Source organism: Ammospiza nelsoni, chromosome 4, assembly GCF_027579445.1.
Source record: "Ammospiza nelsoni isolate bAmmNel1 chromosome 4, bAmmNel1.pri, whole genome shotgun sequence".
NCBI lineage: Eukaryota > Metazoa > Chordata > Aves > Passeriformes > Passerellidae > Ammospiza > Ammospiza nelsoni.
In genome coordinates this window covers 69,661,872-69,733,960 of record NC_080636.1, presented here as the reverse complement: position 1 = coordinate 69,733,960, position 72,089 = coordinate 69,661,872, and the positions used below count along the sequence as shown (strand labels likewise).

Below are 72,089 nucleotides of genomic sequence, written 5' to 3'. Positions count from 1 at the left end.
TTCTAGATTTCTGTAATTGAAAAAATTTAAATGTATATTTTTTATAATAGCTTGAGCATATTTTATTGGATCTTTCATATTTGTACAATACTTTTATTTATTAATAATAATCTTAATGGTTTTTTTTAATCGGAGTTATGTCTTCATCAAGGAAGTTCAATTATCTTGCTGAAAGGAAGGAAAACTGGTTCTTTTGAAAAAAAGGAAAAGAACTTAGTAGGTCAGGAAATCAATCCCATAGTCTAAAAACACAGTGAGGAAAAAAAAAAAAAAAACAACCTCTAGTGTGCACCTTGAAAAGAAAGCCTATTATTGTAATGAAAAGGAAGAAAAAATTAGCAAGTGTCTGTTCTTCCAAAGCTCATTTCCAGCCTTGCCAAGCTCGCCATCCCTGCTGTAACCCTCTGACCGCACGCAGCAGGCAGAGCTGCTAGGGAGAGCAGCAGTGTACAATGAGGATAAATGGCTTACATGCAGACATTTGTGCAATGCATTTCCTGCCAGCAGCCATTTACAAAGGACAGGGCTGGAAATGGGCAGAAGGCGTGTGCCTTTGGGAGAAGAGGAGTTCTGTAAGGCGCTGCCATGCATCTGAGGGCAAGGAGAGCACCTGGTGCTGGGCCTAACAGGGAGTTCATAGGACAGCCACCATCTTGCTCACAGCATGACATGACTGTGCAGCTGAGACCCTCACGTTTCCACGGCTGAAGATGGAGCTGTGTCTGTGGGGACCTCGGCACTGTGCCTGGCTGTAAGTCCAAGCGAGGGGAAGATGTGTCTCAGCCCTTCCCTCCAGCCCTTGGGCCTCCTCCCACAGCACACCCTCAGCTGGCTTCTGTCGGCCTTTCCTCACAGACAAAAGTGCCAGCCTTCCTTCTGAGGGCAGCAGGCACAGCTCCTGGCATGCAGCTGTCTGTCTGTCCAGGTGTGCAGCTGGGCACAGTCTGGGGATCTGACAGCAGGGAGCACAGCCCCTGTTAGAGGAGCCAAAGAGGTTCCTGAAGGAGAGCTCCATCTGTAGTGAAGCTCATGCACAGCTCCTTGCGCATGAAGCTGGAGAAGTCTTGCCTCACCATTTGTTTAGAGGTCTAAAATGGGCTCTTCAGACATGGTAAGGTGCAGCCAAGAGAAAGGAACTGCTAAGCACACTGCTTTTCCTGGTTTCCATAAGTCTTGTGACTGTCACCCTTTCAGTCCAATACAGCACAGCTCACCAGGAGAGGAAAGGACAAGATCTTATGTGCTGTTTACTGGTGTCTCATCCCAGCCCGTGCAAGTATCTTCCTGTATTACTTAAAATACAATCTCTTTTATCCTCACAAAACCTTTCTGATCTTCTCCCTGTCCAACCTCGCACTCCTCATTTGGAGCTGGGCTGCTGGCTGCTACCTCTGATGGCTGGCTGCTACCCTGGCATGATCCCATCTCCAACATCTCCTGTCACACTTCTATCAAAGCATTTTCATGCCTTTCCCCATGCTGCTTCTCACTTCAGGAAGGCCACAGACCCATCTATGCTGTTCTTCCCCTTTAACTCCCTATTTAAAATTTTTCTTTGTCTAGAAGCTAACGAAGCAATTAGCCACAGTTCTGGTCCAAGGATGCTGGTGGCTGTCAGGATGGCTGATCTGATAACATTTTTACTTATATAATTTCCCTCTTTTTTCCATTCTCTATCTCCCTCAAGCACATCATGCATTGTCAGCTGTTGTAGATTTCAAACATAAGTCACTTTTCAAAGTCCTGTTGTCTTTAGGTTTTGTTCTGTGCCTAGCACAGTCAGGCCTCTAGTGGTAGCCCGCTCTCCTTTACTACTAAAATACAAATTATTATATTTGGAGAAATGTTAAAAAACACCTAATATTGAAATAATTCAATAATACAGTAGCAATGAAATTAGCAGATCTCCTTCTCCTTTCAGATTATTTCTATTATTTCTCAGGAGCCTGATAAGAGATGTTGATGAGGTACAAGAGAAGGTAAACCCATCAATACTTTATCCACACAACAACACTGCAAGGGAGACTTGTCAGAGTACCAAATATTTCTGTGTTGTGGGAATTTAATTATGCCTTGCCTGCTTCATGGGAACAGTAACCTAGATACAGAGCACAGCTGATAAACACAACTCACTATTTGGCATGTTCTGAACAACTGTATTTCAGAGGAAATTATTTGAATTCTTTTTTATAGATCATAAGCTTGAAACTAAATTATAGCCACAGATTTTGGCTCAGCAGGGTTCTCTGAACTGTAGCAAAGTCTGAGATAGGGTCTGTGGTTTTTAGCCTTCCAGAAAATAGAATGAAACTTTCTTTTCTTATTATAACATCAACACAACCACTGTATGTTTCACCCGATAGCAACATTTTTAATGATAAATGGTATTTTTCCATAAATTTGGACTAAGTGAAAAAGTGCTCCAGGTTTAAAGGAATTGCTACAGGTTGGGAACAAATGATAAACAGTTTTATTCAGTTATTTTATTTTTCTACGAGAAAAAGAAGAGATCCAGACTGATTTAATGGGAATATGTCCACTGCATAAAGATTAAATGTGACTGCTTCCCACTTTGTTTCCAACCACTTGAGATTTTCTGATGAACTTTAAACTCCAATTTTCATGAGCAAATACAACTGGTAACTCTAATTGTAAAAGCATACCTTCCTTTTTTTTTTCATCATCCTTGCAAGGAAAGTATCTTCAAGCCTCTATGGTTGATAAATGAATAATGAATTTAGTTCACTGTGACTCAGCAAAGGAAAATACACAATGTGAAACTCTCAAAAGTAGTACTAAATTGTCAAATCAAACATAACCAAGACAGTTTCCCACCTACAGATGCTGTAGATTAGCACTTGGGCCACGTACTTATCTTGAGTATTTACAACTTCACAAGCAAAATAGTAAAAAAGCAATCTAGATTTGAAACTGTTTTATCAATCATTTCTTATGCAGAATTACAGCACCACAGGAAAACGGGACTACACCACAGAGACACAAACTAGTGCAGAAAATCTGTGCTGAATTGCTTAAAGTTTTGATAGTCTGGCGCAGTCTTATTTTTATTTCTAAAGGCTTGAGGACTTCTGTGTACCACTGCACCAATAAAACCCACTTTATTCTTAAATGATAATTAAATTATTTTAAAATTTAACACACTTCCTCTATCAAATTTCTAAATTCAGTTGTGCTGCACTCAACACTGGGCTTGCAAGGAATCCGAAGAGAAAAAATGTTTTTGTTGTCTTCACCTTCGCTGTGTCTCTGACAGTTGCAAAATTGTCTTTGAGAGCCCACTCATTTCAAGGTGATTCAGATTTCAGCTGTAACATCTTTGTTTATCCCCAGTAATTATGCACTTATCAGGCTGACTAAAAAAATTCAAAGAAAAACTTTGTTCCACTCTATTAATGAGTTTTCAGCATATCTGATACAAGTTATGTAGTGATAAAAGCCATATAATCATGCAATTAATTATTTTATTTTCTTCCATAAATGATGCATAAAGTTTTATTACCAAGAGAAAGCAGTAGTACTGTAGTCACTGAGACATTAAAACTATTAGGCATTTAGGTGAGAAAATGTGTACTTAATTAGGATTACCATTTGAACTTACAAAATACAAGATATTAAAATAGTTAGTATCCACTATAACTCACCTGCAATTTTTTTTCTTATCTGATCAAGCCCAAAATAATGCTATTAATAACTTTTCATTTCTGGCCTTTATTGCTTTTTATATGCAAAGGTAGTATGCCTTGTTTAGCTTTAGAATGAAACTTCACATAGTCTCTTGTCATCTTTCTCCACATTTTTGCTTTTTTTCAGATGACAGGTCTTAAGACTGCCAGGCTTACACTTGGGAGAGGATGGTGAGTGAAAGCTGAAATTTCTTAGGGGTGGTTACCCCGTGCCACCCAGCCTGGAAAGGCACAGTACTGCTGGCTGCAAGGTAGAAAGCTGTGCATTTATTCATTTATTGAATGAAAGACTGCAAAGTCGTAGTGTAGGCTAGAAATCAATTCTTGTGCTGATATCTACTCACAAAAATTCACTCTCTCTTAAATAATCCTCCATTTTAGTGTTTTACTACTTTGACACCACATTTGGTAAGTTTTTATGTATCCTTGTCTCAGTGTCTTGCCTAAGGAGCCTAAAACAAAACATCTGGAAAGAAAAGTAACTGCCCAGAGTTCTTCAATGAGCATAGAAGTACACTGTGCTTTCTACTTCACAAGACACTGCATTGCTTTTGCTGCAGCAGGATCTCATTATTTTGTACCTCATTATTTATATACTGGGTAAGCCACACAAAAGCCATGAGAAAGTTAAGTTCTTCCCACATCCAGTAAAACAGCTCAAAAGCAGATGCTGAAGGGATGCTTTAATTATTGCTTTTGCAGAAAGTAGATCATTACTTTTGCTGAAAGAAAAGTCAAGGCTTTCACTTGTCTGCTAATAATTAAAATTAAAACTGAATTGCCACTGTTAATTAAAGCTAAGTTACAGATTACACTTTATTTCAAGATAACTGTACAGTTACATTCCTCAAGACTGCACTTTCTTTTCAGAGAATCAAGAGCTAGAATGCTGCCAAATAAATTTCTTCACCTTCCATGGAGAAGTATGTAAACAGTGAAATGGAAAATGTTATATAAAAAGAAATTAATCAGCAGGAATTAATTTTTTTTTAATTCACCAGCATGAAATTATACTAATTTGGAATCTAATCAAGTCTGCGCTACAAGTAGAATTATGGGTCAACACAGTATCTCCTTCAAGTTGGATACATTTTGAGTGTTTTCTGTTTAAATAATTAATTCCATTCATAGGATCCAAGGTCAGCATAAAACAACTTTTCTGAGTAATAACTAAGCAGAAATAAATCATATATTGCAGAAACAACCTTTAATCAAAGATATAAACATTTATCCAGATATGTAAGTCAGGTTCTGAAGAACTGTTTTGTGTTGGCTTTTGTTAATTCATTTGAAATTCAGAGCAGCCTTAGCCTAGACTAAAAATGCCAAATTGAAAATTAAACTAACATTATAGAAAGTAACAGATGGGAAAAGGAGAGGTTTAAACACAAAGCTGAATGCCACTGCTGGAAATCAAGCTGCACCAGAAAGAACAAAAAGCAATTTATTCAAAGGATAAAGTCCAGCAACTGAATGGCAAGAAACACATAAATCCTTCAGTACAACATTAAAAATTAAAACATCTGCTTTACTACAATTATTACAAACATTCAGGTTTAGTGCCAGTCATTCTTTTTATGTAGAAGGCCATGTCTCTAATCAACACAGAAGCACCTCTGCAGGTGTGGTATCCACTCCAAAGGTTTTGTGCAGTTTGAAATCTTGCAGAATTTTCACATACTTGAGTTTAGTTGTTAATGAATATTGGGGCTGTTGCTTTTCATCCAACTTCTCTCTGTGGCCATGCTTTCATATAGGAGGTTCAGTGTCAAATTAAGGTCAAATTTTTAGTCTTGTAACAAAGCTGAAGACAGAGGCAGGAGGAAGATACAAAATAACATATTTAGGAAATTGTTTGTTTGTTTGCTTGTTTTTGTTGCTTGTTTTGTTGTTTTTTTTTTAAGCAAATGGCTGAGCTGTCATCACTCAGGACTAAAACAGGTCTTCCTGGAGGGAGAAACTCCCTGCTGCATGGTGTGCACCATCCCACCCACCCTGGGAAAGGGAACAGAAGGCTTGAGCTCAGTGACGTGTTCCAGCGGCCCTTGCCTGTCCTAGCAAAGAGCAGAAACAAACACCCAGCACAGCTGGTGACCAAGCACTGTTCTCTGCCCCAGGGTAGAGCAGACCCTCCCTCACTGCAAGAATCAAGTTTGGGAAAGTGTGGCAGTATTAAAGAGGACTCACACAGAAGCTATCAGTCCTGTGTCACTTCTGTGTGCTTTATACTTTTCTGTCCTTATTTTGATATATATTGGATGAACATTTTGACTTGCACTAATCAATTACAACATCATAAATTAAAATTAAAAATAAAGTGCAAAACATAAATTATAATCTTGCCTACAACTGGCTAAATAGGGGAACATTATCTGGAAAAGCTGCATGAAGAAAATAAAAGGAAAACTGGTGATTCAGAGTGAACCTAATTTATCACAGGCATGTGTGCATTGTCTACAGCTCTAGCATTTAATTGGGACTCTTGTCCTCAGGAAAATAAAATGAAAAATATTCTTAAGCCTTTCCTTTAGTAGACAGGAAAATAAATGTAAAAATATCTTTGAATTTTTTAACATTCAACTTTAATGTATAATTTAGTAGGGCAAATAAGGCAATTTACATTGAAATTTTGTTATACATAATAATTTAAGAAAAAATAATTATGGTATTAACATTGTTGCTATTTAACATTGTCAAATAAATTTATTATGTAGTTAGCTACTACCAGCCAGTTTTCTATCTGGTTGGGATTTCTTTGAACCTATCAAAATTAAAATATATAACACAACTGGGACAATAAACTTTCAAAGGCTTTCCTTAGTCTGGAATATATCAGGAAAAGTACCAGGAGAGTTTCTCATCACCAAAAGTCATTCAATACCTGTTAATCCAACCAAAGGACAATGAGACTATTCTGAAGAAAAATCAGCTTTTTGAGTGTTTTGTTTCAAAGAAGGATTTTAAATTGTCCTTGTTTAAACCTATTTGCCTAAACCAAACTAAATATCTTTTCATCTGTCTTAAAAATCTCAAGCCCCTCTCCAAACCTTTTCACTGTCTTTCTTTCATCCCCTGCATTGGATTTTATCTCTGTGGATGAATTCCTGTTCCATACACACACACATGCAAGTGGTCTCTTCAGGGTCAAGAATTCAGCTTTAACTCAGTCTGGGTGGTTTAATCCTTTCCACAGAACATTTACTACCAACATATAAATCCTGCTTATGTTCTTCTCTTAGCTTGCATCTGCTGACCATACCCATCCCTCTCTTTCCAGTTTATTATTTCTTTTCAAAATGCTTTCCTTCTCTCCAAAGAAATAAAGCAATAAGGTCTATAACAAAACAATGAAGGTCTATAATAATCACTTTTATTAGTACCACCATTGTTTATATGGTTACACCTACTCTTTACAGCTCTTTAGTCCACAAAACCCCTAAGAGCCACGACTCAGACAGGAGCCATTGGTTGCATTTCTCAGGCTATGGGATAGCCTTGGGTACTGCTGATCCAGTCACCCATCAAAGGCCCCAGTTCCTGTTGGCATCAGCCACAACTTCTTGACTTTGCACAGTGGATTTACATCAAAGTATCATCTCTAAATCAATGCTTCATCTATGGCAGAAACTTTCTGAACATTTTGACATGGAAAACAGATGCTAGACCTCACTGAAAACAGTAATTGCATTTAGGAACAGTGCATTCATACATTGCCACACTCCAGATAATTGGTAGGTCTGTCAGAAGTCTTCAGACTCAGTGTGACAGGCACATGCTGCTTTGTCAATGTACATGAATTTCCCTTACTACTATGCTCCAACTCACTCGTGTGGTATGCAAGGTGCATGAGCACTGGCTGCTCTGTACTTACTACAGCATTAATAGGGCTCTTTCCAGACTTGGATCCAAAGATTGGAGGCTGAGCAGCGATTCCATTGCAGTGAACCAATTTCTGTCCTTGGGTCTGCCACCACTGTTCCAGGTACAGACATTTGCATGAGGGCAAACGTGCTCATGTCTTGCCTGATGCCAAAACTGGTTCCTGGAGGCAAAGGACTGTATCAATTATCTATTTATTTTAGCAGATGGATAGTGTTCTAGTCTATCTTAGTATTAAAAGCAGTTTTACTTTGCCTGCTTCACAGTTAACTCAGAAAATGTGTGCTGGTGGGTGATTTATTCTTGCATGTGACTGAATAACCTAATCCTTCATTTGGAAGAGGTTTTAGGCCGTTAATAGGGAATATATTTTCTATATAGTCAGAAATAACACCTTTTTTCTCTTTCATACTTGAGCTTCAGCTTACAGTGCATTGTGTTAGTTGATTGCATCTTTTGTACGTCAGTCTTTGTGAGACTTCACAAATGAAACCTCTTGCTGTGAGGTGAGTCGCTGTTCAATTACCAAAGAACAGTTTTGCTAAATAATATAAGCCTTTCCTATTGTTTAGCTTTTTTAATTCAATAGTTAAATTCTACATCAAAACATCACAATCCTCTGTGATGTGTTATATTTGTTCCTCTCGAATTCAGTGCACATTCTTAACCCTTTCACTGATAAATATTTTCCACAGACTCCTTGTTCACACTGGCTGAGATTCTGCTGACTTTCCTTGTGAGAGCTCTGTAGGCAGTGCAGCAGCATGCAGTGTGTAGCCCCTGCTCAACTTTCTAGAGGACCTTTGTTCTTTCAAGAGTGTGCAGGTTTTCTTCCTAGGCTACATCTCATACCCAATATCCCTTGGGAAGCTGCTGCAGGGACTCCCAGAAGTTTTCCCTTAGGTGGAGTCCTTGCTGTCCATTTTGTTTCAGGGTGTGATTTCTAAAAGGTGTTCATTGCATTATCCATGATATTGAATGTAGGTCAGTTTAAAACAAATTTTTGTAACAACCAAATTGGATTGTAGTCAGCATTTAAAGGAAGGGCAAAAAACCCCAAACTCATTTTCCTTCATTACTTCACACCCCTGCACCCCCCAAAACCAAAAGCAAAAACTCCAAATCACCAAAACCAAACAACAACAACAACAACAAACAATAAACATGTAGGAAGATGTGGAGATACATGGCTCATCTATGCCAGGGGTGGTGGCAGGTGAAGATGGTGGGGAAATGAAAAGTGGTAGACGGCTTGGATGAGGGAGTTCCATTTTCATTTATTGAATGAAATAAACATTTCAGCTGAACAAGGTCTGTCCTTGAAAGTATTTCTGTGTCCAGTAAAATATGAGAAAAATGTATCTGTCTGTGCTATTCCAGTTCCCACATTGACCTTCTAAAATGAGATTTTCAAAATATCACACTTCTAAATGAGAATAAGATGTAGCAGCATAAAAAGGCTTTCTCTGAGACAGAGGGAGAAATGTAATGCATAAGAATTTATGAGTGTAAATTGGCAGTTTAAAATAAAATATAGCACAGATATTTGAATTTCTAGCACAGGAAAGATTAAAACCCAAAATACCACCAACTTTTTCTAATAAATAGTTTTTATTTGCTACTCAGAGTGCCTTTTAGGAATCTTCAGAACTGTCAGAGATAAGCAGTTATTTCCATTGGCAAGTACCTTGCAACCATATATTCACTACAAACTGTGAAAATAACTAATCCAAGTGACATCTACTTCCCATTTTTGTCAAGTACCCAGATTGGCAATTTTCACAAAGATCAAGGAGCCAGACAATGTTTAAGATTGTTGTTGCTGTGTGTGCACATATTTTCCTCTTTGGTCCAACAGATTTCCTACAAATCTCAACCTTAAATCAATTCTGTTAATGAACCATAGGGTGAAACTCCCCTACCAACCCTTCAGCTATGAAGCAACAAACCCAGACTGGCACAGTGAATCATAATACTTAGGGTAACTAAAAAGAGAGATGTAAAAGTCAGAATCACATTTATAGACATTTCCTTCTCCTGCTTCTCCAACTGCACCAAGTGTGAAAGGATTTAAGGTCAAATCCTCAGCAGACAAAGCAGTGTGTGTTAGTGCAGCATGAAACAACCATCCTTATTTTCACAGAACCCACTTACAGTGAAAAAATGAAAAGTTTCAGTAAGCACAGCTTTATCAGAAAAAACCAACTAATTCTAAGAACATTCACGGCTGAGTGGTGCTGCTCTAAAGATGATAACAATGCCTCCACAGAGGCAATGACTCCTTGGATCAGTTCATTGTCTCCCTTATCTATTACTTTGAATATATTGTTATTTACTGTCAAATATTACCATTTCTTTTCAGCCAACTAAAAATTAACCGATAAGTAGTTCTTGTAACCAGTAATTACACTTACAAATGAAAAGTTTGGCAATAAAACTCTCAAAAATGTGGAAGTCATCATTATTCTGAGGTTATACAAAGGAAACTTATTTTTACTGTGCTCTTAGCCATAATGGATTCACTGGCTTTTTTTTTTTTTTTCTTTTGTGAACTTTTTGCTCTCAATTCTTCTGTGCTTTGTGGGATCTGTGTGGATGTGAAGAGCATGCACAGCCCTGGCTCAGTGCTTACCTACACTAAGTAGTACACATGAAGGAAGCAATGAACTATGCCCACCAGCTTCCCCAGACTCTGTTGCAGAAGTCATATTATTTTTTATGTCAGCAGGAAATGGTGTTCTTGGCAGAATAATAAATTCTTCAACTTTGTGACTTAGGATTGAAACATGCTTTTTGAAGAACTTGGTCTATGTTTGCGATTTATACTCAATTTTTTTTCCACTCTAATTTTCTGAAACTTTAGTGTTTGAGAATAAAATTCAGGTCCCCTCCAGATCTGATAATAATTATTCACACCTGGTTGGAGTGCTCTAGAAGGAGCCTGGGCATGGTTGCACCTCTGTCTCTGCCAAGAGCTGAGGAGAGGGGTTCTGGCTCTGACATTTCCTGGCAAAAGATGACAAATATCTGCCAGCTCCACCACCAGTTTGAAATGTGCTGGAACATGTTGTCTGTATTCTTCCCCAAGCTGTTGTCTGGCCACCTCACACACATCAGCATTGGGATACCTAGCTGCTGTGTCAGCTGGGACCCCCAAGGGGGCTGACACACACCCCTAAGCTTAGGACCTTCACTCACACTCTTCAAGAACCATGCACTGTTTTCAGACCTGTGGATTAACATCTCTGACTTGAACAAGGAAATAAAGGAAGGCTGAAGCTCAGACACTGCAAACTCAAGATAGACAGTGGAGGTTCCAGGATGTTTCAAAGGATTTGCTGCTTCAAATCCTCTCCTTTCTTGCTATGATCCACACCTTACAGTAAGAATGAGCAGCAGTAACATCCTCAGTTCAATCACTGCTCATTCAGGGGAATGGCCTTGTTAAAAATTAATTTTTGCAACAATATGTAAAATCATTGTAAATTACATTCAATAAAGAAGCAGTGTAATTGAAACAAAAAGAGTGGTGTGATGCTTCCATAATTAAATAAGGCTGCATCATTTGGAGTTAATCCATTCACCCTAGAACACCTTTTCAAAGCTAATAGCCAAATTTCCACATTCAGAAGTTTATTATTCTTTATATGATCAGTGGATTCTGGTGGTTTTATTTGATTGTTAGCTTTATAAGTGAGAATTCAGGATATTTAAATAAAACATGACATTTTATCTATGGGAAGAATGATGTTACTTTAAAGATTAACTGGAAACGCTTTCCTACTCTTTCATTTTCATGGAGGGGTCAGAGAGTCAGGCTCATTTGAAAAATAATCCTGGACAAAAGAGGAATCCTAGAGGTTTAATTCAGTCTTTCCTTAACTTCACTGGTACCAAGCCCTGTCCTAGAAGAGCCATGGAAGCAGATCCTCCTTCCATTCTTGTGCCTCCAACAAAAGCCTTAATACAAGAGATCAGCATCAGAGTGTCACAGCATTGACTTGAGCACAGAGAAATCCTGGATGCAGCTGGAGATATCTATAGGCACAAAAGATATAATAAAGTTAGGGACTGTTGTGCAATGCAGCTATGGGGTCTTGTCTTGTCTTTCCTTTAATGCTGTTTCTGTGGTTCATGCAGTGATATTCATTAAATGTTCTGAAGGCTATGAAAGGGTCAAAATTTTCCCTGTTGTTTTATCTTGCTTTCACATGATTAATTACTGCCTACCTGTTAGTGTTGGAGTGGCAGCAGCTCCCGAGGGAAGCCAGCCTTGACTGGTTGAATAAGCACTTTCCAAGACTCTAGCAAAGTGGAAGCAAATTGCCTCTACAGCAAAAGTGCCTTCTGACATACCAGCCACCTTCAGACTGAAGAATTTTGCCTGCTTCCTCCTCCTGTGAAGCATCAGGACGCCCCTTCAAAAAATGTAGGTAATAATTATGGCAAAACCTAAGCAGAAATGGTCCTGAGTCACTACCACTCCACTCTGGAATCCTTGTAGCCATCCCTGCACCTCATCTCAAAGGATTCTCACAAGGCTGACACGAGAGGCTGACCAGACTCTGATTTCTCCTTATGGGCTCAGCTCCTTGATCTAACATGGGAGAGGAATGCAGCAAGGGCAGTAAAATAACTTATGCTGACACATGGTAGCATTGCTAATATTATCTCAACACGTGTGTATGATTTTCAAGAGAAAAAAAGAAGGAGAGCCTTTGGAGGCTAGAAATACTTCACAGGTACTGGTAATTTCCTTTAGAATTACACAGTAATCACAGCACCTTTTTTATTGCTTTGAAGATATTTATCTTAATACTACTAATTCTTACATAATGATTTTTTTATTGGAAAAGTGTTTGTCTAAGTTAGAATCAACACCATGTATTAGTAAACACTAATGTTACTCAACTTTTAATTACAATACTACATTGAATAAATTAACTCATTGATTTTTTTTCTCAGTGTTTATATCTAGGATCTCGGCCCTCTTTGTTGTCACATTTTTAAACAGTTACTAAACCCCATATGTGTACATGTGTGCATGTATTTTTACATGTAACAATTAATTTATTAGCATTGCTGCAATTAACAGCCTACAGTGATGGCCCACACAAAGGAGACAAACATCACTTCTACGTATCATAAAAGTAGTCACTTAAAATAACAGTAAATGAAGGACAGGTCAACTGCTGACCAAATTAAACACCTCAGAATGATCAATGCAGACAAATCAGTGACATAAGCTATCCCTAATGCAGTCTTGGAAGAAATCAGACAAGCCAGAGCAAAAGCCACTCCTTTGAAACATTTTATAAATATCAACACTCCCCTAAGAAAAAGAAACAAACAAGACAGCAACAACTGGCTGAACACTGTGTTTTCTAGAGGCAACTTAATTATATAAACTTTGGATTAATGTCAGGAATAATAACACTGACAGTATCAATCATTGCTAGAGCTTCTTTTGTGCATTTTACATCAAGAATAGGCTTTCTAACATTAACCTCAGTGAGAACTTGCTGCTGAAATCTATGTTCCCAGTTAAAAAAATGTCAGGTGTGAGGAGAATAAAATGCTTACAATACCCTCGTGCCTCTCCTGGTGGAGAAACACATTACAGACCCCAGTGGCAGACGATTTCTGCCTGAGGATCTTTGCTGACAGCCAGTGCATTTATTGATTGCCACCACATGAAGCTCAACAAAGGATCTAATAACAGACTACTCAACACGTAGCCTGGGGATCTATCTGGATGCTTAAAAATCTAGTACAGGCATTTGGAAAGGATTTGTCAGGGCTCTTGGCTGCTTCTGGTGCCATGGGACCAAGTTCTGCCGTGGTGGCAATGCCTGGCCGTGCCTGCCCTGGCTTCACCATGTTGCTGCCCTCACCTCCCAGCTTGCCTTCCCCTGGGGAGGAGCCCAGATTTTGCTGCATCCCTACAGAGTTGTGCAGGAGACGATTTTAGAACATCTCTTTTAAATGTCAAACCACTTTCCCCAGCTGAACATGTTACATGGTAATGGGTTATTTCTTGGCCCTTGGTTCAAGGCCAGACCGTACATTTTATGCTCAGTGTGGGAAAAGGAGTGAAAATTTTTCCTGCCTTTTTTCCGTTCTGTTTTGTTCTATAAGCAGAGCAATTGCGGTCATGCACCAAAAAAGGGTTTCCAGCTGTGGAAAGTCCCACAGGAGAAATTTTGAGGAAAAAATTCCCTCTAGAGTATTTTGCTAGAGGGTTGATCTTTGCTTAGTGCACTGTCAATGCAGATAAGTGACCCTCTGTGGAAAACACTACCAGGCAGAACTCCAGATGTGACAATATGTCACCATTGGTGACAGTCACATGCCATCAAACACCTGACCCTCAGGAATATCATCTGTCCCTGAATCTCCAGTGGAAACATGATACCAGGCCTGGCCACTCCCCAAGGTAGATCACAAGGAGGTCCAAACATAGGAAGAAAAAATACATGGTGCTAAAATGGTAAACATGTCTTAAAAATATTTCCAAGAAATCCATTAAATGCCCAAGATGTGTTAGGCTTCTGACAGCAGCTAGCCACATCCAGATGAAACAGAACTGCAGCTGCTACAATACAAGGACTGTGTGATTTACAAAATGATTTCTGAGATGTTCTAGCCTTGGGCTCAATATTGATTCACTTTCTATGTCCTGGACAAAGAGCAGTGCTCAGAGCAACATGTGATGCACTTTTCTGAAGGCTTCTTATCATGGGACCAGACCAACTCTTACTTAGGATGTTTCCAGTAGGATTTGCCCAAAGCCTCTGTCAAAATACCTCAGCACTGCTCCCAATAGTGATTAGAGACATTGAGATGTTTTTCATGAACATATAGATACATGAACAAACACCAATACATCATCCAAATTTCTGGCACTTTTATCTTTATATAGACTGCAACACTCTGTTATAGTATTAGATAGGAGTAATTTGATACTCAACACTTCACCCTATACCTGCACCCTTGTCCTTAATCCATGGGACCAGCCATGGACAGCACTATGATTCTCAAAGCACTGAAAAAATTCTAGCAGCTCCCATCCCCTCCAAAACCACAATTTAGCAGAATTACATTTTCTTCTTCCTCTCCAGATATTCAATTCACACATGCTCCTGGACTTCCCTTCCCTCAAAACCTCCTGATGTGAAGACTGGATTCAGTCCAGAAGCAACAGGACAAAGAAGAGTTACTGACCAAAGTGCAATTTTACTCCAAGTTTCCTACATCCCTTAAGTCCACACTGAAACTCCCTGTCCTCTTATTCAGTAAAGGGCAGTGCTGGAGGCAGTGGGATATCAGCAAGAGGAGAGGAAAGGCAGGGGTGGGCAATGGTGTAACCAGGACTGATGCAATTAAATGTCCTAGCTCCCACCTTTCCTTTCTGGCTCCAGACACAGCTTCAAAACATCTGAGGCAGCAGGAAAAATTCAATCCAGCAGTAATTTGCAAGGGAAATACAATTAGTGCATTAGGATTATTTCACTAAATTATTTCTTTTGCTCCATCACAATAGTGCCTTCCCCGACTGCTGCTAAAAAGGTCTGTAAACTCCACAGGGGACAAGCTGAAAAACACCACCAAGAGTTACTTGATGGCTGGCTTTTTGCACAGAAGCTCTGCTGGAGTCCTGTGTCTTTGACTAAAGTGTGTGCACTGTTGCCACATGCTAAACCTTTCAGAAAGGCTGTGGAGAAAGCAGGGCTGCCACTAGGATGTTGGATATGAAAGCACTTTCTGCATCCCAGGGATATGGAGGACATTTTTCATTGTTTTTTTCTCCTTTTTGGTTTTTTCCAAATCAAATTGCATATTATTTTTAAATCTTTTATTTTGAACTTGCAACATGAGCACTTTTTAGTTTATCTAACTCTGACATCTAGTGCCTAAGTCCACATCTCATATTAACAGCAACAAAAGCCTAAAGCCTAAAACAGCCCTAGAGACCAAGACCCAAAGCATTCCATGAGTCCATGACAATAGTTTTCTTTGCACTACAGGTACCAAAACCATTATTCTTTTTGTGCTAATAATTCTTTTTCACAGAAATGTTGGAAGAATCATGGAAGAAACTGTTTGAAGAAGCTCATTTGCAGATGCTGTCATTATAAACACCATTTCAGCTGTCCTTTATAGGATGCTACGCACCAGCATTTCCTGGCATCTGAATCTGAGTTTTCTTCAGCAGCACTCCAAGTTTTTGACATGGTTTTTTATGTGATCAAAGTAACATATACTAACTCAGCTATTCAGACTTATTACAGCTACCTACCACATCTTCTTCTGATGAAACACTGAAGCAGATGCACTTGAGAGGAGAAAGGAATTCCAGCAGAATGAATATGAATGCAGAAGATAAGCTGTCCCCAGATACAGCCATCTGTGATAGGCACAAAGCCTTAGTATTTAATATATTTAATACAGTTGTATTTTTACTTAGACTATATTTCTATTTCTATTTATTGTTATTGTTATTCTAATTATTGTTATATTTACTTAAACATTGGTGATTTTAAACCATATCTTTATTTAATCATTTTTTAGTCTAAGACACAAAACCTTACTATTTCTGAGCTGCAATGAAAACTGTGCCCCTTTGTTGCTTATTTCCCATTACAACTAAAGTAAAACATGAGCTAACATGCAGTCCCTTCCTGCAATCCAGTGCCAAAGAATCTGTCCATCCATCCACAGGTCCTTGCAAAAGTGAGTTAGCCTTTTCACTGATCTCATGTCACAAATCCACCGATGGGAAGGGTTCAGATAAACTAAAATACAGGATATAACCTGGAGGGCAAAGAACTCCCCACACAACAGTTTATGACCAGCAACAGTGACTGTGGGAATTCAGCCATTCTTACCCTACAAAGTCTGAAATTCAGAAGAGCAGAGGAAAAGAGTGAGGAGCAGGTTGCACGCCTTGCACACACCATTGGGTCAAGAGGATACTCAAGCAGTTACCAGGAAACCACTGCAGCCCCATGTTTTAGCTTGGATTATGATTAGTGCTCACATAAGAACTGTTGCTAAAACAAAGAATATTATTTGCAGTTCTGGGAGGCAAAAAAAGGGGCTTGGGCTCTGCCTATACCTTGGACTAAGATGCCAAAGCCCTTTGCTTACTTACAGAGTACCATATCAAAAGGGCTGATAAGACAAGACAAGAAATTTGTAAGAGTTAATTTCTGTGGAATTAAAAATGCTAGGAATAAAAATGCTAGGAATAAAAGGAATAAATTCCTTTTACTAAAGATGGAGACCATTTTTTAACACAACTCCTGATTAATGACCTGTTTTGATCAAATATTTAAGCCATTCTTGTCTAAACTGCATAAAGATAGAAAAAGACTTATTAAAAGAGCTCTCTGTGTTTCTTGGCAACAGATTGTTTGGTTTGTCAGAGTGAGATGCATTTTCATAGGACCTCTGATGGAGCTTAGTAAGAAGGTAACACACACAAAAGTAATTTGACTTGGCAGTCTGAACTAAATGGTTGCAGAGTGATGAATGATAACACTACATTTTCATATTTATATAGTATTTGTATTATATGAATAGTACCTTTTAAAAATAGCAGCGCTTCTAGATTTTCTGTAACAGAACCCAAAGAACTTAGAGTACCCCTGGAAAGGCAATTCTGTGTTCTGCCAAAATGGTCAACAGGGACTTAGACCCGAAAGGAGTCAACCTTCCCACAAGCTGCAAGATATTCTTGGCCTTTCAATTATGTGAAAATCTAGGAGACTACAGGAAACAGATGTGTGCTTCCTCTGTATTTCCTCCTCCCAGTTCTTGAATGAATAAATAGGGACCAATCTTCCAAATGCTACAAACAGAAGAGTTCACTGCCCTTCCCATGCTAATGATACAGTGAGTGAGTGCATGGTGTAGTATGGCACAGAACACAGGCTGTGATCATGGCTAATAAACACAGTGAGAGCACAGACACAACTCTACACATGGCCACAGCAGCACATCCTTGAAAATGAATCATTCCTTATATAATATATACTCCAAATAAGTAACTTCCAGATATTTGTGAATATTTGTGGTGTTACAAGGCTTTATGATCTCCCACATTTATCAGTAGCTCATTCCAAGAGCACAGGACTTTGAAAGAAATCAAACCTTTCATTACAGAGAGGAACTCAGCTTAGATGGTCCTTAGGTCCTCCCCAACAATGGACCTTAACAAACAGACATCACACCTTAAGCAGACAGACAACAGACAAAACTCTATGTTACATCAGTCTTTCAGATTTTCTGAATTGCGGTTGAAGATGTTCACCAATAGCAACCTCTGTTAAAGGCCTCATCTCATCTGACTTGCTTGTTAGCTCAGCTAAGCAGCTCGAGCAATAAAAAGCCAAAATCCACAAGCAACTTCTCAGCAGGCAAACTGAAAGCAGACAAAAATGCATTTAGGGTCAATCCCTCACCAATATTTTGATGTATTTTTTCCCCTTCTTAAACACCTTGTCTCAGAGGTGCTACCACCACCACTGATGAGCTTGGCCTTGGCCAGCAGTGGGTCTGTTTTGGAATTGGCTTCTCCACTGGACATAAGGGAGCAGAAAGCTTTTCAGAAAGCTTTTCAGAAAGCTTTTCAGAAAGCTTTTCTTGCACCCCCTCACAGAAGTCACCTCTTTAGCCCCACCTCCACTCCTCCAGCTGTTAAAACCCAGTCAAACAAAAACAACAGAGATAAAGAAACTTTACATCTGAAATCTTTTTACCAAACTTTAAAAACTAGTCTAACTAGTATATTAATGCTGATTTTCCATAAACACATTTAAAATTTAAATGTTTGAAGTTTAGGGTTTTTCCACTACATCAGAGAAGATGGTGATGCTTTTTCCCCCAGAGAATCCAAAATACAGTTTGTATATTATTTAAATTAATAACAAATTACATAACTAGTAGAAGTAATTTTATGGTACTGTCTGGGAAGGAAGCTGGAAATACTGATACCTTAGGGGAAATGCAAATAGCAAAATGTAATTAGTCATATTAATTTCTGGCCAAAATAATAGGTTTTGTATCTACACACTTATTAAAACTTTTACTAAGTGGCAACAACTGGCCAAGACTTTCTAATTGCAACCAAGAGACAGCAATAACGATGCTTGGCTGTTGCACATCTTATCAGGCAGTGCATTTTCTGAAATGTTGAGGAGGATTCGTGATGGGTCTCAAGTCAGGTCTCAGGAGACAAAACATCTTTTGAAAATCCAGGATTCATTCTTGAACCACTTGAACCACCAGCATTGATTTGACTGATTTGTGATATTTAATTTGAATGTGTGATCAACTCACAGCAAGGGAACAGAAGCTCTGTCATAAAAAAAAAAAGGGGAATATTGTACAAAACTGGCTTTTTTCAGTGAAAATTCACAGCACTCTACCACTGTCTTCTGTTTATACTCAATGCCACTCATGGGTTCTCCAAAAAATTGATTTAATCTGAATGTAAGAAGCTACTGCAGAAGTAACCTTGCTGGCCTCTCACAGATAGTTTCAGATATCTCCCACTAGTGATGGTACCAAAGAGCAGCTTGGCTCTGCCTCAGAGCTCATCTGCTGAAGCAGAGGTTTCAGCCCTCCTGCACCCTGTTTGGCATTCTCTGCAGACTGCAGAAACCAACACATGCCCATGGTCTGGCTGCATGGGGGCACATGGGGCGGTCTTCTCATGCTGGAAGACCTTTCAGACACAGTGCAGAGCTGCTGAAACCCCTGCAGCCACCAGCAGAGGTGTGACAGTCCTGGACACATCTTGGAGCTGTTTCTCACTCCAGGGGAAGAGCTGGGAGTGTTCGTGGCAGAGCTGGCAAACAGCTTAGACTAACAGAACACTTTCAGAGTTAATTTTTTCTGAATTTGGCACATTTATCAATTTTCATGCATTTTCACATAGATTAAGACACAGTCTTAAGCAACTGTTTTCCTCTGTAAGAGATGCTGTGAAGATAAACTCCTTGTATCAACACTGGTAGGCATCATCTGCACAGCAAAAAATCTTTAGTTTTTCCTTATTCAAAGACTCCAGGTCCTCTTATCTGCTGAGTCTTCATCAGACCTGGATGGTACCATGTTGATACATCTTACCAGCTTCATTTTTCTTCCGATACTTCTTCCACATTTTTTCCAAAATGAAGCAATAGCACTGAATGCAAAGGCAACCTGTGTAATTGTAAATACTATTTTTAGTTGTACTATGACAACTAAAAGAAGAAATAGACACTTTCAGTGTTGTCATCAGTATTAAAAGCATACATATGAATTTATTTTGGAAAAATCAAATATGAATATACTGATGGTGTACTTCAGGGCTAAACATCAAAATGTGTAAGACTAATTCAGGCATTCCAAAATTGATGCATTGTTTCATCTTTATTTTTCAGAAATACAACTCAAAACCCAGCCTATATAAATGCAAAATAATGAGTGCCCCTCCAGAATTTCTTGAAAAGTTCTCATCCAGAATAATCAGACCATGAATTAATCTCTTAGAATAAAGTAAAATTCCCCCACATGAGCAGAAGCTGGGGGGGATGGGTGTTTTAGTCAGTATTACAGAATTTCCAAACAACTTCCAAAACAGTTATCCTTACTAAGCAACTCTCCATTTTTTCCATGAACTTGGACCAAAATCCACAGTTAATAGTCACTCTTTCCCCAGCCCATAACTCTAGGCAGAAGTATTACAATATACTAATTTGACTTAACTCTGCTACAGGATTTCAAGAAGAAAGGTTATTTTTTCCCCTTCCTTTGGCAGGTTATTTTAAGGTGTCAATTTGAATTTTTGGCACTACATCAAATCTTTCCGCAGAAAAGCTGTTTCTATTCTCCACAGGACTCTTAAATGTAGAAGAAATACACTTCATTCTCCACAAATTGTAATTTTTTCCATTATCCCATTACTATAATTTTCCTCAATGGTCTTAACAGTCTTCTTGGCTCTGCCTTACCAGAAGAAAGAGGTTCATTAATTTGTTTTGTCTTGATAACTTTTTTACCATGAAGAAGATGCCAGTCTTTGGTACACACAGTTTGCTTTGCAGCAGAAAAGAGAAGAGCAGTAGCTGTGGTTGCACTGTGAAAACATATCTATTTCACAGCTCTGTATTTCATGGGAAAAATAAATCTAATAACTGTGGCAATTATAATCATGACAATGATGTTTGCAGTGACATTTTACAACGCAGGAAAAATTTCAGACCAACCTTGACTGCAAGCATCCCTGAGTGACAAAAAATGCCCCTGAATGGTCCCTGTCTGAAATGTCCTGTGTAGATGAATAAGGGCCCATATTTTTTCTCACAAAGGCTGCCATCTTACTGCTATAAATCCCTCTACCAGCGTGTCTCTCTGGACTACAATGCGCTGCTAAATGGCAGCCACACTTCATAAGCTCAGAAAATGGAGAGCATTAAGTAATGTAGCAATATAAAGCAATTCACTGGGAAAATGCACAATTCAACAAATGCACAAATCTGTTCTCCCAATTTTAGATGCTTCATTGCTCCATAGTGCCTTATCCCAAGGTCTGAACTGCAGTGGTACTTCAGGTAATCCCAGTTGGAGCAAGGCACTCAGGGAAAGTGAAGACTTCTGACCTGAGCTGCACAGGATTCAGGCTGTGTCCAGCAGTATTTCCTCTGCAGTATAAATTATTCTTATTGTGTCAGCTCAGGACACTGGGAAAGCAAAACATTTAGAAATGGGATATCACATCCAACTTACCATCATAACTGTTTGGGAGTAGAGAGACAACTGCTGTGCTTTTTCTGCTCAGCCAGGAATGAATCTGCCATTTTGGATTTTAAAATCAATTAATCATGGCTCCAATCAGTTTTCATCAGTAAGCAAATGTTTCATTCTATTCCTTGTATAACTTTATTGAAAGCAGGAGTCAGATGGTTGTGTGTTTGGTTTTGAGAGCTGTTGCCTTCCAGAAACAGCTGCTTAAGAAGTCAACCTGTGCTGGCAAAGGCGAGCACAGCAAAACTCCCAGGCAGTGAACTGCAACATCTGCCCTGGGGAGATGGCAGCTCTCCTCATGGAGCACAAAATCATCCTGCCATTGTTCCCTTCAGCTTTCCAGTCTCAGAGAAAGCTTCAAACTGCTGTCCTAAAAGAGGGCATCCCTTGCCAGAAGGCACTGAGAGAGACTACAGGAGAGACTGGACTCCCAGCTTGAAGGACATTTGCTGAACTTCCTACAATCAGGAGCTCACAGCTAGTCTTGTGCAAGGAGAAGGTTTTAGTGTGTTTTCTTGCCCCTGCATAGGATTCAGAGCAGCTGGTAGGATTAAACACTTACCATTCCTTTTCTGCTGCACCAACAGTTTTGCCATCTGTATGTTAACAGCCTTAGCTTTATAACATTCAGGGATATAATTGTCTGAGCTGAAAGATGACTGAAATATAAGCTTTTATAAAATGAGAATTTTCCAAATCACTGTGCCATGAAACAGTCACTTAAGCTAACTGGAGGAAAAAGATACCAGTTCAGAAGTTCAGGTGAACTTGAAAACAAAAGAGAAAAGCAGATCGTACATCATGAGATCAAACATCTCATTCTGTTCTGTTGAATCAGTACTCCAGTGGGATAAATGGCTCAAAACTGTCCTAGAAAGCCCCAGGAGAAAAAACAAACAAACAAATCTATTCCAGACTCAGTTTATACCCATACTAATGCTGACAAGAGCTTGCCTGATCAATTAGTGCAGGTCCTTACCAAGCAGGGAGCTGCCCTGCAGGTCCTGCAAGAGTGAAAGCCTGTTAGCCCACATTGAACATCAGGTGTCAGCAGAAACAGCTGCATGGGGAGGCCAACAGCTCCACAGACTTGCAGGGTGAATGGAAATACTCAATTTCACTTGCATTTGCAGCACAGCGCTGCTGAATTTAAGTCAGTCCCCAGTTCTTAAGGCCTTGAAATAACTGTGCAAAATTGTAGGGTTGTTATTAACACTGCTGGGGAAAGTAATGCTGTAAGAACCTCTCAACAGGTTCATCTGTTCTTTTCTTCATCTTCTTCCTGCTTTAAAAAGGCTGATAGAGGAAAACAGAGGATGATACTCTTTTGCCTACTGAGAGATCCTGTGTATTGAAGCTTCAGCTCAATCATCTGTGAAGCTTTTCAGAAATCTTCAGCACTGCAGCAAAATTCAGCACGGATTAGCTTCCAGCTGGGAAAATAATAGGTAGAAGTTTTGTGCCTTTATTCATGGGAGAACAAACACATGGATATCTCTACATGATTTCTTTTCTGTGTATAAATAATTGACAATAAGTTGATGGTGGGGAAGGTGGCAGTGATTTTGAAATTCAGCCCTGTACCTGCAACATAATATGCTTAAATCTTTTGGTCTCATATCTACATATAGCCTTACCCCTTCAACCCAGAGATGCAAGAAATTACTACAGTGAGCATTTTTAATCTGAAAATTTATTTCTAGGTTGCTCCAGCATTTGTAGCACCTAAAGTTAGATAGAGAAACAAAAGCATTGAATTTAAATTCCATGTCCTGTTACAATCTATTTAAATTACTGCAGATTAAAACCCTATGTAGCCACTGTGAATTACACTGGAAATAAGCAAAACCTGTGATTGCCTTGCCCAAAAATTTAAGCTGATACCTGTAACAGTTTCACAGAGTTTTTGCTCAGGCTAAGCATGCTTAAAGCAAAATTATGCACCTGGTGCTCCTACAGCTCAGGCCCAGCTGCCCCCTTGCACAGAGCCCTTTTGGGAACTTTTGATAACCTCAGGAGTGTGCTCCTTCTTATTCCAGAGAAAAAGAGCACTATGCCAGGTCCTCAGCACCCAAAAAAGGTTCCCTGGGGGTCCTAGAGGACCAGCTGCCCATTGCTGTCAGCTGGGGCTTGGGCAGGTCAGGACCCAGACAGGATCTGCCAGGACCAACAGCTTACAGCTGAGTGAGGGGGTAGGCAGGATCCTGCATTGTTGTGTTCCTCAAGGAAAAGAAGCCACAACAGCTCATTTTCTTATTGCTCTTGGGGAGTTGTGATGGATGTGCACTTTTGAAAGCTCAGTCAGGTAAGGGAATACCATTTTTATGTGATTTTTTTCTGAGATAGCGTTGACATTCCTTGTAGAATGCCAGTATGCTTTAAGCATCCTTGTTTCTTGTGATGACTGGGTTTTACTGGTGCTCTAGTTCCTACCTATATTGTGTCCCAGCAAGTCAATTCTCAAAGCCATTGCCAGTGAGGAGCATTTTAACCAATGCTCTGGTCCATGATGCACTTAAACTGAGGGTTAAATTCTGGCTGCAGAAATCCTGTTGGAGAAGGTAAAAAAAACCAACTTATTTGTAGCTGAATGGTTTGAGCACAAAGTTGTTGTACTGGTTGTTTACTTGCTATGTAAACTGAGAAATATGAATGCCTGAGCTCTGCTTTTTTTCTTCCGTGGTTGTACTTTTTTAGCTGTTTTGCCAAGCTCTTTTGCCTGCACCTGACAGGGTGTACTCTAGTGTGGGAGGAGTAAGTCGGAAATGCCGTCCCAAAATATCCCTCTCTGTCAACATTTAGCATTTTTTCAGTAGATGCAGAAAACTTCCCTGTTGGGAAGGAGAGCAAATGGTCCACCCTAATTTTTTTTCTAACTGAGGGAAACATTGAGGGGGAAAAAAAGTGCCTGTGCAAAGGGTGTGGGGGTGAGGGAAAAGTGGGAGTGAAACAATTCATATATTTACATTCTGGGATGAGGAAATGAATGATATTCCCCAACGCTCCAGTTGACAGTACCACAGTGGTAGCTGATTAGAAGAGGAAGCATTTATGTTAATGATCTTATTTTGTGATTCAATTTCTTTCAAATTCTACCATCTGTTTTAAAATTCATGTTTCTCTTAGGACGCTAATAAGTACACGTGGTTTAATGCTGCCTGCTAGTCACCAGTGGCTCTTGCTGATTTAAATGAAAATTGTATTTTGCCTGAATCTGGTCTGCTAGATTTGGTCCCTGTTGGAATTAGAGTTTCTGGAAACTGCTGGAGAGAGAAAGATTTATAGCAAGATATGTTTGCATGTCTCTTCTGCTTTATTTGGAAATGGTCTGTTGAAAGTGAGACTGAACTTGGTAATGTTTGGAACTGTGTTTTGGGCCAGGGGACTCATTTATGGTAGGCCAGTGTCTGGCTTTCTTCATTAGCTGCTGCATGGCAGTTTTCATTATTAAAAGTGGCACTGTTTGGGTATTTGTTTTATAAGTGAAAATTTATCTGGCCATTACTAAACACAAGTCATCCAAAATGGAAAGACTTGTGTTTAGTAATAGCCAGATAATTAATTTGTTGGTGAATGCGAAGTTTCTTCCCAAGCAAGGAAGTCAGTGGTTTTGAGTAGTTTTGTGAAACTTATCAAAGAAGTGGGGGTGAATGCTTTGCATTCAGGTTTTATACAAAACTTTTAATACCTAAGACCTTCGATGGCTATGACACAAAACTAGTCTGATGGTGGAAGTTTGCAGCAACATCACACCCCCTCCCTTGAATCTAAGAGTTTAAGTTTTCATTTAAGAATTTTCTGCAATAAAAGAGCTTCTGTGAATTTGTGTGTGAAGCATTTATTTATGCAACTGTTCAAACTGATGGCAGGGAACAGGAGCAAATATGGGGTCCTCAGCTCAGCCCCACAACAGAAACAGAAATAGAAACTATTTTTTATAGCCATATGAATGGCCATCACTTTATCTAGAGTCTTCAATAAGCAAAGAATACAGTGGAATGCTGAATTTGGCTGGTTCCTGCAGATTTCTATGACTCACCTCTGCTAAAATTAGCCAATCTTCATTTGTAACTTCTTCTTGTAAACACAATTAAAAACCCTAGAAGACCAATGAACATCAAGGGAAGGTGACTTTTTTTTTTTCTTGAATGCAAACTTGAAAATTAATGCCATTTACTGGTGTCTCTGATAATGCAAAAAGATGGACTGTGGATGAGCAAGCTGCAGTATTTTGTATCTCTCCCTGGTGTCACCTCAGACTCACTTCTGCTGGGTCATGTGTGAGAAGATAGAAACCCTAAACAGGAAATTTTGCAGCAGGTTTAAATCCCAGTAGACAGTACCTTTGTTCTATAGCCAGAGTAAAAATGTAAAAGTTAACATTAACCTTGCCATTTGAACTCATAGTGACAGACATAATCATTATTAGTTTAACTAAAATAAACAAACTTCAACAAGCTCTATATATATTTAAAGTTTATGCGTTTCTTTTAGTTGTTTTCCTGTAAAGCCTTTCTCTCTTTGAAGATGATTATTGAGATAACAGTTTTTTCATCTGAAATAAACACTGTACCAGCCAAGAGATTTTTGTGCTACAGAAAAATAGACACATCTTCCCAAAACTGTGGATTCTTTTTCCTAAAAGAGTGACCCTTAACTCAATTTTAGCTCTGTTCAATTCATAGTTGGACATTAATATTAAGCAGCTGAAGAAGATCCCAGGATTTGCATTTTTGTCTTTTTTTTAGTACCAAAAAAATCATCATGAATAATTTCATTTTGAATGTAGTAATAAAACTTAATCAGAAATAACTGTCCTTAATTCTGAATGCTAGAAATCGTATACAAGTCTTACATCTTAAAAAACCTCATTTGCTAAGAGGATTAGATGGGATCCTCTCATTCCATTTAATCTGCTTTACTAATAAAGTATAAATACTCATTTGAATTATGTCAGGCTCACTGTGCACCTCATCCCAAGGGATGCTGAGTGTCTGGGCCCATGTGGACCACCACAGATGCCCTGCTCCAGCATCACTCCTGCATCATTCCTGCTTTCTGAGCTGCCGGCTTTAGCCAGAGCTCTTCTGCTCTCTCTAGTCCTGGCTTTGGTCATATGCAGTCAGTGTTTCTTCCAAGCTGGCCTCCAGCACACTGCAGTTCTTTTGATGTTTGTGCTGGAAAAGGATGTTGCAGCAGATTTCACGGGGCATCAAGGCTGTGTGGGTATGTCTGTACTTGGGTTTCTACTTTGTGTATTCACTTGGGCCTTACATGTGTGCAACTAATTCTGTGTTTCAGGAGGCATTGTATAACATGAAGTGAGATAAAAACTGCAGGTGTTTGTGTCCTGCTGGCAGTCATGGGTGGGGAGAACAATCACACGCACAGAAAAATCTGGGATTTCAACACCAGTACTGAGTGAGTCATGCAATGTAACTACAGCAAAAATTTGGCCACTCGAGGTGTCACCAGCCCCCACCATTTGATAATAAAGAATGTTGGTGGAAAGGGTGAGAACTCTGCTTTGGCATCTGTCACAGTCAGGGGTTTGCAAATTATGACTAAAAATGATACTGTGAGGTGAGACTTGAAATGGGTGTGGGTGGGGAAACAGAGGAAGAGGACAATGTATTGGGGCACCCAGTGCAAATGGGACAGTGATGGCATGAAACTGCTGCTGCTGCCTCTGCAGTGAATTCAGTGAAGTGCACTTTCATCCAGTGATCAGGAGTAGAGAAACAAGCTGCAAAGCATATTTCAGGTAGCTCCATCCAAGCAGTTTTCCCTTTAGTGGTTTTTACATCACTACAGTGCAGCACTGTGCCAATGAATGAGATTGATAGCTGGGTTCCTGGAACATGGTGCCTCAGCAATTATCCAGGATAGCTTGCCAGTTTTCCTGGGTCTGCCAGAAATAGGCTCTGAGCCACATGTGGCACCTTTGGAGCAGCAGGACACCCTGGAGGCATCTGACTGTACAAACAGAGGGGCACATCCAGTCATGGAGTGGGGAAACTGAGGATGTCATGAAGGAAGGAAACAGCTGGAAGTTGTTTGCACTGAAGAAGAGCTCACCTGATATACCATTACCACCAGTCTCCCCTCAAGATTTTCATTAAGAAAGTGGGAGCCATTGCTTGAGATGAGATGGGCAGCATTGCTGGAGAAAGTCTGGCGTGTCGCATTCATATTTTCTGAAAAATCCCTTCGCCCAGGATTTTTCTCCTGGGAAGCTGAGAAGCCTCAGGGAAAAGGGAAAACAATATTATCTCATTTGATTCTTCTGTGTTTTGCTCCTTTGGAATGTGTTTGGAGATTGTTTACCAAGAGGTGGTTGTTTCATTGGTTTCTGGTGTGAGTTGTTTTCACTCATTGGCCAATCAGTGCCAAGCTGTGTCAGGACTCTGGAGAAAGTCACGAGTTTCCATTATCATCTTTTTAGCCTTCTGTAAGTATCCTTTCTGTATTCTTTAGTATAGCTTAGTATTCTTTAATATAATATAGTGTCATAAAATAATAAATTAGCCTTCTGAGAACATGGAGTCAGAGTCATCATTCCTTCCTTCATCTGGGGGCAAGGCAAATACAATTCTGGTGGTGGCAGCTGCTCCTTCTTGGGACAGGCTGAAGGGAGTCATAGGTTTGGAAAGTCAGAAGCAGTGCCCTTGCTGACTGGGGCAGGTTGAGCCTGGGAACTTCCTCTGTGTTTGTGTGTCTCTGCTGCTACATTTGACAGATGGCTCTGCTCAGACAACTTGTAAAGACAAATAGAAAAATACCCAGAGAGTCCAGTGTTCATCAAACCATGCACCTACTGCAATATTACAAACTTCTGAGACACCTCAAATTGTATTAAGATACTATTGTATTAAGATACAGCATGCTTGATAAAATTTTATTTCTCTTCTGGTTTTTGAGATGCCAGAGTTCCCCTGAGGCATATTTACAAGTTTCCTTTGTAACTAGTACAGTAGGAAAACATTCTTTAATTAGTTAGAGACGTTTGGGGTTTTTTTGCTTCAGTTGCAAAAGCTCAAAGCAAACCCCATCACAGAAAGTTTCAACATATTGATAAAAGCTAATGGTGTTGGGGTTTGCATCAATTATGTATGCATTAGGAAAAAAAAAGTTAGCCCTTTTTTTTAGTGAAGGGGGATGGGGGCAAGATTACTGCCTGTGAACCTTCAGTGAATAGACAGCTAGTAAACTGCCTCAGGAAGAGCACAGAGGAGTAAAACTGGCCATAATTAAACCTTGGTTGGAAAGTGTGAGAAAGTCCTAACTCAGAAGCACTCAGCTCTGGGACAAACCCTTGTCATGGTAACTGAGCAGGGGTGGTCAGCAAGAGGAAGGGGACTTGGCTCATGGAAGGAACAGATTTGGGTTCACTCCCTTCACTAGCATCCTTAGAGCTTTGTGGTCTTCCTAAAAAGAGAAACCTCTACCGTGGCAGCTCTCTGGTGCCGCTTGTTTAAAAAAAGCAAAGAGCTGCTAAATCAAGTCAAAAATATTTTAACTGTCGCATTTTATCTCCATAGTAAGAGACTGAAAGTTTCCTTGAGATACAAACCAATAATGATCTATACAGTACTTAACTAGGTATCTAATAAAAGATATAATTATGTTTGTTAGATTGAGTCTTTTGTCAGCATGTCCCACATCATGCTGGGATGTGATCAGGCACGATATCAGGAGATGTGAAAAACCCAGAAGAAAAATATTTTTAACCTGTTTAATTCTAGTTTGTAGCTCTGCTGTTGTTCTGTGTTTAAAGCATTAAATACTTCAAAGATTTCTTTTTTTTCTGGTCATATAAAACAAATATTCTTTGGTTTAGCCTGTGAAATAAGAAAGTGGATTTCAGCTAAATGAAGACTTGCACGATCACTTGCTACAAATTTGAGTGTAGTAAATGCAATTAATATTGTGATCTGGCTCAGAAGTGACCTTTCCCAGCCCAGCACACAGGCTTGCTCTCACAAATGTATTGCTCTGAAAAGCTAACGTGTGTGCTGGACACATTAAAATGAAAAATATAAGCTGATTTCTCCTCACCCCAAGCCGTCACCAAGCTATAACAAGTTATTACAAAAAGTGGTGCAGGTCTTTGAGCCTTCAGGGTTGAGGTGTGCTGCTTGCTGGTGTGCCAGCCTGCTGCAGGGACACTCTTGCAGCTCTTTAGATTGTGTCCTCCACCGGAAAATTCCACACAAATGGCAGCACTTCCATGTTGCCAACTCTGCAGCCCTGGAGCACTTAGTCAGGAATGCAATTTATACCTTTCAGATACATTAGGAGGAGTACACAAATGCAATTTTACATGGTGTCTTGATTTTAAACATTGTGACACTCATTTTCATTCAAACCAGATTAAGATTAAAGCAAACAAATATTTTACATATGAAGCTCAGAGTTTACAGAGGTTTTGGAAGATGCAGGACAGAAAGGAAACTGCATGCAGTCAAGATGTCACATGAGAAAAACTTTAAAGGTTTCTCTTCCCACAGCCCAGTGAAAAGCAGACTTACTCCACATGCATTGCCAGGACTCCTGTTGTACTGGACATCCTTTGTCCTTGAGAAGCAACCTTGGGAGGTGTCTCCAATGGGGGGCAAAGGGGTGCCTGATGGTTTTCCTTCCTGTGGCTTGAACTGAAGGGCAGGATGCAAGGATATCCCTCAATCTCACACCTTTCACAAATGTTTTCTTTCCAAACTTTGTTACCCTCTGGAAATGCTGGTGATGCTGGAAATGACCAGCCACTGCCGTCCTCCATCTGGATAACCAATGGATTTTGATTGGCTTTTCTTCTGTGCTTGGTTTTTCTTCTGTACGACCTCATTCAAGTTAGATGGGAGCTCTGGAGATCTGTAATTCAGCCTTTGCTCCAACATGACCAACATTTAAGTCAAATCAGGCACTTAGGATCTTGTCCAGGGGAGTTTTGAGTACCTGCAAGGATAGATTTGACATGTTCCCCAGGCATCCTTTTGCATCATTAACTGTCTTCCCTGGAGGGGAGGGGAAAGAAAGGTTAGTTGGAATTTCCTTAGTGCCTACACATCACCATTGCTTCTTGTGTTTTCCCTGTGCACCTTTGAGAAGGACCTGCCTGTCTCCTGTCCAGCCTTCCCCATCCCAGTGCTGGCGGCAGCCCCTCCCCAGCTCCTGCCTCAGGCTGAGCATTCCCAGCTCCCTCTGTGGCTCCTCGTGCCCGGAGTGCTCCAGCACTCGCCCATCACAGGAGTCCCCTCTGAGCTCCCTCTCTCCTCTGCACACACAGACATGCTGCAGCTACCCAGCAGGGCAGCTGGTCTCCAGGTTTTTGTGGAATCCTCTCCCCTACATGCTGAATCCCTTTTTGCATGAGCCACATTTTCCTCAGTCACACCCTGCATGGGTAGGCAAGATCAGTGCCTGCATCTTGCTGAGGGTGGCACTTGACAGTAGAGAAGTACTTCAGAGTGATACTGGGGTAATTTGGGGTGAATGAGCTCCTCCATCTTCTTGTTGGCATTCTATGTGTAAATAATATACATTTGACCTACCATTCTTCTAAACACTGGTTTGATGATGTTCCCTCAGCACCTCCAAAGGCTGTGATTTAATGTAGCCAACATTTGACAAGTTATTGCTGAAGATGCATACTCTTTATACTTTTACTTATTGTTTTACTATTTAGTTCTGAACTCAGGGTGACTACTGACAAAAATAGCACTACTTTTAAATGCTCTCCAGTAGGCTTCTCCTATTTTATTTTTTTCCATAGGAAGTTTAAAACAGTTGCTTGTTTCCTTTTTGGTCGGGGGCAAAAAAAAAAAAAAACACCAAAGAGCATATTTCTAACCCAATACCTCATCAAAAATATTAATAATAAAATGTCAGCATTGAAATACCAGCTCACTGAAGTCAATGGCAGCAATTTTCTTGCTGAACTTTTTTACACTCCATTTCCACTAAAGGAAGGGGGCTGAATAAGACAGAAATGTGAGTATGTTGCCTGTGGGGAATTTAGTTTAATTCAGTGAAATCCTTCCCTGTGACAGAATAATGTCTTCTCTCTTCTTTTGAACCCATTTTTTAGCCTATTTCAATTGCATATATGATCTGAGATTATGCAAGTGTGGTATCAGAGAAACACCTCCACAGTGGCAACACTTTGACTACAGGGCGCTTCCATTAATAAACTTGGCTGTCACCACTGGGGTGGTTCTATCAGGCTGGAAGTACCTTTTCCAATTCCTTTAATGAATCAGAGGGGATTGCCTGGAGGTAGAGAAATAGTTCAGGCTGGATCCTGCCACAGGAAGCAATCTTAGTCCTCTTTCCTTGTTGCTTGCACCCCATGAGTAAACTCCTCCATGGAGTAGCAGTGGCTGTCTTCTGCCACAACTGGATGGCCTTCAAGCCTGAGGAGAGCAGGCTGTGGACTGGGGAAAGGAAAAGAGGCAGGGGTGGGCTTTGCCCCTCAGAGTACAACAGCTTGGATAAGTCTTTGGTAACCTATTTAGAGCAGACTACACTTGTAGAAGGGGAGGTAAATTATTAAGGGCACAGAGCTATGACTCGCCAATACTACTTACATCTAAAGGCTGAATTTGCAGCATCTGTGCTAAAACTTATCAATCAAACCCTTTTGGCTTGGGTAAATACTCCTGATGAAATCTGGGGGGCAAGAGGCACAGGAGATGGTGCTCATGCTGCAGAGTTATCCTTTGGGAGCTGCTTCCTGCCCCTGACCAGAATAAGCTGGCACTTTGAGCACAATGGTGTCCTGCCCAGCACCCAGGGTGTGCCTCATTTTTCACATCCCAGGCTACTGCAAAATTACAGGTCATCTGTCTGGGTCAATTAAGTCTGATATTTAGAAGGTTGATAGGTTTATTTTTTTGCTTTGTTTTGTTTTCTTGGTCAGATGAATCTTTTAGCCAAAGAGATAGAATTACTACTTTTCACATTAATCTTTTAAAAGTTTATTTTCTGTGCCTATGTGTTGAGACCTCAGTTCAAAGCAACAGCAGTGTAATAAGTTGTTCCTGCTGGAGAGAAGCCAGGGCAGTTATTCAAAATGTAGTGAGAACTGATAGAATTTGGCTGCCTTAGTGCCTTGAAAGGCAGTCTTAATTTCTTTTAAAATTGAAAGCTAACCAAATCCCTACCTTTTGAGCATTCATTTTGCAGTTGTGAGGTTTTCCATATTTATTGTCCCTTGGGCTCTCACTAAGGCAGGTATTTCCATGGAGCTGCCTTTGGCTGCCTTGGAGACCTGGCAATGGCAGCATCCCCAGGCCCTTCTCTGTGCCCTGGGTTTCACTTGTGTAAGGACATTGCTGGAACTGTTCTTTCCCTTGGCCTTTTCTAGTAAACTCATCTTCAACAGAAAAAAAAAAAAATTAAAATGGTAAAAAATCTTCAAGCAAAGCCTTGTTTCTTTGCCCTTTGCCTGGATATTTCAGGGTATGGAAATGTAAGCATACGTCTGAGGTTTATTAGGTGTGCGCATTTTTCAAAACCAGATGTTATTTTAAACATTTGACATTGAGTTTTGGCTTGGGAGGTGTTCTACTGCATGCAGGCTCTGGTCCATCACAGATGAACAAAGCCATGGCAGACTTGAGACTGATTCTGTCATCCTTTAGGGTTAGTGAATGATAGGCATTGAAACCTGATTCAAAACTTGCTAAAACTGATTAATTAGTTGTAGAACAGAGTCTTTGTCCAGTGAAAACCTATTCTGAAATGTTATCCATGTCTTTGATTATTGTCAAAGTAATCAAAGTGTCTTTGATTACTTTGACAAAAAAAAAAAAAAATGAAACATGAGCTTATATTCCCATGAGTCTGTTTCTTGAAAGCCTCTAAAATTCTTCCTTTAGTATCAGGTATTGCAAAGTTGGAGAGAAAAGTAGCCAGCATTAAAAAAATAGACATCTTTCATTTCATAAAGCTGTATGTTAATTGAAAAATCAGAGCTTTCATCATCTCCCTAATTTAAATTACCATTTGTCATCCTGTCAGCATTGGCTGATATGAGCAATGGCTGTTACATATTGCTCTGGCTGCTACCTTGCAGGTACAAGGATTCATTATGGTTCCATATTTCACCTCTCACATAACTGCTGCTTTTAGTCCTGCCACTGAGCTCAGCTACCTTCAAAGCCTACCTTGAGCTACTGACTTTTTGCCATTATTTCCATCAGGATTTTTTAAAATAGGAATAGTGTGGTCATATCAGAAATTCAGTTTAATGGTAACAAGGTTTTGAAAGCTATGCTGATGGAAAAAACTAAAAGATGGGCTTTTCCCCTCTCAAGCTTGCACACACATTCTTCTCAGCTGAGGTCTGACATGCTTTTTCAGCACATGGTGTGAAACTTCTAGTTCCAAAAAAAAAAAAATCCAGTAGAAATTTCTGGAAGAACCTAACACAGAAGTCATGAGCAAGCCTGTTTTCTAGGGGTTTTTTTCCCCTATGTTATAGGCTAATTGCTCAAGACTTTAGGACATGATTCAGATGGGACTTTAGAACTGGCTTTCATGTTTGGATGGGATATGTAAGAAATCAAAATCTTCATTTTGTGCTCCAAAATTTTGATGTGTATCTACTGGAAAAGACACTTTACCTCTTACTAAATTAATGCTTAGGCAAACATTCATGCTTAGCTTTCAAAATCTTTTCTCTAGTCCCTCTAGAACTACCACTCCTTTTACACTTTTCTCCAAGCTATTTATGAATGTCTTTGTTTTGGATTATTTTTCCTCAGAGGTAACATTTTCATATTTTCAGGCCAAGGCATCATGTTACTGTCTGTCTTGCAACCTTCAATTTTTCTCATTGATGACTGGAACATTTCCAGGTTGAGGACATTTTGTAGCCCTAATAATGCCTTTATTTTATCATTTAGGACAGGAATTTAGATGTGTGTTACAAATAAATAAATGTACCAAATATTTACTTCTGCTTTGGGTTGGTGCTTGCTTTAAATCTTGATTGTTTGCAGCCCTTTTGGTTCTTCACTGCCTAGCAGAACAATTACAGAGGCTGATCTACCTCGAGGGCTGGCAAGGGCTTTGCTGGCCCTCTGTTATCTCTTTCAGCAGGGGATCTGGAATTATCCCAACTCCTAGACACCCTGTTTTTCCTGCAGTCAGATACTTGAAACCTCTCTCTGAACTCCGTGGTGCATCACAGACTGTGCTTAACCAGATCTGGGTAGTCCAATGCCTCTGGGCATCAGGAACCATCAGGCATGTCCAAGAGTACTAGAAGCTAAAAAAGAATGAAAATGCAGAGGCAAAACCAAGCATGTTTTAGTGCGTATTGAATTCTCAATTTGTACATTAGACATAAAATCTAGCTCTGACTGACTGGACATAATGCAGGAATGGGTGTGAAATAGCTCAGAGATAGAGTGTTGCTGCTCTCACCTGGGCTGAGCAAGAGACCAGCAGAGGCATTTACACTGTGCCAGGGACAGCGCAGGCAGGTGAAGCTCTGCAGGATGGAAGGGAAGCCTGCAATGAAGGAAAGGAAATCACCACCAAGCTTTCCCTCTTCCATAACCAGGAAAGATCTTGCCCTACTCTCCTAGCCCTGCATCTGCTTTTGAAAAACTTCAATTGACTATCACTTAGAGGTTGATTTTATAGGAATAAAGTTCAGAATATAAACCTAAATGGCAACTTCTTTCTGTTACAAATTCTTTAAAGCCTGACAGTCCTTCATCAAGTTGGTTCTTTGGAGAGGGATTTCTGTTGTGCAGCAAGAGCTTTTTATTGAGAGCAGCTAACCTGAACATTATGGAAAACGAGGTGTGTCCTGGGTTAGGGAATGCAGCCTGGGACTGATTGCAGTGAACTGGACTTGCATGGTCTGTGTCTTTCTGCTTGAAATCTCATTTCAGAAAGCTGTTCTTCACTTTGGGGATTTTTACCCAATATACCTCTGCCACTTGGAGACCAATTTAATCATGAACTTTCATATACTTCCTCTATACCTTGATTCTAACTTCTTGCAATCCCCTACTTCATTTTCAGTAGAGACTTTGGCTGCCTTTGACCTGAATTTGTGTTTTACATTCCTCCATCCACTCCTTGTATCTTCCAGAACTGTCCAGATAATGAGCACTGAAAGTTCATCAGGTGCTTAATCAATTGTGTTAGCACACTTAAAATAATTCTACAGACACTGTACTACCACAGTACCTGTTTATAACATACACTAATACAAAATATATGCAAAGATCACATGGGACCATTTTTCCACTTGCCAAAGACTTACAGAAGTGGGAGATGCATTAAGCTCTCCATTTGTAAAGCAACATCTGTAAGAGATTATTCACCATGAGAACTAGATTACATCCGATATTTTGCAGAAATTTGTAATGTAAGCTTCCAACAGCACTCTGTTGCAGACTCTCAAGGATATGAGAAAACATAACAAGCAGCAGGCACAGCAGAACTGGCAGGAGCCCATGTGCTAGTGATGCAGAATTCATATTCAAAGATATTCTGGTACCTTATCTCAAAAGCACTCTTAAAGATGGACATAGTCTGTTTGAATTAGTCTGAGAGAATATTTAGATATGAAACAGTGTAACTAAGAGATGTTGACACTGGTTTAAGTAAAAGAATCAGAATAAATATGCTTGAGGACTGTGCTGGGGTTTCCTTTTCTTTTTAAAGAAAAAAACAATGTCAGTAGACAAGGGAAAACTATCAAATAGTTTTCACTTAAATACAGTAGTAGACTGAAGCCTGTTGTGAAAGGGTAATCAAGGATCAAGGTCAGGCTGGATGGAGGGGCTGAGAAACCTGATCTAATTGAAGATGCTCCTGCTCATTGCAGGGCAGGGTGGACTAGATGACCTTTGAAAGGTCCCTTCTGACCCAAAGCATTCAATGAATCTATGACACAGAAAAATATCTGAGGGGGGAAGAAATGCCAGGAAAGGCCCACAGAATTATGAATAGCAATGAGGAAAGGAGAATTTAGAGAAAGCTGATCAGAAAGGCAGTTTGGGGTTCAGCCTGCTGAACTGTCTTGGTAATTAGGCCAAAAAGAGAAAACGTGCAATATAGTGAAAAAGCTGATCATAGTTCAATTTCAGAAGCTGTAATATATCCAAGTCTTATCTACACTTAGATTGTTTAGGTAGGCTATTCTCATTTATAGTCAAACATCTGCTTTATCCCAGCATTATGAATCCTAATAATCCAACAGGTTTTCAAATGTTATGAAATAGTTATCCATGTAATGCAATGAAAAAGGCCTAGTGGTACTCTAGATTTTTATCCCTACTTTTCTCATATTCTCTGCAATTCCCCCTCATTCAACAGTAATTAATTTTTTAAATTAACTGTTAAACTACCCAAGAATATGAGTAAACTTTAATTAAAGTGGAATTTTAAAAATGTTTCCCAAAAATAATTCATAACATTTTTAATACCATTCTGACATGAAGTGTCCTTGAGTTACATTGGTTGTCCTCCTCAGGCTACTAGTATGTGTATTTTTCCTTGATTTGATGCCTCCCCTATCTCTTCAGATCCCTGTTTGACAAACAGTACACTAGGATGTTAATACACAAAAAAGAAATCTTTTGAGCCTGGCAAGCAAAAAGGTTTTTAAATTACTGATGGTTAGCTTTTAATAATGAAATAATGAGGCTGTTAAAACCTTGTGGGATGTCTGATTAGGTTGTCCTCTGTACTGAAGGCTTTCACTATCCAGAATTGTCTGACATCTCCCTGTCTCAGTGGGTTCCTGAAAACTTAAAGAATAGCTTAAAGAAAATGAAATCATACCTCATACAGGAGAGTGACTTCTTTTCATTACAAAACGGTGGTATATCAAGCAGTTGAAATGGATTTAACAAGCTCAAATTCAGCATGAAATGGAACAACATACTTTTCTGGCAAAGAATTCTAGGGTAGGACAGCAAAATTCAGCAGACTATTGCAGCAAAAATCTGCTGCTAGCCTTACACCAGCCCTAAAAGCAGCCATGCCTGCTTGATTTTATCAGGTTTTATAATATGGGTGAAGAAAACTGGAAGCTGAGCTTTGAGAAGGCTGCAGCACTAACCCATCAGCCAGCTGTGTACAGAGGCATTTGAGGGTTCCCTAAATGCCTGCCCTAACTGGCACAGCATGCACGGTACCTCCCTCACCCCCTGGCATTAGAAGAGCCTAAATAAGAATTGTTTGCACAAATGACAATATCTGAACTCTTAAAGAATTCCTCTTCTGCATTAGGATGAAAATATTTAATATTCTTAGATTTTTTTTTAATACACTAATTTGTCCAGATGACTTCCTCAGGCAGCCAGGCATTTTGTCCTGTGAATGCCTGTATCCACACTCATCCTGAACCCTCCAGTGAGAGCACCTGGCTGCATTCCTCTCAGAAACCTGAGACCAGCGTTCCCACCAGCAGCTCAGCCCCTGAGGTCTGGTAAATTGGAGGCCACATCCCTCCTTCAGGTGAGAGAAATCAAGATAAGGGGAGCAAGCTCTGCTAACACCCAGCTCTCACCAGGACCAGTTTATGAACTCTGCTGCACAGGTTCACCAGGGCTAAATAGATTTGAACTCTGCTCCACGGCTTGCTGGAGTCCCCCTATAGCGCTATTAAGTTATTCACTAGTTACTTATCTAATATTTAAGAGCCACATGTAGTGGTGAAAAGGAAAGCAGGAAAATACAGCTGATAGCTATTACCAATATGTAGAGCCAGGTGTACTTACAGGTGGTTTAGAAAATTTCTTAAGCTCAAAGCCAGAGTGCACATTAAGAGCTTAGGAAATACCCTCTGAATGCTGGAGAAATCAAGTATTTTTGCAGTAAAATAGTGTGCCTGTTTAAGTTAGAACACCCTGATCCAATTTATATTGCAAGATTCAACTCCTTGTGGACTTTGACGCCTTTCTGGAAGCTGTGCTTTCATCGGCCGTTACTGAGCTTGCTCCCCGGCTGGATGTGAAATGGGATGGTGTGTTTGGAGTGCTGGACAAACTGGGCGGTGTGACTGCTTCCTCTGGCCTCATTCTACTGCTTCCATAGCTTAAATTCTTGACTACAATGAATGGATAAAATAAGTATGATTTCATGGTAGCTGAAAACTGTACAGATTTTTTAAGGAAAAATATGTAGTGAAAGTTTCATCAAAATAGATGATGCCTTAAAGAATGTTCAGGTAGTTTTCTCTCATGAACACTGCTTTAGATAGCCAAGGTGAGCTTTTTCAGGATGTGGGGGTTGCCTTTTTTACATTTTTGTCTACTTTAAAGAAAAAAACAAACCCTTTCATCAGTGCTCCTATGATCATTGTTTTCACCCTAAGACTTTGAAAGATGCTCACCACCCCTCCTTACAAGGCTAATGCTACAAAACAGCTGTTAAACATTTTCTGACCTACCTCTATCTCTGGCTTAAAAACCTCACATTAAAAACCAAACATTTTGGATTCCATGAAGAATATGACCATCCATTTTCTTCAAGAGTTACCTGGAATTTGGCCCTTAGACCTTTTTGTATGGTCCTCCAAACCTGCTGTCATCCTGTAGAGATCCTGAGATGGTTTGCTGTTTTTTACTTGTGCCCAAGGTCTTCTTTGCTATCAAAGTTTCTGAAGCATCTCCTCCTCAGTCAGAATTAATTCCTGGAAGATTGATTGTGATAACTTCCTGCCCTCAGCCCAGATACACTTTCCCAAGAGATGCTATTCTTCCTTAATTATACTGAAATTGCCAATGTTAAATTAGGTACATACAAACAACAGAATGTCTGAATCCACCCTCCTACTCTTGTGTTTCCTAGGAATGTGCTGCAAATACTAATACCTGCTAAAAGTTATTGGGAAATGTCTTCACCTCCCTTGCTGTCAAAGCTGTAGAGCAGAGACAGAGAGGCCTGGCCACTGCAGGGACCAGTATTTGCATGAATTTTGTTTCATACACTAGTGAATACTTCCCTCTGCAGGAAGCTTTAAGCTGATAGCAGCCACAGTCTCTGGCAGTGTAGAAAAATATGCTCGAAGCCTGAAACAGGATCTTATAGAAGATATTTGTGTTCTTATATTCTTGAAATTTCACCCACCTTCATGCAATACCTAAGATTTTCTCTTCATTCCCATGAGCAGCTACTCGTATTCTAGAATCCTAAAAATTCGACCTTGTTTGACAGTTGTTGCATTGTTAAATGCTTCTCCATGGTAGTTGTGCAGCATCTGTATTTTTGGAAAAGGCTTGTCCCATCTGGGTCATTCCTGATAGCAGGTGCCATCCCACTGGCCTGAGCACTTCTTTCATGGCAGCGTGGGCATGGCTCCTGAGGTTAAGGGTTACTGATGCTCTCTTTGATTAAGCCATTCACTCTTTCTGTCTCTTAAATCTGCCACAAACAACTTGGAATGACTTCTAGCCATGGGGCTCCTTGTCAGTATGGTGAACAAGTGGCTGGCAGAGAAAGGAGCTCTCAATGGCTGCTTTAAGCCTTCCCTTTGCCTGGCTGTTTGGGGCCTGCCCAGGCTCTAAATGCAGGAAAGCTGTGTTTGAGACTGCTGGATCATTACCTGTTTTCTTTCCTTTCATCTAGGTTGGACACTAAACAGTGTGAAGAGATGATAAACTGATCATTCTTTGTTATACATGGCAACTGCTGTCAAGAAGTTTGCTGAAAGAGAGGACTTAGAACAACTGACTTCTTGGGGATTGCTTTTACCTCAAGAGTGTGCATTAACCCAGTATCTTCCAGGTGACTTGCTCTTTAATGCCGTTTCATATTTAACATTTTTTAATTTCCATTAATTTACTAACTCTTGTTGATTGTTATATAGGACGCTAACTTTGGTTCCCCCATCCCAAACAAGGTAGTAATAATATTAGAGGGAGGAGGAAAAAAAAAGGCAAATAGATGAAAACGGTAACTGTAAGAATAATGACCTCCTTTTCTTATTTAGGGCAAGTTTTTGATGCAATGGGTGTAGCTCAAAGTAACAGAAATTTGCTTCACCAAAGTCAGTGACCTCTACTTTCAAAGAGGGGCTTTTAGTTTCTACACCAGTTATGGAACAGGGTCATACATCAATTTACTTTTTACATTATACAAAAGTATGTTAAAAAAAAAAAAAAAGGCAACACTGTGTTCTGTCACAACCTTTTTAGAAGAAATACATGGTGGTTTATTTTCCAAAGGTTAATAAGCTCCAGTGAGATTTTTATAAGCATGAAAAATATGTTTTTTGCACACTGATTAGAGATTTCTAATGATGTGTTCTATATAAACTTCAAAAAGCCTGAATTACAGCAACTGTGTGCTACTGCTGCTTCAGCTGCTCATTCCTTTCACCACTGTTCTTAGCTGTACAACAAAGACAAATTCTGCCTGAGGGTTGTATTTGGCTGGCATCAACCTAGCACTCACTACACTCAAATACTTGATAATGGTTTAGTACTCACATATGTTGGCAATATTGAAAAGAGTTGCCACAATAAATGCTCGTGTTAATAATAATGGATGGGATTTGCTAGTTTGTAGCAAAACTGGGAGGGGGGGGGGTTTGCCTCAGTTGGAAATCTGATCAAGAAGGGTGTTACACACCTGAAAAATGCAATCCCCTGGCTTTCTACAGTACTGGGCACACCTCCTTTTGTTCACTGAGGAGACACTTTTGTTTGCATCTCTCCTTCTGGTATTCACTGGTATTATGCAATTTTTGTGCACCTTGGGCCACAGCTCCCTTCATTAGCTAACAATAACAATTTTACCTTGGTTTGCTGGGTCCAGATTTCCATTAGAAAAGCAAAAACCTAAGTCTTCATCAAGACACTTGAAAAATAAAAGGAAGCTTATTTCAGCAGTCTGTAGACTAGAATTCTCAGGCTACCAGGAAAATACTTTTAAATTACCCACCCTGTATCTTACCAGCCTTATACTGTGTAATTCTATCTCAAACTGATTTTTCTCTTAGGCCTTAGGAACCACTTCGTTTTAAACACGGATTAAACAAGTTCCCTGTTGCCTTTCCTCATGAGTCTTTAGGAAATCCTAACCTGTTAACAACATAAAAGCTAATCAACTAACTTGCCTTCCAACAATTACTTTTCTTTTATAAGTCCTCACTCAGCCCCTTTATCACCCTTTCTTTTGTTCAGGAAAGCACTGGAGCTCTGGCCAAAGGTTGTTATTACAGAAAGCAAAGTGAATCCTGCAAAGTAAGTTTGTGAAAGTACCATGTGTAAAATAATAATTTATTTTTCTTTTACACACACCAAGTATGAACAGCATAAATTTAATATAAATGTTAATTCGCATACAGAAGTCAAACACATTATTTCAACATTAGAAATTGCAACATGTAAAAGAATTATTAGGTAGCTAATATCAAATGCAAATGAAATGAAACTGCTGTAACTGCATCTAAATTAACAGCAAAAAGGACAATTTAATATGGTGATGAAATACACTGAACCAAAATACATAGTGGACCACAACAGTTGATTGCTTTTAAGAAAAATTATTCAACTTGAAATCTTTCCATTGCATTGTTTTCTGTCTACATAATATTCCTTTCTGACAAACAATTTTCAGATACAACAGCTCACAAACAATACTTGCAGAGGTGAGGCCCTTAGACATTTTAACCACCTGGTCCATTCCTTGTCAATGAACTGAAACTAGGTATAAAATTCCAAAAATAAGAATGGTCTATAGTATTAGTTTCAGATTGTTAAGAAGGTTAAAAAAAAGGTTGGTTTATTTTGTCATTCAATAAATAAAGCATTTGACTGAGAAATGCCAAATAGTCACAATAAAAATAAAGATGGCTCACTCAAAATGAATTACATATATCTGATTTTAAAAATCAAAAACTATTTTCAGTTTAATGCTGAACAATGTTTTTTAAGAAGAACACGGCCTGATTAGAAAGTGAGCAAGCTGCTGTTCCACATGGCTACCACAGGCAAGCACAGGTGCTGGTTTCAAGGGACAGCCTGGATCAAAGTAAGGCCTTTGTGAATATGAAAGCACACGTTTGTCCCAACAGGGAGGTGCTAACAACAGGAAACACAACCTAGTGAGCTGTACATAAAAGCACATGTAATCTCTATCTGTCAAGATTTTTTTTTTGCCCGTTTTTGTCTCCAAGAATTAACTAAGGTATTGAACCTTAGTGCTACAACTACAGCAATGTAGCCTGATGGTACAGTCATGTAAAGTCCTTCAAAATACCAGTTTTCCATCAATGTACTGCTAGAGCAGATGCAAAAATTTTATTAGACATGTTCTTCCTATCAAATTTTGCATCAATGGAAGCAAACTTGCAGATGGTGTTTAAGTCTCATATTATGCAGGTTTATGATTGCTAGAATGGTGTTGTTTTGTTGGTGGGATTTTTTAAGATTTGCTTAAGATTTATTACATACAATAGAAGCTGAAAAAATTCTGTGTGAAAATACAAGAATAGGAATTGTGGCAAATTGTTTCAACACTAAATATAAATTACTGCTGTATAGGCTATTACAGGTAATAAAAATCTTTAAAACAAATTATATTTCAAAACCCAAATTTAATCAAACTAACCAAAACAATTTAACATTCAATTTCACTAATCTTTAAATTGAAATGCTTAATACACATGCTTTGAAGAATTATTCATCAATAAACATGGAATGTGAATTTCCAGTAATTATGTATCAGTGGGGTGTTCTTTTTCTTTTCATTACAAGATCCAAAGCAATAAATTCCAAACTCCTCTTCTTCAGGGATATTCAAACCAAGTAGGGTGTACAGTTGGCTGTGGAAAGAGAGGGGAGGGGGGGAAAGTGACTTTGATTTCAGCAAACATATTGCATTATCAGTTTCAAGATAGACTTAATAGTGAAGATAAAGGTACAACGAAAGCATTCAGAGTCTTATACCAATGCTGTGCTCTTCCCTTTCCTCTGCAGCACTAACACTAACTCAAAATAATTAAGAAACTGTTTAGTCAAACGCTCAAAGGGTTTTTTTTCCTGAGAGCTTTATAGTTTTAAGAGACCCCATTCTTCAGGACTGAATGCATTTTCTCACCATATACACACACACAGACACTTTTAAGTGAACTAAAATAATAACCCTTTGTTTCACCTTCAGCGAGTGCAAAATATTAACGCAGACAAGTGCAGATTCGGTCATTGTTCTGAGCTATATTAGCTACATACATGATACATGCCATAGCAGCTGTCATTCATATTGCATATTTACCATATTTAGGTGAGAGTCTACACTCAGCTAAGCACCAAGTTCTGCCTGATGTACTCTGCACAGACAAAACCCAAATTCACTGTAATCATCAGTGGAGTAGAAGAAAACATGTTAATTATATCCTGTTTTGAAGTGACTGACTCTACGGAAGGCAGGTAAGTTATCTTACAGATAAAGTCAGTCCAACATTGTTGTGTCTGTCCAACTTATTCTTTTCCAAGTTCTCTTACACAGACCAAGATTTCCAAAATCTGTGTTCCCTGCCTGTTAGCAGCAGCCGAAAAATAACTGAACCTTTGGGAAATGTTTTGTGTGCCTGGGATTAGAAACTTCCAGCAGTAAAGTTAACACACATCCATTAATCCACATTAAATGGATTGAATGCCATTTTCAAACTGCCTTGTAAGCTTTCAAAAACCATTCTCACAGCACTCCAAAAAAAAAAAAAAATAGGGAGGTCTCAGAAGTGACAGATATACATACTTAAATTCATCCACAATAGCATATTCAAAAAAAAGTCAGAGGAGACAATAGTCTCTTTTACATGAAACTGTGTACTACTTTTGTACATAAACTTATGTACCACTTTTGTTCATAAATTTAAACTCAAGCTGGAAAGGCAAATAATTAAGAAATGACTGAAAAAATAACTCAAGAGTCATTTTAGGAATAAAAGCCATAAACTTCTTTGTGCTGCACAACCAACAAGACCACCAGACTGTGTGATCCATCAGCAGGTATAGGAGAGGTATGGTCTCCTTTGGAAAAAGCAACAGAGAATCTCTGCAAGCCACTTTAGAGCTGTGTCTGTGAGGAAAGTACAACTTCTCTAACAAATCGTGCAGCTAAGACAATGTCTCTCAGAGGGTAAAAAGCCACAATGAACAATCCTGAGAGGTTTACTCACCTTTACTATCCCACCATGCTGCATTCAGGGACAGCAATGTTATATATGCTTGCTCAGGGGCTGTAAGAAAAACCATTATGTGTAAGTCATCTGATAAACATTTCAGACTTCTAAATTCACACTGTTAAAAAATTTCTTATACTACATTCTGAGCTTTTCTAAAGATCACAAAAAACTTCCAAACCGTGAATTACCACTTATCATCTGTATTTGTTAAACAAAGCCAGCAACTTCTGTATTCTTTCCAAACATCCTACCATTTGTGGCTGTTGATTGTTCCCTGACAGCACAGTTTTCTGCTGTCAGGGAACAATCATGTTTTCTAAAAACTATCTTTTTCAAAATATTCGGGTGACACCAAGTGGTTAAGTAGTTGTAGTGCTGTCTGCTCAGGTCTGCTGTGTACCAGTACTATATAATACTTGGTAAAAATCAAGTATTCTGTAATGTGTGAAAGGAAATACAGAAATACATACCACAAAAAGAAAAATTTAAAAAAGCCAGAATGCCTTGAGATTATTAATCAAAGCAGCCCTTTCTCATTTACTTACCTTAGAACATCTATATTCTTTAAAAAGAAAAGTAAGAGCAAAACCCAACCTCCTGTACACATCATCAAAAGTTAAGTGGCCAAAAATTTAGGCTCCTGTAAGAGAAGTTACTTACCAAAAAGAATTAGCCCCCTATATCATCTTTGTACACTCATGTTTATAGTAAGTTGCTTCCAAGAAACACACCTAGACTTTTCTCAAATCACTGCTAGTTATCAAAAAAACTCACCCCAGACAAAACCCCCAAACCCCAAAGAAAAGCCACAATCCATACATCCATCAGCAGCGTCATTCAACACCTCCATGAGAAGGACTCTGTCACATCTAGCAAACCATCTTTACCTGCAGATATTCTTTCAAAACAGAATATATATTGAACTGGAACAGAGACAACTTCTTTAGATTAGATTGGGAAAGGAAATTGCACTTTTAGACTCCCTAAGGCTATGTTACAGCATCACAACAATGCCAAATTAAAAAGGGTTTTTTTTACATCAACATGAAAGATGTGTATCTTTCAAAAGTCAGCTTTGTACACATTTGCAACAAATCAGGGCTCTGCATACTCTTTGCAGGCCCCAAATCCTCACAAACCAGAATGCACAGAGGCCATCAAAAGAAAAAAAAAGTGTTATTCAAAGATAACATGACAGCACTACTAGCACTAGGCCATTAGGCAGACAGCTGTAAAAAGCAAACCTGGTATTTGGGAATTCTGCTCAATACAAACTCACATTAACTGTGATTGTATGGCACAATCAAGTGCTAAAAAGCTTTAGAATTCTATTAATTTAAATCCACCTTAAAACATTTTCCCTACAGTTATAATTTGTAATTATAACTGAGCAGATAAAAATCTCAACACATACTTTCTTCATTTTTTTTAAATGGTCTCCATCAGGATTTGCCCACAGCTGTGAATAATCACTCCTAATCTAACTTTAATTGTTCCCTTGATTCTTTCCCACAGAAGTACAGGAGAGAAAATAAGGTAATGAAAGAAGCAAACTGGGCAGGTACATATGGTCAAGAACAAAACCTGCAACTGTCCTTATTCTTCTTTTAAGAAGAGCCTCACATCACTATTTTGTGTTTAGTACCCTTTTTATCTTTGTGTTTAGGATTACATGGGTTATAAAGGTGTGGCCCTAAATTTCCTAGCTAGAAAAATATGGAAACAGACACTCAACTAATCAAATGCTGTATGTACAAAACCTGACACAGATACTTAGTCATTTATTATTCAAAGTCACTTTGGCCATCTGAAAGCATCACCTTCTAGAGGTGTCCCAATAATGTAAACCAACTGCTGCTGAAGTGGACACAATGTATAAGGCTTTGTGCTTCAGAGCTTCTTCTTCCTCTAAGACCTTTTGGCCACACCAAATCCAAAACCAAGGAGAAGAAAGAATGTAAGCAAGAAGAAAAACCTTGTTTACATTTTAGTCATGCATTGCCAAAAAAAAAGGCATCACAGCCAAGCCTGAAATAAGTCTGCTATGAACTCATCCAAAGGAGCAAAGGAGAAACCTCACCACAGCCTACATACATCTCAAGAGACTTGAAGAACAAGTGTTAAGTAGCAGTATGAGGAAGAGAAGAATGGTAACACTATTTTAACAGCGTACTGCAATCACTTTTCCAATTCACCAAAATTAGAGCAGGTGAGGGAAAAAACCCAACCAAAGGAAAAAAAATCCCACCTCCCTGCCCAATTTTATAATAGAAAACCTTTCCTTTTCTAGTAGTTGCATTCTGATTTTTTAAAAATGCAACACATATAAATGAAGATGCTAGAACACAGACTTTCAAAAAAATTTTCAGCACTGTAATCATCTCACAGATGACCTTAAACCTAAGTTACTTACATGTCATCTAATTCTTCCTTATACATCATTCCAGTAGATGAATGTAAGCAAAAATTAGCCTGGCATTGGACTGTTTAGATACTTTGAGTGTTTTCTCAGTGCTCTCATCTAATGGTCCAGACTCAACTGACACAAGAACCAAGCCTTCTGCAGACTACTTTATACAAAACACACATGTGCACCAAGATATGTATGCCAAGAACCATTTAAAAGTAACTTTTCTAGCTCCGGTTCTTCATATATAATCAAAAATATTTATGCTTACCTAGATGTAAAAGTGTGAACTGTGCTGCCAATTCCTTTGCATCTTCTACTGTTGTACAGAGTTTTTCTGGCATGAAATAACTCTGGGAATCGTCTGCAATACTAGAAATGAGCACCTTGTACACCAAGAGTATTTTCCCATCCTGACTTGTGGTTGAATACAAGCAATATTCTGGTGGTGCCCAGCTATTTTTATGGCAAAAATAATCCAGATGCATTACTGCAGAACTGAAGTGACTCAGCTTTAAAGAATACATGCTAATTGGAGTAAGCTTTATTCCCGGAAAAATGGGATATGTACTTCTTTCAACTTCAGGAGGGCTTGGACTGTGCTGACCATTCAGACGAACTGAAAGACTTGCTGGTTTCCCCAAGGATTTTTGAGTACCATCTTCTTTGTTAGGAAACCCTAAGAGGTTTTCAGAGCTGGGACTTATCTGACCATTAAAATGCTGCTTCCAAGAACTTTCTTTGTTAACTGGCTTTGCCAGGGTTACCTCAATGCTAGCTCCATCAATGCACTTTCCATTCATTATAGACATAGCAGCAACTGCATCTTCACGGTGGAAAAAATGAACAAAAGCATAGTCCCTCAACTTCTTCACACGTTCAACTACTCCTGGCTTGAACTTGTTGAATTCAGCTTTGATCTTGTCCTCTGTAGTAGATATCATTAGATTTCTCACATACAAGACTTTGACTCTCTGCATAGTTTCTTCATCAACTACTTTCTCAGGATCTGCCCAGTCTACTTGAATAGTATGACCCCAGGGCTGGAATGTTCCTACAGCAAAGAAGCATTATATAAATGAGAAACATGCAAAGGAAAGCAGAATCATTCTTATCACCTATCTCTACAAAAAGAAAACATGATGCATACCACTGGAAACTGGGTTTTGTTGCCTATATCTACTAAATTTATCTGAAATTGTTAAAGTAAATGAGACTCTGCAAAAATGACAAGTGCTCTGTTACTTTGGGTTCATTAAACACCATAAGGTGTCAAAACAAAGACTTTGTGACATGCACATAGAGACACACAAAAGGAGACCAAAAGTAACGGATTTAAAAAGCTACTAAACACAGCCTCTTCAATAAAACTACCAGTTTAAAAAGCATGGGCAACACTTGGAAATAGTAATGTAAATGTACAGCTTCAGCACAACCCTTACTCTATGTTGCAGCAGATGCCAGAAAACTAAAAGAAAATAAACCAAATATGCTTTGTTACTCATGTCAGCCCATCATTTCGTGTATCATAGTGGTTTATTTCTCCATTCAGTGATCTGGAGGTATTTCACCCACCACTTTGCAGATAGATAGATACATTAAACATACCAATTACATGTTGAATATATTCCATATTATTACAAGTATTATATAGTATTAGGATACTTGTAATATATTTGATATTTTGTATATTGTATATACTTTTGCATATTTATTTTCTCTCTTTTTCTGTCAAAATTATTTTCTAGTAAAATACTAAAGACCTACCTTTTTTAAAATATGAAACATTCATGTATTTCATAGTGATGAAAAAAACATTACTCATGACAACCCACAGAAAATATGAGGCACATTCAAGGCATTATCCTTTCTGAGCTCACTTTTAAGAGAATTTGAATGCAGAGCCTTGTGCATGTAAATGAAAACTGAATGTGTGCCCATGCAAACACATACTGGCATAAACACCTAAATTACATTAAACTGATGTCTATTTTTTAATTGTCAGAACTACCTAAATTATAGCTTCTTTAAAAAAAAAAGCTTAAAAAACCCCACAACTACAAAACATAAAAAATAAACTCATCCTTAGCCGAAAAGCAATACTGCAGTTTTGTAACTCTCAAAACACCTTACAGAATGGAAAACAGATATGATCCACCATGTCATCCCCCCCAATGTGGAAATAGATACTCTCCATAAAAACTCAGTTTAATTGCAAACAGATTTACCTGGGATTAGTCGTCTTCTAGCCATTGCAGCTGCTCTGTGAGATTCATATTCTACAAAGGCAAAGCCACGATTTTTAGTTTTGTCAGTGGCATTTGGATAAACAATGACATCCACCACTCCTTCTGTAACTTTTTTCATTTCATTCAGTATTTCTTCTTTCTTCTTATCTTTAGGGATTGCTCCAATAAACAGTCTGCAGTTGTCCAAGCTTACGCAGACACCGATAAACTTCCCTGGACGAATTTCATAATTGTTAAGAATCTTGATGGCCAGCTGGGCTTCCTCCTTAGTGGTGTACATGACAAAAGCATAGCCTCGGTTCTCCCCACTGAATTCCATCATCAGTCTGAGCTCATAGATCTTCCCAGCTCTCTCAAAAACAGGAACCAGCTCATCTTCATACATATCACGCGGAATCTTACCCACAAAAACTTCACAGCCACGAGGTGGTGGAGGACCTTCCCAACCTTAAAATAAATTGTCCAACAGCAACCTTAGTACAAATGTACATTTCCCCCATATCCACTTTGAATGTGGGAGTTATTTATTTTTGGTCTCAGCAGAAAACCAGCACATTCTATTATGTCTTATTTATTTTATGTTTCAATTTTTAAAAATGAGAGAAACCCAAAGTTTGCATTTCTTTAAATTCCATCTTCTAGGCTTTTTTCCAATGTAATCTGTATGACAACACACTGAACGTGTTTATCAAAAACACTGACAGGTTTACCGAGAATCTCTACTTCAATAATTTTATGCCCCTTACACTTTTATTTCAGTTATTAATAAAACTGATATAACTAAGAAAGATACCTAGGTAAGAACTTCAGTTTTATTTTCTACTACAATGCCTTAAAGTTACAAAATGTTTCTCTGCACTTCTTGCTCCATATTTTTATAAATTTTACTAAGGTCCCCATAGCAGCACTTTTTTTTCCTCCTTGACATCATTCAAAAACTCCAAACATTTTTCTCCCACTTTCATTCATCCAATAAAATGAGACTCCCTAAGAAAAGCAGGATACAGAGCCAAACTTTCTGCAACAGCCAAAAATATGGAACACTTTTACTCTAGAAACAGACCACAGTTTTCACAGGCAGTAGTGGATGATAGGAAAAAAAGAAGCAAAAAAAAATTTCCACAGAACAAGTCAGTCTCTGGTTGACACCCAAAAGCTGCAGAACATCTGTGCTTCTCTCCTTAAGCCAAGGACATTAAAATATTCTTTCATATCTCTGCCATACATACTGAAAGATATGCTCAAGAGATAATGTAAAGGTGTATTTATGCATTTAATATTATGGAGTTATGGTCTTCAAACGCAGCACTCCATTTTTCCAAAATAATAATAAAAAATTTAAAACGTTTGTTTGGCTTTGTTTCTTTTTTTAAATTAGACATACAACTCTGGTAGAAGGTTCAAAGGCAGACACTCAAATCATGACTAAAAGCTTTTTCTAAAAGTTTGGTGAGGAAGGTTTTCTACAGGAGAAAAAGCAAGGAGTACAAAGAGGGTGGAAAAAACTATACTAGTGTGAAATGACAAAGCATAATGAGGCAAGGTGAAAAAATAATTACTCTCGACAAGTTAAGACAAGAAGATAATTAAATAATGTACTTTGGTTTGAAGTTCAGAATAAATTCATATTTAGATTATTTTGTAATTAACACTTTTTCCTTAATGTATTGTCAGAGAGTCTGTAATTTACTTTTGAAAAAAATTAACAGAATTGAAAGATTTTTGCCTTCTCACAAAATCATTTTGCATCTATAAACCGTACAGAAAGAACTACATGGCACACAGGGAAGCTCCCAAGGCATCAGAACTGACATGCATTTTGGAGTCACACTCCATGACCTACCTAGGAAAAAGCCTGGCTCTGTTCCTCACAGCATTCCAGATTTTTATCATTTTCACCTTTATAAATATCTCTGACCACCTGAGCTGAGGTCTGACTGGACATGGCAGCTAACACCATTTGCAGGCCAGTACTGCCATCACTCACATCGTGCCAGTCCCTTCCCACATAAAAACAACAACTGTACAACATTTAGGAGCTCCATGACAATGGCAACTGCACACCCCAGTAGAGCAAAAACTGTGCAGGAGTAATGAAATTAAATAATAATCTATTTATTTATTAACTAGATAAACTTTTACCATCCTTCTCAGCCCAGTAACTGATTGAACAGTGATTCTCAATAAGCAAAAGCCACTTACCACACAAAAATCCCCCTTTCATTTTAAAGCTGCATACTAACCCAGCAGTACAGCACATTACTGCCAACTGGAATTAGCCTCTGACTCCTGACTTAAAAAAACTGGTCTGTGCCACAGCTGCCGTGAGGGACATGTACTTAGCAGAGCACACATGGAAAGTCGGTCAAAAGCATTCCCACAAGTAGCTGACAGAGCTTCCTTGACCAGGTACTTGATTCACTGCTGGACAAGAGAAAATGGGACTCCTATTTTTGCAGCAGCTCAATCAACATTAGACCTAATCCTCCTACTGTTAGTGTCCATGTCATCTTAAACTTCCATGTAATTCTAATGACTCACATGCCTAATGACATCACTGGGTCCACTGCTTAGATGGCAGCAGACATAAAACTATGAAAATTCACTTTCAGCTTTTTTTTTTAAACACTGTACAGAGACATTTTTCATAAGTGGCATACACTAAAAAAGAACTGTATCAGGTAAAAACCTGTAAATTTTTAGGGCAATTTTCAGCCACATCTGCTGAGAATAGAGCTGACAGGGAGACTATCCTTTGACAGCAACACAACCTTATAGAAATCACATCCTAAACAAGGAAAATTCATACTGAAACCCTTCATTTATAAAGGTACTGCCATTTTCTACAAGCCATCTCAAACATCTAAGCCTCACCTGGCCCACAGCTATTTATAGTAACTCAGAGTAATTGCCCACTTAAAAAAAAATGCATTTTCGATGTCTTATGAAAATACATGAAGATTTGAAGAAAAGATATATGCCTATATATGCCTAACATCAATGACTGATGGAAGAGCTACCTTGTCAAACCCATCTAGTTTCAGAATATATTAATAAAATTAACTTTGCTAAACAAACACACTGAATACTGTCTAATGCTCTAATTAAAAGACATTATTAAGTAAAAGATGTATAATAATTTAAGAACAGGCTGAAGTTAGTGATGTCCTGCAGTTCTTTTTCCAGTGCCATTTTCAAGAGTTTCACAGGGCTTCCTTTTGCTATTTTATATAGGCTTAGTAAAAGTACAGACAAAATGTAAAACAGAAAAACCCAGAGAAATAATTTTGAATTAATTTCCAATTTTAATGCAGCTCTAACTTAAACTCCATACAGCAATGAGTAAATAAAGTCCATGCTTATGAGCATAACTTATAAAGACCACAAGTGAGAATGAACTGAAAGAGCAGCACAAAAATTTTCCTTCTTTCTGCTTATCTAAGTGCATAATCTGATTCAGAAAGAAGAGTTATTGTATTCCATATCATACAACCAGGCTTAGTAGCAAAATTCTTGTACACTGCTGATGTCAGCAACACTGGAAAAATTATTCAAAATAAAAGAAATATTTTATCATCATCTCTGAAACAAAATGAGTTAATCTTCACTGGTGCTCTCTCAGAGAACAAAAGTTAAAAAAAAATGCTTTGGCCAATGCAAGTGGTGAGGTGTAAGAGAAGACAATAAGTAGGTTAGGCCTCTGTCACCAACTTGTTTTTCCCTTCTATGTCCCTAAATGTTTCGAAGCATGTTCTCAGTCATATGGAACACACTTGGCTTTGTGAACTCTACATCTGTTGTGCTACCTGCCAATTTAAGGTAGTTTTAAAGGTGTGATTTTTAAGTCCACCAAAAGCAAATGTTCCACACAGTCTAGCTCAAGAGATCTTAAATTGTTGAAAATTGTAAAACACACCAGGACCCTTCCGATACGTTTTGAGTTTCTTAGACTGCTTCCTTAAGCTTCTACCACTGGTCACTGTCAAGACACACAACATGAGGCTCCACCAATCTTCAGTCTCAAAAGAAGTGCTTACCTGGTGGAGGACCACCGAATTTTCTTTGCCCATTTTGCTGAACCATGCTGTATCCAGTCTTCTCCATGAGGGCAAGTAAAGCTGCCCCATTTTGAGCACCGCTTCGGATCTTGCCACATCCATTTGCTGCAGCTTTACTCTCCTCATGCATATCTGCAACAGCTTCAACAGAATAGCACAAATATTCCAATTCAGCAAATGCTAAGTGGTTATGTGCATACAGAAGCTACCAAAATACAGAAAACCACTCATGCTATACTTGCCTATTCACTGTAACTTTGTTTAGCATGAAGCTTCAATCCTACACCCAGCCACTATCTCCTGGGTACTTGCTTTCAGCTCATTGTTCTGTAGCTGGGATAATCTGGAACTTTACCCAGCGACAGAAATATGTCATGTAATCGATTATTACACGATCTGTGCTCAAACTCTCTTAAGTGCTATCACAGCTAGCACAACATAAGTAGCACAACTATTTTTAAGAACGCTGCCCTTCAAGTAGAAGAATGAATTCTTTCATAAAATACGTCATCACAGTTGTATAAGGGACCAAAAAGCTACTCAAGGTGACAAGTTCCAGTTTCTTATTATAAGAATTCTTATTACAAGAATGCCAACTATTTCAAAATTGTATTTTAGTATTGATACACTGGAGGAACGCCTCAAATCCATGCCAAGTCACTATAAAGAAGTAAAAGAATTCATGAACATAAATAATTCTGTTAATACCAATATATAATAAAATTAGGCAGAACAGTTTGGCAAAACTAAAGATTTGAAATAATCCTGCCTCTGGAATCACTGTTCTCATGACTTTATCCATTTTCACAATTTCAAAAACTAAACCTTATCAATATGGCTGCTGCTGCCCTATGTCCTATTTCTCTGGCATGCCAAGATCTCACCCAACACCTTTAGGTTTCTGTCACCCAAGTGATGAAAACAATCACACCACTTGGCAATTACCAATTTTACTAGTCAAGCCAATAAAAAAATCTCAAGTCAGATGTTTCTTTCATTGCCTCTTTTAACTTCTTATTTACTCTTTTCCCAAAATTGTCTGCCCTAAGGTCTGCTTAGGCAAGCAATCTTTTTCATCACTTCAATCCTTTGTCCAAATGCAATTTCCAAGTGCTATGCCACTTCTCGAAAAATGCTGCCCAAAACATCATCACCAGAAAAATAAAGGTTCCACTGTCTGTTCTTCAGTGCCCCTTACACTTTCAGCTTTCTTCATCTGCAGGCTCAGACTCCAAAAGACAATGTCCTGAGACATCAGCAGTTTAGATTTTATAAGAAAAAAATTTAAAAACAGCTTAAAGCTCACACAAACATTTTTTAACAACCCAGTACTATTTGCTCAACAAAACTGAAGTTTTTAAATATATTGTAGACCAAATTTATGGAGTGATGAAGTGCCTGTTCCCCTACTACATTTATGGATGTTATGCAATGATATGACTATTGAGAGGTGGGGCTGCAGCTTATTCTCCCCCTCATGCCCCAGCTTTAACATTTCAAATGTGCTTTAAATCAATGTCATTACTTTTAAGTGGATTTTTTCATAACAGCCTTCACATGACAGACCTCACAAATCCTTCAATTAGAACAGTGTTAACAGTTATTTTTCCCACCCTAGGAAAATAATACTTTTGGTGGGGATATAATTTTTTGTCTTTTCATCAAGCTAGTATTCACTTCAGGGAAGGAATCCAAGCAAGTAACCACTCTCAAGAAGTTTAAATTGTATCTGTCACAGGGCACTAAAAAAGCCAAATTTTTAACAAAACTCCTGGCTTCATCAAAAGTAGATTCCAGAAAACAGCAGGGCAGAGCACAAAAAAAAAAAAAAAAAAAAAAAAAAAAAAAAAAAAAAATTAAAAAATCCCCCACAAGCACAAGCATCTCCTTTCAGCAAGTGAATTACACTTACTGTGTTTCACAGCCTACAAGCTGCACAGTGATTCCGTAATTAGGAAACCTTTCGGCAGCTTCAGCCCTAACAAGGTATGGAGATGACAACGAAGCTGGAGCGAGGGGGAGGCAAACTGATTTACTGATTTTCCCTTGCCGTCGTTATCTGCAAGGGCAGCACCGCGGGAGCTCAAAGGAGCCAAGCGGCCCCGAGGAGCTGCCAGAGGCCCAGGCAGAAGCAAACCAACCTCGGGCACGCCCGGGGCACAAACGCCAAGGACGCGAGGAGGCACGGCTGCATGTGGGACACTAACGGAAGACAATAAACTCAAAACACACACGCACACCCCACAATGCCCCCCGAAATCTCTCTGCGCTACTCCCGCCGACTCGCACTTTCTCTATACCGCTTCACCCTCATGGCGCGGCCTCCGCCTTTCCCCACGGCACGGCAAGGACCCGAACCCACCACTGTCGCCAGGCAGACGAGGCCAGGGCATGACTCCCCGCTGTCCCGTCGGGAGCCGAACGCCACAGAGCGCTGCCCGGCTGCCGGCGCTGTCACCGCCTCATGCGCCCGGCCCCGCGGGCACGCATGGGGTTTCCCTCGCTCTCAACCCGCCCGGCCAATCAGCGGGCGCGGAGGGCGGGCACGGACACAATTGACAGGCGGCGCCAGCCAATAGCAGCGGGGAAAACGTGCCCGGCACGCGAGAGCTCTTTAAAGCGGGCGACGGTTGGGCGAAGAGGGGGGCATGTGTCCGGCGCGCGCGCGCCGCAGCCGCCGCTGGAGCCGTTGGGACGGCGCGCGCCGCTCCCGCCCTCAGGGCGGGCACGCGGCGCCGCCTCACGGCCCGGCGTGCCATTCCCGCTCTATGGCGAATGGGGCCGGGTCGTGAGCGCGCCCTTAACGTTTTCAGAACCTGGCTGGTATATCTTTTTTTGTGTCCTGAGGATTTTATCTACTCCGAAGTGGCATATTTGGGCCTTTAGGATGTGATCTGGCATGCACTCGTTCTTTAGGGAGTGTTTAGTCTTGTTCACGTCCATGTTGATAAGTAATACCAAAGTGAAGTATCACTGAATTAAAAAAGGAAGAGACCTCTGGAAAAGCCAAATCTAGCCTTGGAAAAGACCTCTGGAAAAGCCAAATCTAGCCTTGGAAAAGCCACATCTAGCCTATGAACCAGCATTATCATGTCCACTTGACCGTGGCACTAAGTGCTGCATCCCGTCTTGCACAGGGATGGTGTTGATGACCTCCCTGGACATTCTATTCCATTCCAATATTTGATCCCTTCTATGAGGAAATCCTTCCTAATGTCCAACCTAAATCTCCCCTGGGTGCAGCTCGAGGCTACGTTCTCTTGTCCTGTCTGGTTGCAATCCCTGTTGGCTCAGTTAATGTTTCAGTCTCTTGGAGATGAGCCCCATGAGCCTCACAACAACTGCAGCCGCTCCAAGCCAGTTGGGTTGGAGGCCCTGCAGTTCTGGCCCTGCTCTTGAACTCCCATCACAACTCCTTAGGGCTCACGTAGCAGGGCACACATCAAATGTACCAGGGTTAATATGGTTTGTGGGATGAGCTTGCAAGTTCTTCAAGTTGTTATCATAATGTTGTGGCCTCTTTCCCCCATTTAGCAAATTAAAGTCTTTAAAAACCAATATGCTTTCACCAAAAACTTCTCCCCCTCCCTTTTCCTAAGGTTTACATGCTCAACTGCACTTAGTAATAAGGCAGAGAATCCCTGAAATTTTACCTTCAGGACATGCAAATTCATCTTTATTATGAATATGTTCTGGAGCTTTTAGCAATCTCACTTTAAATCTGAACTGACACAGAATTGCCACATTGTCATGTTTGACATTTAGTCATTTGAGTTTGCTTAATTTTCAAAGAGAATGCATGTTGTGCTTTTATTAATAATGGCATGTTACACTAATTGTGTAATTTACAGATGGTATGTCTCCATTTAAAAGTTCTGAATGGCCAACATACCAAAGCTATTACCTTCAAGATTAAATTTCACCACCTTTTCATTTGAGGTGCCTGTTTGGTTATTTTCTCCCCCTACATCTAAATCAGCCACAAAGCCTCTCTTAGGAATCAGTTTGGGGTATATTAAGTCAAATGTCAAATTTGTGACATTTTGACTGCATCTGTGTGTCCCTGTTACCTTAGAGACTGCTCAATCCCTGGCTGAAAACTCCATGTGTCTCAGCTGTTATTGGTGGTGGGAAATACTGAAGGAATGCAGGCAATCTCTTTTAGATGAAAAAAAAGAAAAACACCAAACCCACGATTCCTCAGCATTTTCTTTGTATTTCATAGAAGTGACACCTTACTGAATAAGTTGCCATGTACAGCCATTTCTGGAGTACAGCAGAAGGTCTCAAGGAAAACACACAAATTTGCAATCAGGTTTTTCACTTCAAGGCATGAATAAAAGAGAATGTAAAAATCACCGAAAAGTATTCCATGTTTATAATCTCTTATTAAACATCAAAGGTGAACATAGGAGCTAAAGACCACTCCCTTTCTGAAAGAAATTAATGATCCTTTTCTTCCTCTGTTCCCCATGTGCTAGTTGGGTATCAAAGTTCTCACTGCACCCTTGCCCACAGGTGTGAGCTGCTTTTCTTTGATGATCTGACTGTTCACTATAATTAGGCTTTACTAAGGACAACTGTTTATAACCTGTATTTTTCTTGGATTTTGCTGTGACTCATAATAAAATCTGAGCTGAATATTTGAACTCTTTTTCCTAGTAAGACATAATTTACAGGGGAATGTAATATTTTTTACTAATTAAAAACTATATCAGATAACATCAGGTCTTCAGAAGAGATTTTACACAACTGAAAGTTTTATTCACTTGTTTTTCCTTTTATGAAAGGATGGGAAAAAAGAACCAGGCCCAAAACATGTTTTAGTATTTATCACAGCATTTTTTTTTATTGCTCTATTGAATCAGTAACTTAGGACATAGCTGTTTAACTTTCAAACCTGATAAACAGAAACTTATTGTGGGATTATTGTACAAGAATTACAGCATAATTTACCATTATATTATTATTGCAAATAATATACTGTTTGCCCCAAAGCTTTATACAGTTCCTTTTAACACTGAGTTTGTTTCCTCACTAATGTCTAGTTGAAACTCTCACGAATCTGATGGATGAGGAATAAGGGCAGAGTCTTGCCAAGATTATGACATAGATTCCTTTGGCTAGATTTGAAAATGTGAAAGAGGTCTTTTTCTTACACATTTTATTTTATAGCACTGCACCAGACAGTGCTTTTCCTTCTAAGTTATTTTAGGTAGCTGTAACACAGAAATCCTTGATATTTAACTTCTGTTTTATTGGAATGCTAGCAAGTCCCACCATATATATTCCTGGGGTGGGTTATTACTGCAGTTGTATTATACTTTAATAGAAGCATTAGATTTTTTTTTGTCAGAGTAAATTTTACTATGGCCTGGAGCAGAAAAAGAGGGTATGTAGTATTTCTCTGCACTCTGACAGGTTTGATATGTAGGTAGGAGAAAAGGAACCAGACATCCTTTGAAGTTTAGACAAAGGTCTCTGTAGAAAACCTAGACATAATATGATTGTAAATCTAATTCTAGTAAACTGTCTGGAAAGACTTCATTTCAGTCAATCAGTCCATTTTATTTTGGGTTTCACTTTATCAAGCACTGCAGTGCTTGTTTATTAGGATCCTCCTAACAAGGCATCCTAGTGCCTAAAGGGTCTTTTTTCTTGAAAAACACGTTTTGTTCTCATTCAGCTTTCTGCCTTAAAAAGTTGGAATATTTTTTAATAATAAAATTACAAGATCTAATATTGCTGAAATGAGCATCTGGAGGGGGGAACAGAATATCAATTGTAGAAAAAAGTAATACAGATTTCCTTTTTTGGTAAACCACTTCAAGACACATGCCACATGATTTTAACATGCAATGTTAAAGGATATACAATGAAGATGAAAAAATGGATCCTGGAGCAAGTTCTTTCTTCACTTTGATAAGTACAAATGTCAACAATTGCACTGATGTAAACTGAATTAAATCAACTTTAACCAATATTGCTGAGTGTGGAGTGATGTAAAATGTGCATTAACAAAGTGTATCAAATCTCTTGTCTTGTTTTTCCCCTCATTACGTCCAGAACCATTGCTTTCTGTTTTCTCTAAACACTTGGGCCCTTCACAACAAAAGCCATGCCTTTATCACTGAGCAAAATGGCATTTTTCTGGCAATACAGCTAAGCCTGAGAGGGAAGGAGCAGAAGGGAACTGCTGAAAAAGTAACCACAAAGAGTTGGTAGAAAAAGTGGTGAATGTCAGAAAAGTGAAGTGAGGAAAGGACAGGAAGCAGGGAAGGGCCAAGGGAGACACAGAAAATCCTGTCCTATAGTGCTGTGGTCTTTTGATGTTCCACCATCACAGAATGCTTTCCAGTCTGCTTTTTAAGCAGATGTTTCAAAAGCATTCTGAAACAAAGATATATCCTCTTCACCTCTGTGGAGGAGGAATTGAAGAGGATTGTCAAGGAAATGGCTACTGCCTCAACAAGCTTAAAACCAGAGTTTTCTTCAGAGAAGGATGTGAAACACAAAGAACTACAAAGCAGGCTTCCTTCTTCACACCACTGGTGTCTCAGTCCTCACCGAAGGGATTGGAAAGTTTAGACACAGTTCCCTGCTCAATGTTTTATTTCTCTGAAAATATTGCTAAAAATACTTGAATTCATGGCAGTTTCTGTGAAAATCTTAGAGCACATCTCATCACTGAAATTAAAATAGGTGTTAAACTGTAAAGTCTTTGGTCATACTGGATCTAACCTAGACATTAGGTGGAAGTTTATCAGGGAGTCTGAAGACTTTTATATCACATTAGCTTTTGAATACTAAATAATTATGGAAATAAATTACATTGAGTGCAACAGTGGACAACAAGATTTCATTGTACTTTTCCTAAATTTAAATATTTAAAATATCTCTTGACTAATTTGAAAAGTGGAAAGAGTTCAGTGTTTCTTTAGGTTGCTCATACTTGGCTTTGAATTCCTGCTTATACTGAGAATCCTAAAAGGCATTGATATATCCAATTCACATTCTCTAAATTTGCAGTCCAGCTGCTGTGAGCTGCTAGGCAGTTTTGAAGTCAGGAAACCCTGGACTGTTAATACCAATTGTAGTTGAACAACTTACAGTGCTTCTGTGTAATTTTCTTTTTTAGAGATATAGTGGTCTGCTTGGAGACACAATTAAGAAAGCTTGAAGCAATGTTAGCTGTCATTTTGGGTGTTTCTTTCATTTATATATATACACATTTTTATATATTTGTCTCCTACACACACACAGAATACCACAATTTCTCTTTAAGGTTTCTTATGGTATTAAGTAGAGCTAACAGAATGATTTTTAAATGCTTTTCTGTATCTAGCTATTGCCTGTCCTACAAAACCTAGTGACTCAACCAAAACTGCGGTGAAAAACCCTAAGAATCACTAACTACATCGTGGGCTATTATATACTATAGTAATAACTATAGTACTAACTATAAAATCAGTGTTATGCAGCTTAACTGTTCCTTCCCGATTTCTGGTTAGATGGTACAGCAGTGAAAGAGGAATTCAAAACCAACGTTTCTAGACCTACTGAGAAGTTATATCGACTTAGTAAATATCTCTCTTACTCGTTCTTTAAACGCGGGTTCCACAGTTAACGTCTCAATTTGCTGGAGACGGTGCATTTTCCTGATTCTTAAGAGAGCCACTAGGTGGGAGTGTGTTATCTTAAAAGGCGCTTGGTCAGCCGCGGCAGTTATCCTTTTGGAGGAGCTCCACTCCTCTTTCCCTGGCAGCCGGGAGATGCTGCGACTCTCTTCACACCTCTTCAAGTTGGTGGTGATCAATTTGCCATTTTTCGACGCTCGTCTCCACACTGGACGCTGGGGAGACGCGGCCTGCCTCGCTGCACCTCTGGCCCGGCAAAGGCAGGCAAGGCAATGAGCTGGGGCAAGCAAAGGCAAAGATTTCATAGAATCACAGAGAATCCTGAGTTGGAAGGGGCCCACAAGGATCATTGATTCCAACTCCTGGCCCTGCACAGGACACCCCAAGAGTCACACCCTGTGCCCGAGAGCATCATCCAAATGCCTCTTGAACTCTGCCAGGTTTGGTGCTGTGACCGCTGCCCTGGGGAGCTGTTCCAGTGCCCAACCACCCTCTGGTGAAAAACCTTTTCCTAATGCCCAACCCAAACCTCCCCTGACACAGCTTCAGGCCATTCCCTCAGGTCCTGTCACTGGTCAGCACAGAGGAGAGATCTCTGTGTCTGCCCCACCTGGACCACTCACAATGAAGCTGTAGATCACAGTGAGATCTCCCCTCAATCTCTTCTTTAGGCCAGCCTAAATGACCTCAGCCGCTCCTTATATGACTTCCCCTCCAGATCCTTGACCATCTTCCTGGCCCTTCTTTGGACACTCTCTAATAATACTACAAGTGCCATGCTTCAAAAAGTCTTTCTCATATCCAGACAAAAAACACAAGCTAATTATGTAGAAAACCCCAAGGACCCTGGGGAAAATAGATTCAGAGGATCACCTCGCTAACATAAAAGCTAATAATAACAATTTTTTTAAAAACCTTTGTTAAAATATATTAAAAGCTAGGCATTTGACAGAGATGGAACTGAAAGGTAAAGAAAAGGTCTTTTGAGGAATTAGGCTATAGGAAAAAAAAAGGTTGTAGCAATATTCAACACAAAAGTGATAGAGCAGTTTTCAAAGTAGGGTAGCTCTTTTTTTAAAAGAACAGAGCCTCCCATTAGTTCTAAACTGAGAATACAATAAAAGGTACTTTAGCACAGATGAGTAAATTCCAAGTAATGACTGAAGGATGTGTGTGTTCAACTCTAAAGACCCAGGATGATACTGTTGGACTAAGAAGTGTAATGGGGAGTAAATTTTGGAGGGCAGCCATGGTACTAGAAAGATGGTGCCAAATGAGCTGTTTCCCAAAGTACAACTTTGTGGAAACAGCAAAAACTCTGATTTTCACATCAGGAATATCTGAACTGTAAGACTGTAAGTGGAAAAATGTACTGCAAATGATTATTTATTGTTCCCTGTAGTACAAGAAGGGGAGGGACAAAAAAATTTTTAAAAAGTGCTTTTTCATATATCATAATTTGCCTTGCCATAGAGCCTTTCATTTTAGTTTATCAGGCTGATAAACTAAAAATGAAGTAAGGTACATTCACACAGGGTAAGAGTATTAAACGTGGTGAAATGAATGAAAGCTCTAAAGCTGGAAGTTTGCAAATTGTAAACTTCTGAGAAAATATCAAGAATCCATGTGTACCTGTACCCTGTCCTTAAGTGTTCACTGTTACTCATCCATGGAGAATGATACCTTGCTGAACTGACTTCCACATGTTGCCAAGATCATTCCCAGTTTCCTCTGAGGGTAAAAATCTGGTCCTCATCTATAAGCTCGAGGTGCTCAAAGGTAGCAAAGTTATTAACAGTGTCTGCTTGTCTTGCTGCAGCTCTGGATTGAAAGTCCAGTTTTCCTAAATAATAATAATGGAAGTAGGTTTGCTCACAGAAAAAAAATCTCAGAAGCCACATGAAGGGAGCATTGCCTAGACCAACAGAACATTAGGTAGAAATAATGGTGGCAGTGCAAAACCATCTGTAGACAGCTAATTGTAAAGATGTGAAAAACTACAAAGAAAAAAAACAAAGCTGCAAAGTTTTTGATGTGTATGATTCTTCAAATCATAATTCTATGTAAAGTTCATTATTACTAGGGGTTCATTTCTGACCACTAGTATTAAATTTTCACAGATTTTGAAGAAGTCAGGGAATTGGTGGCAATATTTCATATTTAATTTTGCTCTCCATGAAGACAGTAACAAAGCTCCTATTGGTTTTAGCTGGAGGAAACATAACCCAGTGATGCCGTTGTAGCAAGCCTGTAGTGCTACTTAATTATAAATGTAATGCTATAACTTTTAACTGTGCAGTCCTAATTATGCAACTTTTTTAAAGGAATTTCTCTCATGATTTTTTTAATTAGGGTCAAATATTTTTTGTATAAATAGATATCTTGTTCACATCCCATGTTCCCCTCCTGCTCAGTTATATACTGAGCTCACAATTAATGTCACAACTCCACTGTCTTTCCCATAAGAACAGACTGTTGCAAGCACAGATTTGTATTTAATTGCAGCATTAAGTACTGTCTGTTAGAGAACTTTCAATGCAAACATTCCACAAAATGAAAAATGCAAACTAGAAAATTACTGAGGGAAAGTAACTTCTATAACTGGTTTGGGTGGATATTTTCAGCTTGCTAGTAAAAATCTCTTTGCAAGTCATAAAAACCTCATTATAATTTTGAAATACATTTCATGACTATGCACCAGCTCTACTGCCTGTGCAGTTCTCAATGCTTTAACAGTCTTAGTTACTGGAATTGCTCAAAGACATCAGAAATAGAAATGCTCTGTTCCTTGCTGGAATTTCAGTTTATCAGCCAAGCACAATTACTGCTTTCTCCAGGCAAGTTTTTGAAAAGACATTATACCGTGTCTACACCCTGTCTGTCAATACATGATTAAGTTGTCATTCTAAAATAGTTTCTTGTACACTGGAGTGGCTTTTTCTTGCATACAGTGCAACCAAACGTCCTTGCTGCCAGAAACTGGGAGTAGTAACTAAAAGAATACAAACAGCTGTCTTTACCACGGAGTCATCCCTGATAAATGACTGAGGTACTGGATGAAGAAATGTTATTTTTACCTATTTGTCAAGGTCATGTCCTAGTTTATTACACATTTGGATTTCCAGAGGAGCTGAGGTTTGTTTACATCCCAAGGTTGATGAAAAGATGAGTAATGGGTTGTAGTAACATGACTGTGGATATCACAGGCTACATCTTCATGTATACTTCAGGCCATTGCAACCTTCCACACTTGACAGTCTGAAATGATCTGCAGCCCTATGTGAGACCTTCAGGCTCCTCTTCCAAAATGTGAAATACTTTGAAAAGGACTCCCGAGATACCGTCAGAGCTGCAATCTGTGTAACTCACCCAGGAATAAAATGAGGCTTGGGATGGAATTGAAACAGTCTGAAGTGTATCTGCACGATTCAGATCTCCTGCTTCAGGTGAGCAGGTATGACTGCAATGCAGGACAGGGTCATGAAATGGTATCTGCTCAGGCTCCAAAAGAGACAGAGCTAGGATAGATGGTGCTGTACTGAACAGTTCCCTCCCCCTAGGGCGAAATGCACTGTTCCTTTTTTCACAGCCATGCTGTATCTGGTTCTGGAGGCAACCAAGTCATCCTTGGCTCCAGGCTACGTACACAGTGCATTATCATGTCATTTAGACACTAAATGAAGCGGTTGAAACCAGGTGCCTCCCTTCTCCTTAATATTTACTTGGAGCTACCTACAATCCAGTCTGCAAATATAAATAGCAAGTTACTCTGTTTAATATCTAACCCTAATATTTCCAGCAGGAGTCTGGGAAACTCCTCATTATCTTCACACCCACATTTCTTCATTTTTGATTAGAACTAATTATTAATTTTTTTCCTTTCATGTAGTAGTAGCAGACCCACCCCTCCATCTGTTCATGCGCAGTACTAAATGGCATTGTGCAGGTACTTTCTGCAAAACTACAAGGAACATGGGTTCAAATCTCAACCTATGCACAAGCAGAAGGTGGCTTGGCAAGTTAAGCAGAGCATTACCTTTCATTTGAATGTATTCTTAATTCCATACTATAGTATGCCTTCTTAGCCTCACAGAGCTCTGGTTTCACAAGCACAGAAAATGCCTTGTGGGGAGGAACCATGCATTTTATTTATTAGGTATGTCCAATGCAAAAAACCCTACAACTTTATGCAAATATCAACCAAGTCCTGGAAGCAGCCAGAAATCAGAGATGATTATTTTCATGGTTATAGAAATAGGAAAGAGTTAAAAAAGAGGCACTGTAGCCAATAGTTTGGGAGGTACAGCAGGTTATCTGCTTTAATTAAGAGGATTTGTTACAATGAAAGCAACAGTGCAGTAAAGAAGCAGACCTCTGATCTAACATAATAGTCTCTCCCTTATTTTTACCTGAAAATGTTATGAATGACTTCCAGAAATGTCCCAGGCTTAGCAGTTTCTGACTGCATCTAGAGATCTGTTTCCCATTCTGAACATCATGGGGGCCAATAGAGAAGTGACACCCTCCTTTGGAGATCCCAGAGGAGCCTGTTCCAACACAGAATGGACAAAGAACCATTTTGCCCTTCTAACTCAGTCACAGGTGTTGCCTGAGTTGTTAAAAAAAGAAAAAAAAATCAGTAATCACTGTTGTAACGATGAGACCAAAATTTTAAAAAAGTGAAGGGTAGCCACCCCATTTTAAGGGAAGGTAAGTTAATCCTTTTAATCTCTGTTCTATCATGCAACCCCCGTGCAAACCTTCTAAACTCCAGCTGGGCACAGGAAGGCAGACACAACACTGTGCCCTGCATCTGAGTCTTCAGGCACGCGCTTCTGCATTCACCACACTTAATATGCCCTGCCCTTACAAGTAAAATAAACCTGCATTATCTACCTGCCACATTCCCACTGCTTTGATCAGACCAGGCACCAAGTTGTAGGTGTTGTGATATAGTTGTAGGGGACTGTGCAGCTGATTTGCTCCCTAGCACAGAGCAGTCACCAACAGTTTTGCAGTTTACAGACACACAATACAGAAGAGGCAACTTCTGAAACAAAAGCTACACAGCTAAACAAAGTTCTCTTATTTAAAGGGAAAACTTAAAAACACTACAGAAAGTCTAACAGAAAGTTTTCTACCCTGTGAGACACAGAAGCAGTAATTCCAAATCCCCAGTTTAGTGACAGACAGAACTGTGGCACTGGAATCAATGTAATTCTGACTTAAGTCTCCTAAAGGGTTCCCAACTTGCCCCCCTTCTCCCACAGTCTCTCAGCTCAGGACCATATCCTAAATGTTTTCTTGACTTCCGAACTGAAGCTACATCACACAACACACCAGAAATTATGCTTTTAAAAGCTTTCAAATACTTGTAGTGTTCCATTCCTGCAGGAGAGGAGATTTTTTATTCTACCAGCACAATGCTCTGAAAGATTTTTGTAAGGCTGACAAGAAACTGGAATGCACTGCAGCAAAGAGCTTCAAAACTACTAAGCGTTTCTATCTTCACTTCTCATTGGAAAGCTCATTCATGACAGTTAAGTACTCAGGTGAATCAAGTCCAAAGCTATTACAAGGCATAATGAGGAAACGCTCCAAGTCACCCGAGAACTTCAATTTCAGTGGATAAAGGAGATGCTAACTAATGACTGTCTAATATAGTTCTGTATCATGCAGTGGTATGTGATGATTTATTTAATGTGAGAACATGCAACAAGTAATACAGCACCACATAATTTCTAGAGATCACAGTTCTTATGTTTCTTGTTGCTGCATTTTGCATTCTAAAACCTGTCTGGACGATGTCAAGTCACACACAAGTTTAATTCCCTACCCCCTCAGCCTTTAACAAGTATTACTATGATTTTGTTTTCATTAAAAGCCTCAACAGTATTTATATGTAGCATTCTCCTTCAGCACAGGAGAATGCAGAGTGAAATCAAGCAGCAGATGACTGTTCACCACAGAATGAGTAATCATTTATGTTCCAAACTAAAATAAATGTAACAGAAAACCAGAAAGGGCAATGTTCTAATGTCTTCATTTAGTAACTTACCTTTTTCGTTCATTTCTTTTAAACAAGGATTTTCTAAAAACATTTTGAACCTTACTCATTTTATTTTTGTTTTCCTTGGAAAGCCTGAAGTGAAACATCTATCCTTTAACCCTGATGTCTTCACTACTTGCCTTTTCCAGTGGCACAGAAATACTCCTTCACTCCTCACACTCCTTCATTACGTATTCTGGTTTAACCACACAGCTTTTCAAAACAGTCTCGACTATAATGAGCTGTGGCTCTGGATTTACACTCCCCATCACCATCACTTACAGTTACCGATGAACAATTTCACTTCTAAGCACACACATTTCCCCAACAGCTGAACTGCTCCACAGTTTTCTGTGTTTTTCTTATTATAACTAGCTCCTTCATTTCAATGGCATCACAGTTGAGCTCAAGTCTGAAATGCAATGCTCCAGCTAGTGCTTATTTTTACTCAAGTAATTACAGAAAAAAAAGTTGACACTGACATTTACCAAAATATTTCAGAGCACAAACACCACCCGCTGAGCTGAACACGAAAATTCATGCCTGCTAGTCTTGTTTTTCTCCTCACAGTATGACTGATTTGACTCATGCCTGACTTTAACGTTGGTAGGAAAGATGCCTAAACATGCAGCTGAATTTCTGCTCCTATGCCATTATTACTTGTCTTTGATGAAAGGATGCAGCAAGACATTCTAGACCATTTCATAAGTTTAAAACTTTATATGCTGAAGGAAAATTCTCTACTAAAACATCTGAAAGCCTGCAAAGAACTGCTTTCATTTCTTTTGTAGACACCTATGAAAATCCCAGTTTAGTCAATCTGGATGCTTTTTTCTCCACAGTGTTAGCAGTGCAGGAGGACAGGTACTTTGATACCGAAGCCAGAGCAGGAATATTTCTCTGCCTTCCAAGAGTCCCATGGTGTGATTCGGTTACTGGTCATGACCCTGTTGTTTATTGTATATGTGGATTGTAAGAATTACTGGAATTCTTATAAATCTCAATTAAATAAAAGGTAAAAGAAAAGCCCACCTGTAATCAGACACCATGTAACTGCATGTTAATGGCTTGTTCAGTGCCCTACCGGGATACCTTAGAGTAATGCTACAGCATTATACTCAATTTCAAGAGGTCAGTAGACATTTTTAAATGAATAAAATTTATATAATTACAGTTATGACTACAGCTCATGCCTTATTCACAGCAAGTAAAAAAACCACATTGGAGTTTATGTAAATATTACTAATGCATGTGTAATGAAAAAGTAACTCATGTTAATTAAAAAACACCTTAATTTCAAAAGTTTACCAGAAACAGTTACAGTGAGCATTGCAATCTTTCAAAGCAGAATAGAAGTTGTTTACAAGGATCCAGCAGTAATTGATATCCAGCTGCTCGGAGCTGGGCTGCCGACTCAACATGTGAAAGCTGGGCTGAAATCCCCTATCTGATGGCAGCAGGAGTCATGCTGCTCTTTCCTATGAGCTGGAATTTCACCCCAGTCTTTACATTCTTTGTTGAGAATGCTGGTGGAGCAGCCAGAAGATGATGATTAGAGAGTAGCTAAGTACACTCTCAGTTCTAAAAATCCAACCTTCAAGCATCTGTAAGGTCTCGGGGAAGGAGGAGGGGGTTTATAGCACAGTTAAAAGGAGTGTCTCTAAAAATGGGCAAGTGGCCATTTCAGCAACAGAGCTGATGGCAGGACACTGCACACCATTAGAAGAAGTAAATCTGGGGTTGAGTCTTTAGTGAAGACACCATCATATTGGCCTTTAACTAGGAAGGAAGGCAAGCACAGCATGTGAACAAGTAAGCACACATATGCACACAAGGCATTCCAGGAGCTGAACAATTTCTCTGCATACATAAAAAACCTTGCTAAGAAAAAAAAAAAAAAGTAGCAAAGGTTTTTAGCATTTAAATAGTTGCCTACATGAACTCGATTTCAAATCCAACTTTACACATTCTTGATAAACTGAAAGGCCTCAGCATTGAAGATGAAATGTTTCTAGCACCAGCTACTGCCTTGAAAGTGAATACTTACAAGAGATGAGTATAGGAAGACATGTTGTCTTTCACTGAGAAAATGTTTTAAGGCAATATCCAAAATGACAATACAGCCACCATAGAAACTGCTCCAAATGATCCCTGATACTTTACAGCACCTATGCAGGTTCCACTGCTGAGGAAAGATCGGAACTAAATTGGTGCCTGTCCTCCTCCTCCTCCCTGCCATGTGCCCTGGAATGCTGGAAATGTCCCAACATCTGTACATCACTAGTTGACATAAAGCAAGCAAATTTCTTCCTATAGCTCCTAAATCCCTCAGTAGCCATTTATATTAGCCACTATCACTGGCAGGGAAACTGGTGAGGAATTGCCCTCTTTCCTTATCACTAACCCAATTAAAAAGTTGCTCAATAAGGTAGCAAGTGTTTACACAATTAATGCAAATGACAGATTTCTGAACATTTCCCCAAAGGGAAACTAACTGGTCTGGCCAAATGTGCTCCTGCAGCACCCAGCTCAGGGTTGGTTTTTCTTCTTTGCTCTCAGAAAAGAGTCAATTTACTTGCATTTCCACCAAGGAGTATTTTAGGAATGGAGACAGTAATTTCTGAATATACACTATATCTATAAAAGGAAGAGGTAAGCAATTTGTTCTCCATTTCCATAATTTTGTGGAACTCCATCATCCATTTTTATTAATAGTTATGGCACCCAGGTATGCAGCTAAACAACTGAAGAACATGAAGGATGTTATTAGAATCATTTTTGGCTAATGATAAGGAGCAGAACTGCATCGCAACCCTACTTTTTCCATGATTTAAATGTGTGTTAAAATGTACCAAGATTTTCAGGAAATCTGTTATTTGGCTTACACAGTAAGCTATGCCTTATGCACCGTGTTCTAGACAAAGTTGTATTTTAAAATGGTGCACAAAGTTAAGAAACTTTACATGCTGCCAGTGAGTAATGTGTGCTTTCATAAATACAGTAGTATACATCCTATTTACAGACGCTGGATGGAAGACTCCAGGAAGGCTGTTAGCCAGCCATCCACAGAAAAAAGGGAATGAAGATGGTGGGGAGTGTGGTGGAGGGTGCCACACCTAGGCAGACTATTGACGCTAGTCCCACAAGCACCGACGCGAGGACGCTCCTCTGGTCCCGAATAATCATCTTCACGGTCTCACAGAACTGGGGAGAAAAAAAAAAAAAAGGGCAAAAGATGAGATTGAAAGAGGAAAGCTTTGGCTGCAGAGCTGTCGATACCCACTCTCTCGGGACAGAGCAGCCTCAGCTCTCACACAGGTTCCCCGGAGGGAGGGGAAGAGCTGGACTGGCACCGCATCACCCCCAGCATCAGCCCCGGTACTGCCTGTGGCTCCGGCTAGAACCTGTAGCTTCAGAGCATTTTAGAAGCGTATTAATGTTCTACTAATTCAGCTTCGCTTTTCTCGCCGCTTGAAGCCAGCTGAGGCCAGGCTCGCCGCCGTCCCGAGCAGCTCGGCGCCGGCGGCACTGCCCGCTGCGGGCAGAGCGGCATCAGCGGCGGCCGGGCCGGCGGGCAGGACCGGCACCCCCGCCCGGGGCCCGCGGCCGCGGCCGCGCCGGCTGCGGGGAGCGGGGCCGCCGGGGGAAGGGCAGCGCCGCCGCTGGCCGGGCCGTACCTTGTCGGTCTGGAAGCTGACGGGGGCTCCGTATCGGCAGTAGGTGACGAAGTGCTCGCAGTTGTTCCAGAGCAGGCTGTAGGCCGTAGCGCCCACCAGCTTCTCCGCCCGGCGGGCCGCCTCCTCGCTGCCCAGCACCTGGTCCTCGAAGAGCCGGTCCATGTGGTTGACCAGGATGCTGCCGCCGTAGGCGAAGTCCTCTACCGTGTCCACCCGGACGCTGGCCGTCCTGGCGATGACGCCCAGGATAAGCCGCTTGTTGGTCACCACCTGCTGGATCTGCCGACGGTCGCCGGTGATGGAGGGCAGGATGTCGGGCATCAAGTGGGCGACGCGGTTCTCGCCCAGGTAAATGCCGAAGTGGATGAAGAGGGTGCGGGGCACCTCCAGCAGGTCTCCTCGCTTGAAGCAGCTGGTGTCGTAGTAGCCGGGCGCAGGTGGTGGCGTTTCCCCGCCGGAGCCCGCGGGCAATGGACGGATGTGGACGAGGAGCATCAGCTTCTCCAGCAGCAGCGAGGCCGCTTGTGGCACCGGATTCTTCATGGTCGGCGGGGAAACCCTCCGTGCCTCCGAGCAGCTCCTGGCCCCCGGCACCGCTTTTCTAGGCTACCGGCGGGGCGGGGCGGGCACCCGGGCCGGCCCACCGGGAGAGGGGCGTGTAGGGAGCGCCCGCCCCGAGGACCGGCCGGGCTTCACTGGGGGGCGCGGCGGGCACCCTCAGCCGGCCCGGCGTCCCTCGGTCCGGCCGCGGCGGCGGCTCGGCCCTGGGGATGGCGCGGTGCCCGCAGCCTGGAGCCACCCGCAGCTCCGCCCCGTCTACGGCCCGCGCTGCCCAGGTAGAAGTGCACGGAAAAGTGCGGGTAAAGCCCTTCACCCGCCCCGGGAAGAGCAGCGAGGGGCTCCCGGGACCACAGCCGCTCCGTGCACCTTCCCCCGCCGGCGGGACCTGAGGGGCTCCGGGTGCCTGCCCCGGCCGTCGCGGGGGACAAGCGGCGACCGGATCGGATCGGGGGGGCCGGACGGGCGGCCGCGGTGCTCGCACGGCGGCGGGACGAGGGAGGGAGCGTCTGCCTTCCCTGAAAGGAAACAGGTCTCCGAGGATAGCGGCAAGTCACATTTATAAATGAACTCGCCCCAAAGGTCCGCCAGCTAAGAAAGAGTGGGAAACGGCGGAGCGGCATTCCCGTGCGTTCAGTTTCATGCTAATCCATTATGCAAATGGATAAATCCTGGCAACGGAGCGCACAAAAGAGCAGCCCTGTCAGGTCAACAATGCCGCCAGATCGGGGCTCGGAAGTTTCAGTAACCAAGCAGGTTCCCGCCCCCTCGGGGATGGCGGGATGATGGATGGGACAGACATTCATTTTACCTGGAAGATGACAGGGCGCGGAGAGTGGCAGGGGAGGCGGCCGTGGCTGCAGCCTTTCACCGAGTCCCCGCCGCCGCCCGGCCCGCTGCCATGGATCTTTGT

General features: G+C 40.0%; 2 protein-coding genes across 2 annotated transcripts; both read right to left on the bottom strand.

Moving 5' to 3' along the window:
- Nucleotides 1–42,492: 42,492 nt before the first annotated feature.
- Nucleotides 42,493–55,656, bottom strand: RBM46 (RNA binding motif protein 46). Its single transcript, XM_059470635.1, has 6 exons — nt 55,618–55,656; nt 53,235–53,396; nt 49,177–49,644; nt 47,220–48,002; nt 44,536–44,595; nt 42,493–43,179 (listed from the first exon to the last, which is right to left on the bottom strand). Exons 1-6 carry the CDS (start codon nt 55,646–55,648, stop codon nt 43,154–43,156), a joined length of 1,530 nt encoding a protein of 509 aa, XP_059326618.1. The 5' UTR covers nt 55,649–55,656; the 3' UTR covers nt 42,493–43,153.
- An 11,941-nt stretch (nt 55,657–67,597) lies between these two features.
- Nucleotides 67,598–71,161, bottom strand: LRAT (lecithin retinol acyltransferase). The gene is made up of 2 exons (XM_059470799.1): nt 70,619–71,161; nt 67,598–70,145 (listed from the first exon to the last, which is right to left on the bottom strand). Exons 1-2 carry the CDS (start codon nt 71,159–71,161, stop codon nt 69,993–69,995), a joined length of 696 nt encoding a protein of 231 aa, XP_059326782.1. The 3' UTR covers nt 67,598–69,992.
- Between the last annotated feature and the right edge of the window lie 928 nt (nt 71,162–72,089).

Coding starts and splice junctions, on each gene's coding strand:
- LRAT (XM_059470799.1), bottom strand. CDS start 71,161: ATGAAGAATCCGGTGCCACAAGCGGCCTCGCTGCTGCTGGAGAAGCTG. Junction 70,146..70,618: donor TCAGCTTCCAGACCGACAAG/GTACGGCCCGGC, acceptor TTTTCTCCCCAG/TTCTGTGAGACCGTGAAGAT.
- RBM46 (XM_059470635.1), bottom strand. CDS start 55,648: ATGCCCTGGCCTCGTCTGCCTGGCGACAGTG. Junction 49,645..53,234: donor ATTCGGTGGTCCTCCACCAG/GTAAGCACTTCT, acceptor ATTTATTTTAAG/GTTGGGAAGGTCCTCCACCA. Junction 48,003..49,176: donor TAGAAGACGACTAATCCCAG/GTAAATCTGTTT, acceptor TCTTTGCTGTAG/GAACATTCCAGCCCTGGGGT.